Genomic DNA, 72089 nt, shown 5'->3' with positions numbered 1-72089 from the left:
ACTGCCACCATTCTGCTCCCCTTCCTTTCGAAGCCATTGCACGTGCGCATCGTTTGGGTGCCTTGAGCTAGGCTAAATGTCGCGCCATCATAATTATAGCTTTAGCCTATAAAACAAAGCACGCAATACATGTGACACATACAAACTTATCGCTCAAATCCCAGGCAGATGTACAGTATCCAACAACAGCACGCATAGTTAGTCGCTATCAGAATTTTTTAATCATCATTTACCTATTATACCATCCACCCTACCGTCCTTTGTAAAAGATACACTTCATTTCCTTCGAATAATAGATTCCATTGACGATTCACAAAAACTCTCGGATCAGGCCATTCTGGTAACATTAGATGTCTGCCCCTTGTATACGAATATACCCATCACTGAATGGATTGAAGCGGCCTCAAAGTCACTCACACAAAGCAATCCAACGCATAACGCTCAAGTTTAACCTCTCATTACTGAAGTTAGTCCTGACGCCTAATATTTTGAATTTGATTGGTCCTACTACCTACAAATTTATTTTTCGCACTACTATGGAAACCCCTTTTGAGCCAACATTTTTATGGCACAGTTAGAATCAGAGCTGTTGAAATCATCTTAGCCTTCCACCTAACTCCGCTACATAGACGACAAATTTATTATATGGGAGCATTGCATAAACGCACTAAACGCATTCATTGAGCGTTGCAACAAGTTTCACCCAAGTATTAAATTTACCACGCACCATTCTCTCAGTGAAATTAACTTCCTAGACAGGACGTTATCTATTGAAGCAGGAAAATAAAAGATGACGCTTTACAGACAACCACAAGACAGCCATCAATACCTACAATACAGTAGTCATCACCCGCGAGACTGCAAGCAAGGGATATTTGTCGGACAAGCGAGGCGTATAAGAAGAATCTGTAGCGACGACGGTTACTACGTTTCACCACTTAAGCAACCTAAAGCAAACATTAGTTGAAAAACATTACCCGCACGACGCTCTAAACGAGGTTAATAGGAAATTAACACAGGCTAAAGGAGCCCCTTTAGCGCAGTGCAACTAGCCGCTAGCATTTACAACCAAACATTCAGATGCACTACCAAATATAAATACTATCATCCGCAAGTATTATCCATATTAGCAAGCAACGAGCGCCTTATAAAAGCGTTTCCTGAAGTACCAGAGGTTTTTTATTGCCGTAAAGGAAAAATTAAAGGCATCTTATTGCATGCAAAAGTAAACCCTCATTCTACTGCTCACATAACACCTTGTTCTCCAGCAAGATGTAAGACTGGTAAGGACCTTTAAGATGACGTTATAGTTAAAAGCACCGGAAGTACATCGTGGTCCAAAAGTCGATATGGCCGTGCGGAAGTCCATCGTATAAAATTTAGTTTAACCAGACTAGTTGAAAACGTTATCTATATGATCGAATGTTCATATTGTCACAAACGGTACATTTGCAAAACAAGACAGACTGTTAACGTGAGATTAAACGGGCATCGCGGAGACGGAGCGAAGAAATTACCGAAAGCAGTGGCACAGCATTCTAATGTTGCAGGTCACAACTTCGACGATCTCAAACTTCATATCCTTCAGTCAAACGTCCGGTCCCCCGGAGAAAATATTATACAGAGTCACACTTTATTCACAAGTTTAATGCACTCCAGCCAACACGTACAAACGTCTCAAAGGGGGATCTTGTATCCATCCGACATGGTACATACACTGCGAAAACCAATTATAGCTAAACCGTTCTTCTAGGAAGTTTTAACCTACCATTGTGCCTTCTGACTACCATATTTAAGCGAAACGTGCTGTGACCGTGGCATCAGAGATGCGGTGGTGTGCTTCAAGCCATATCCAACTATATGACATGATCATCTGTACACGTTCAGACTAATCTAGAAATGGTATGCGCTGTGATAACGCTTAATTACCAAAGTCGTAAATCGAGTATGCTACCTCGCACCCTCATCCGCACCTACAGTCAGTAGCGACCTTAACTATGCTTTTAACGTGGTTACGGCACGTTTTCCTACGTCTGCGGTGGTTTACTTGGCGATTTCAAAATTCGCGACATAACTTTGAACTTCCAATTCCCTTGAATATTCCCACTCTCATACCAAGCTAGTGAATTCCTAAATGTTTGCGTGGTATTTTCTTTACAAAAAATGTTTACAGATGCAACCACAACAGCAGCTCACGCTGCAATCACATTGCACTTAATCATAACAAAGAGCCCCAATATAATATCGCTCATAACGTACCTTCCGGGACTTAGCGACCATTTCCTTTTTCCATTTGGTATTAATAGGGTACATTCAAATGTATAGCGCCTTCTGTCGACAATCTCATAAGCTCAATCCGCCATGTTTTTCTTGGGTGCGAAAACGAAACCAGTCGCATACTGCTGCCTTTCAGGTGCTAGTTACTGATTTTTTATCGCCGTTCTGCGATGGCATCGCAGTGCTTCATGTGCTGTCCAGGAAACGAGGGAGTCCTCAATGCCGAGAACATGCAAAAACTATATTTAATCGAATTTATCAGTCACCTGAACGAATAAAAAAATGTGCCGGTGCGAACTTGTATCGTCAACATGATCGGCACTGTGCTCTTGTTCGGAAGTGACCAGCTCGTGCAAAAGCGCTCTTGAACTTCAGTTGTTATTTCTTCGTGGAATTTAGTTGCTCGCCTGCAACATAAGCTTGACTTGCAAGAACAATATATTACGATATATGCATTTTAAAAGAGACGGCCGAAGTTGCATGTGCGTGAGAAACAAAGGTTGATCAACATTAGCTTGTTGGTGTTTCATATTGACGAAAGCAATAATTTATTTACGTATATAAACGGGTGTAGGCATACCACAGACGCTGATGCGCGCTTCCGCGATAAATTAGTGCCACCACACAAGCCTCTAACTCTTACTTATCTTCAGCACAACACTGTTTTAAAAATATTCCTTACGTGAAACTCAGCTAATATCATTCAGTCATGCACTACATCAAGTTCTAGACAGATCAACTATCATCGATTGCATATTCTTAGATTTTTCAAAAGAATTCGACAAGGTGGGTCATAAACCGCTACTGCTTAGCCTAAACACTCTTAATATTGACAACAATTTACTGAAATTGATTGTGTTTTCTTATAATTCGCGCACAACTTGTTTCTTCTAATTGCTTTAACTCTGGGCTTACAGAAGGCTTAGTCCTTGGGCATTTATTATTCCTAATATATACTAACGATCTTCCTTCCGTTGTAAATTCTAAGATTCACTTATTTACGGACGGAGGCATTATTTTCAGAAAGATAATCAATACTCACAATACTTCCTCACTCCAGTCTGATCTTAGTGCAATCGCAAATTCGCCTAATGAATGGGTAAAGCAAATACATAATAAGAATTGTAAAGACGAGCGTGTTTCCAAGAAATCTGCCTACGCACCACAATACCGCATTGATAGAATTTATTTAGAATCAGTAACTTCACATAAATACATCGGCGTTTTCATTACTGTAACCCTAAACTGGCCTACTCATATCGATCATTTAATTAACAACGATAGTCGTATGTTAGGTTATCTACGTCGAAATTTTTATCACGTTCCTTCTTCCCCGAAATTCCTGCTGTATCTAAATTAGATTATGCTACACCGGTGTGGGACGCTACACATGAAAACTTAATTACTGCTCTTGAGATGGTCCAGAACAACTCCGCACATTTCATTCAGCCTAATTAGAGCTGCACCCCCAGTATAACTTCCACAAAATCAGACCTTTCCCTCTCATCAGTGTCATTGCACAGAAAAGTGTCGCACATTGCCTCGTTCCCTAAAATGTATCATCTTCCTCAACTACGCGATCGTGTTATGCCTCTACCGTTTGATGTATCCCATCGCACTGACCGTCGTCACAAAGTCGGATTCGCTTCATGTAATACAAAGTGCCGTTATCAATCATTTCTGCCACGAACCTCACGCGATTGGAATAACCTTTCCGCAGACGTTGTGAACACTAATCATTATGCAGAATTCTGTAATGCAACAACTAACATTGTGTACTCAAGCTCTGTCTAAATTACTGCACGATTTGATTGTACTTAGACCTCGTGTTCTTTTTTCTATCACTTTTGTGTGCTCTCACAACTCCCCCTCTGTAATGCCTGTTGCCCTGAGGGGTAAAATAAAATAAAATCAAATTAAAATATTCTCTTCCTTCGTAACTTCTTTGACAACAAATCGAACTTCTTGACTATACCTGGATAAACCAGCAACTGCAAAGCAAGTTCGCATGAGGTCAAATAGGGATAACGTGCGATCTGTACCTGATAACCGGAAATAGCTTTCATTTTGTAGCAATACTGCCGCTGCTAAATGTAAGAAAAAGGCACAAATGGTACATAATAACTCAGTATGAAAGTATATTGATTGGAATCGGTGCAGTTGTGGTTGCCAAGAAGATCATAGTTCGAGTGGTAGCTAAACGCATTTTCGAGCCGTTCACCTACTGGGGAGTTCATAAAAGTGAACGCAGCTGATTATACTGCATGATGATGATGATGAGTGCATTGCCTCGTTGTTTAAGCGTGCAAGTAAGTATTTGTTGGATGCACTGCTGGTGCAATACACATGTTCACAACAAATGAAACGTAAAGCGACCCTAGCGCAATACGCAAGGGTCTAAGAGTGGCACTAGCACTACGTTGGTGAACTCGCCATTAGCTGTGAGTTACCTGCAGATAAAGATTAGCTGGTCACCTCTCAGCCCATGTGTTCATCCTCATACTCCCAACCCCCTTAAACATTTCTGTACCTACGTGGCTTTGCACTGCCACCACGTTAGGAAGCATTGCACGCTTTCCGCGCCTCACCTGGCATTGCAATGCCTCCGGCATCGGCACACCTTTGAACATGTTTTGATTGTGTGTGATGATGTCATCCCATAGTGTCATGCTATATGAAATCATGAGGACGGCACATGATGACATCATCATGCAGGAAACTCTGATCACGTGACTTCTTCAATCCTTAGTGTTGATGCCGATGGTTACTTTTCTCGTTTGATGAGGCATGTAAGGCTTTTTGCGCTAAAATATCTCTTCACATGAACCCCAGCCATCAATTTTATTCCAGTTTGCTGACACGTTCATACCAGTTGCTGTTAATAATAATTTTCAATAATATTTTTCATTTTTGTAATTTTATCTTTATGACATACCTTATTGCCCACTCTATCACATATAACCCATAGCTTAACATATTGCATTTCTTTCATTTTTTTCAGTTTTATAAAGCCTTCGTATGACTCGCACCGGCGCTTGCCAGGGTGGTTTGGAAACATAGTGAAGATACTCGGTACCATTGTGCCGCAAAAGACCGTGAGTGAAAACTGAATTCATTTTACAGCTATTGCTCTTTCACTAAGACTAGAGAATGTGATACAATGGCCGAAAATGTGCAGCTTGATGACGGATCAACCGGGTAAACAAGGAAAGAGCAAGAACAAAGCTGTGCTAGTGCTTCAGCGAAACCATGTTACAGCTTCTTTGGAAAGCGGCAGCCAGGAACGCGAGGTCGTGCCTATGCTTGCATGACACGATACACAGTACATCACAATACATGTTTGTGCATGTTATTGTACTACGCTGTGCCATGTGGTCCAATGCTCTAGCAGCCATGTTGGTTATGCTTATATTTCCAGGTTAGTGACAGCTTCAACCACAATTTGGTATGTCTCTTTAGAGCTAGACTAGCGTTTTATCGTTCTTTTCATTTAGGCGTGTCGCCCACCGTTATGATAAAAAATATTACTACGCCTATTTTAGCACCTGCGAGACAGGCATACTAGGCGTACCTGAGGGCTGCATCACAATTATTACAGTGATGTTAACAAACCATAGTGAGATCTGGCTGAGTGGCTCGCCATATTTTTCGTAGCTTTTTCTTTCAGTTTTGTAGTGCTACCTATAGACTTTATTCAATATTCTGATTTGCACGTGAAGTCGACACGCTGTAACTTTGATCATATTCTCAAATAACCGTGGCACTGTCGGTTGCCAATTTTGTTGAGGAAATGCATATATTTCACCATAATCTCGTTTCGCTCATTCCAAATGGGAGTCATGTCGCTTCCCATGCTGTGTGTACCTCGATTTTTACCCAAATAGTCAACGAATGACTAAGATCATTAGCAAGCCTTTTGTTTCATATTGTCTGGAACAACACTTTCTATCACCAAGTCTCGTGGTTTCTCTGATTATTTGCATATTTATTTTGTATCGCGACGATTACTAAATTATAAGTACAATATGATTTACGAATAACGCATTAACTCGCGTAAGTATTTTCTGAAATATTTAAAGTGAGTCTTATAATGTTCACTTTTATTGTACTCCTTATGATTATTGCTCGTTATTTGGGGTTTCACAGGACGGGGAAAACTGTCCGAATTAACTAAATGTTGAGTTATCGAAAGATCAAGAAAACAATAAATAAATTCCTATTACATCAATGCACTTTCATTTTCTTGAAGAATATGTAAATATAGTAATTATGCTCCATACGAGCACTGCTGATACCACAATTTCCGTCACTTGAATTTCCTTCACAATGTGGACGCGTCTCAAGACCCTCGTGTCTTAATGCGAAATGTGATCTGCACTGACACCTTACTATGTACCAACAACGCGATTGTGGATTGCGACCACGCCTTTCTGAAAGCCCGCAGCCGTTTGGTTATCCACGAATGGCATTTTCGTTCTTTTCCGTCGCACATTTTCGGTACTTGGCGCTCAGCACGTTCCAAGGGTCGTCCGAATTAACCGGATTCACGCCTAATATGACCGAATTAACGAGAGTTTGATGCGATTAAACAAGGCATATGCCGGCCGCGGCCGGAGAACAAAGCCGAATTATTCGATTTTCCGAATGAACGAGTGCCCAATTAACGAGGTTTTACTGCAGTAACAACTTTCTGTGCAAGGATTCTGCGTTATTGAAGGGCATATGGCGTCAACACATAGATGTCTTGTGGAGGTATAAGATGACTCTTTTATTAAATTCATAATGCTGTAAATAATGTTCTGGCGTTCTAAATCGATTTCGTCACTATTCAATGCTTCGAACGTGGTTCTGTCTTAAGTATTCTTCAGAATGATTCACAACTGCAGAAAGTATTGAAGTCATGAAATCTTTTTCATCACAGTATATGATTTTAATCATCAATCACCTACTTAAACAAGTGAAAGTTTCCAAGCAATAATAGGACGCACAATGTGAAAGTGATTTTGCTTCACTTCATCCGTGCCAGCGCACTTTCTAGCCGGCGCTTTAAACACAATATATTATTACGAAGCCTACACGACACCCGCCACGTTGGTCTAGCGGTTATGGTACTCGGCTGCTGAGCCGAAGGTCGCGGGATGAAATCCCGGCCACGGCGGCTGCATGCTCGATGGAGGCGAAAATGTTTGAGGCCCGTGTACTTAGATTTAGGTGCACGTTAAAGAACCCCAGGTGGTCGAAATTTCCGGAGCCCTCCACTACGGCGCCTCTCATTATCATATCATGGTTTTGGACGGTAAACCTCAAATATTATTAAAGCCTACTCGACATGCTAAAGCCTTCAATATAATGCTAAAAATTTTAGACAGTTCTATACTTATGCCGACCGAACATGACACATTAATATCCACTGACCAAGGTGATTCAAGCTTTTCAGTGTTTTGACAAGCATACTGACGCTCACGTTGACATATATGAAACGGTCATCGCTCCAGTGTGGTCATCGTGCTGTCCCATTGACGGTCACATGCGCACAGTGCACAGAGAAAAAATCGGCAGATCCCACGTACCGTGGGAATCGGTGTTATGCGAAACATGCGCAGGAAGATGACTGTGTGGCAATTTTTCACATCGAGCAAAGGGCTACGAAATGACGCTAGAGAAATGTGCATACGGTACACGCGCACACATATTTTTAATAGTCACACATGTAATATATAACCAGTTTACAGTTCAATAATGATGTCAACGGCAAGATAGGTGTTACCAACACGAAACGTAGTAAACTGATATGTTGTGCTTATGCGTGAATTCGAATAGGGCAATGATGAATACACAGATGCACAGGACAGGCGCTACTCGAAACTAAGCTTAATTCAGAAAAGCTTCCTTAGATATATACACATCCGAGTGGCACGCGCAGGTCCACTGCACGTACGTTAAAGTCACAGTTGCAATTGTTAGAGTTGCGGTAAAGCTGGTATGCTTATACTTATCAGTTATGACGGAAAACGCTCGCACGTTTCACGAACCTGTGCGCATGGAAGGGGTTCTTGGCAGTTCTCGAATAAGGTAATCATGACCGTTGTCAGTGAGCACCAGCAGCTGGACAGGAGTTGTTATCGGATCCGTTCATGATCGCGGCTACGAACGGTGTAAGTGTAGTCCTGGTGTAGAGCTGGTGGAAACCGCGGATTTCTTTCACGAAGAAATGATCTATGATGCCTGCTGTCCTGGACGTGGCACCGACGTCTTGTGATGCCCTGTCCACATCCAAGCCGTCTTTCATGCCGTCTAAGAACCAGGTATTGTTGGGTTTTGATAAATCAATGCTGAAGTCATCAGTAATCTTGAGGAACATGCACCTCTCGGCAGAGTTATTTTAGGAAGTATTGAGCCCGGCTTTTTCGTAATCCACGTGGTCGACGTTGTGAACCGCGTGGACAAGTGGATGGTAGCCCAGCTTCTTCCAGAGATACTCTGTCTTCAGCTCCCTAACTTTCCTCGCGTCGGCCGCTGTGGTGTAGTGGTTATGGTGCTCGGCTGCTGACCCGAAGGTCGAGGATTCGATCCTGGCCGCGTTGGTCGCATTTCGATGGAATCGAAATGCTAGAGGTCCGTGAACTGTGCGATATCAGTGCAGGTTGAGGAGTATCAGATGGTTAAAATTTCCGGAGAACATTGCTATGGCGTCTCTCATAACCATATCGTGGTTTTGGGACGTGAAACCCCAACATTTACTATTATTATCACTTTCCTTCCATGTTAATGTGTATGTTCGAGGATACTGCGTTGATTGAGACTCTGTTATCACCTGTGGCACATACCCGCATAACACGAACTCTGGTATGCGGGTATGTGACACACGTGACTGAGATAAAGGGTTTGATGACGTACGTTAGAGGTATTTTGCGTTATTCATGTCATCACCAGTGAATCGTGATCGTCGTACACTGATCCTATGCTATGCAAATTTTGGTATATTACAAGGTCTGGAGACGACCGGGAGAGCGCCCAGACGTAGGCGGCTAGATAGATAGATAGATAGATAGATAGATAGATAGATAGATAGATAGATAGATAGATAGATAGATAGATAGATAGATAGATAGATAGATAGATAGATAGATAGATAGATAGATAGATAGATAGATAGATAGATAGATAGATAGAGACGGCCAAAGTGCCAGAGGTTCGCTAAGAAATGCTTCGGATTTAATAACGTGCTCTGCAGCTAGGTTTAGTGTGTTATACTACAATGATGACTACGCGGGCAATCTTGAACTACCATTAGGCCACATCAAGAAGAACATTCAGAAGTGCGCTGATTTATGTTTTTCTCATGTGTGGACGAACACTGAGCAAAGTGTATGCGTCTTCTTTTTATGCGAGAAACGACACCTTCTTCTTAAAATAGCACGCTCCGGGATGTTTTAGTGTGCCTCATATGTCAATAAAAAATTAACACATGTCGACCGCTGATCAGAAGATAACTTTTCGTTGCCGCTCTGCAGTTGGCCTCACATCATCTGTTTGACAGGTACCAAGGCTACACTCACGTGTTCACTGATGGCTCCGTCAACAAAGAGACTGCAACATCAGCATTCATCATTCCGGAGTTACGTGAAGAATATGCATGTCGGCTGGGTCATCTTTCCTCTTCAACAACATCGGAGCTTGTAGCTAATTTGCTAGCCACCGGCTTTATTAAACTGTCAAAGACGCCGAGAAGGTGGGTCATAATCACGGATTCCCTGGCGGCTCTTGCGTGTGTGGAAAATGCCACTTCAGGAAAAATAGATATACGTATAGTATACGCGATCTTGAAAGAGCTTTCAGAAGCTACGAAGTCAGGTCATCACGTGGCATTCAGTGGGTTCCCAGTCACTGTGGAATCAAGGGAAATGAAATGGCAGATGAGTTGGCGAAAGCCGCTCATCATTACACACCAACCCACCTCATTCCTGTATCCCAACGTGACTTAAACTGAATTTTACGAAGAACAAAACGTGAATTATGCTTATCCACCTGGTTCCCAGAGAGCAAAAAGGAATCGATCTTGCACACTCTTGACCCTAACCTTGAGTGCCAATTAGACCCCCAGCTCCCAAGACGTATCGACACAGTCATTCATCGCCTAAGACACGGAACCGCTTACACAAAGCACTTCTTATTTCGGATTCATGGTGCATCATCGTCAACATGTTCGTGCGGCCACGACGACGAGGATGTGAATCATCTGTTGCTCGACTGTCCCAAGCATGACGCACATAGACAGCGACTCGAACAGGAACTTCACACGCTGGACTCGGAGCGAACGTTTTCGTTAGCGAAAATACTAGGCCCATGGCCGACTAGGATAAACCGCAAAACAATGAAAGTGCTACTCCTTTTTTTTTGAAGACACTAATATATCCAATGGCTACTGAGTTTTTCAGCTTGTAGGACTGTATATATATATATATATATATATATATATATATATATATATATATATATATATATATATATATATATATATATATATATATATATATATATGAAATTTTCATTTGTTATTTTTTATCTTAAGAACTATGTGGAAAGGGTAGCCACCACCAAGCAATGGTGACAACAACACTTTCATTTTTCATTTATTTTCTATTTCAACTATTGGCCGCGAGATCGACCTCTAGGTGGCAGCACCGTCGCCGCGTTAGTGTGGAGAGGCGGTCGGCGGCGCGTATACAAATGCACGCAACGGCGCTTCGTTGTGAGCGGTTTGGGCCTATTGTCGGCGAATAAAATGCATTGATTGCAGCTGACTGGTAATATATACACTCTTCATTGTTGAATCGATGCACGAAGATCATCCGATGTTACTATTACTAGTGAGAGAAGCGTAATCTGTCGATGAAAGGGATGCTCGCCCTGGATGACAGTCTGCGGTTACGCACTGTATGACGTTTTTTGTTGTTTTGTCTGTACGTGTTTAGCTTGTGTTCTATGTACTACGCACTGCTATAGCACGACTGAAATAAAGTGTTTACTTCATTTGTATACCAGCCCATATTCCTGTGCAATGAGTTCAATAGCAATGTTCACGCAAATACAAATACGCAGGTAAGAGTTTAGTACAGATCTTTCATCGATTGATTACGTGCGCGACAGTGATGCAACAAATGTCCGGTTATTTTATGAAATAAGTGTCTTTTTTTTTTCAAAGTAATAATGTCCGCTGCCTTCCATCAATCTATAACAACTCCACACAAACGCTCAAGATAATGTAAAAAAAGGATGAGGTTTTGCGTTAAATTATACGACATAAATGTAAGGCATGCCGTCGGGACTAATTTTAACGTCTGGGTTCTTCGAAGCGTACCTAAATCTAAGCACACGGGTGGTCCTACATAAATATCGCCTTAAGTTAATATTGCGCGCGGCAACTCCGTTTTATCACTGACGTGTCATTCCACTGTCTGCTTTTTTTATTTTTTAGGAAACAGTTTGAGTACCGAAATGTCAGACCTCACTTGATAGAACTATTTCGCTGTAGCGGGACCACGACCGTAGAATAAAAGGACATCTTAAGCACAACTACAGCTCATCATGAACTACAGTGCCGCAGTTATACACCTAACAACAACGCGAAAGTGCAGGAGCCTCGTTTTTGTTTACCACTGAGTCGCTAAAACACTGCATTCACACACTATTTATTGCTACACATGTTTGGGGCTATACCAAGCGCACTTTACGATGTGCTTGAACCAGAAAGCGGCACCAACACTGAAATGATTCTGGCGAACGAAGGGTACGACACCAATACACAGCCCTCTCGAAAGTCGCACTCACTGATCTTATTACAATGCGCATGCAGCCGAGCAAGCCCATTTGCTTCTGTACACCATGTTAGGTATACGTACGAGCAGTTAAATTTGCGCCAACATAGCTGAACAAAGCGCCCTTTGAGACCGTGCAGGACGTACGCGCACATGCAAACACGACGTGGCTAGCAGACGACGCAGGGAGCAATCCACACTAGGCGCACTTCAGCTAGTAGCCGCCAGGCGGCGACTCCGCTCGATCTCGCGGCCAATAGGAATAGACGATAAGGCAAGTGTATACACGCACGCGGTATTCATGAAGGTAATAGTTCCGACTGCATGTATCGTTCTATTAACGTTCGTTACTATGTTTTTAATTTCAGCCTATATCCAAAGCACCCCATGTTCGACTCAGGGCTTCAAGTGCGTTCCGCCGACTAAGTGCCGGAACGCGGGAGCAAGGAGTGTCAGCGGATGCCCTAAAGATCAAGTCTGCTGTGATATTGGTAACTAAATTTATATCGCACGTTACACCGCGTTACGGCGGGTGACGGGTCAATAGCTGGTTTTGATCACTTCAAGGAAAGCATTTTCACAATGGACGGCGACGTTCGATAGCGCTAAACGATAGGAAATGCGGTATGAGCACGCTGCACACTGGTTATTGTTTAATGAAATATTTTTCATAATAGGGAAATGGGCCGACATAACTACGTCTAATAGTGATTTTTCACGTTTGCGAAACATGCATTTTAGCTAACGGGGGCTACCGGATTCTTGTATATGTGCATGATTGCATAGGTGAACCCAGATGAGTCCTGCAGAGTTAGTACAATGTTGACAGTAGGTGTATAATGAAAATGTGAGGTAATAATTGAATATTTTGTGAGGCCTTCCCTAAATGTCGGTCGTAATAAATAGCTGAAAGTGTCGAATAAATGAAAGAACGAAACTAGCAATACGCTATTGTGGGCAACATGAAGGCGAGCTGATGACAATGGCAACACAAGTCGGAGATTCATTAAACAGTATATGATCATGCAGATAAAAATTTGCAAACATTTAGTCCAAAATGACTATTTTCATCTACTCTAAGTGCATTAATGAAGACTTTGTGACCAAGAAAATAAATGACAAATAAAAAATTCGGCAGATCCCACGTACCATGGGAGTCGATGTTATGCGAAGCATGCGGCGGGTACGTGACTGTGGCGTAACTTTTTTTACTGAGCAACACGTTACGAAATGACGCTATGGATTTGTATAAATTTTATACGTCCACATATATATGTTGAATAGCCGCATATGTGTTATATAACCAGTTGTTTACGGTAGGGTAACGCTGCCAATGGCAACGTGGGTATTACCAACACCAGAAGCGGTAAGCTGATATGTAGTGCTTATACGTGTCCCGAGAACGCATGCACGTTTCACGAACCCAGTGCATGTGTGCAAGAAGTTCTTGACAGTTATTGAAGAAGGGCATCATCACCGTCATCATTGAGCACCAGCAGCTGGTCATGACTTCTTATAGGACCCTGTCATGATCGTGGTGACGAGGGGTCCATGTGTAGTGAAGTATGTCGTATAGTAGAGCTGTTGGAATTCGTGGATGCCTCGGTGATTTCGTCGACAAATTGTCTGTCGACAGAGCCGGCGACATGTCGGAACCTGAAGCCACCCTTCGCGTTGGTGAGGTATAGGCCGTCGAGGCTGGTAGGCCTGGATAGTGCTACATAGACCAACATCAGTGGATGGTGTTTGTCGTATTCGTAGACTACCTGGACGTATGTGGCCTACGTAGCCTAGTCTACAAAGCGGCTGTCAATCAATCTGGCATCATCCTCGGTCAGCATGAGGCCATCGCCAAGCCTCGTAAGAAATGAAGAGGACACTGCGTCGTTCTGGTGGACGAAGTGCACTTGACGGTGCGGTGATGTGGATATCATATGTAACTTTTGTTAATGTATTCCTCCGGGGTCGAGCAATGCTTCAATATAGCTTGCTGAATCATAGGAATACAAACGAATATTTATTCGACTGCTATAAAAGCTGAGCCAACACTGAAACTACAGACGCTAATCTCATGACGCCTGTATCGTAGGAGTACACATCGTAGCAGTATCATGTAGTGTTTATTGCTTTCTTGTAAAATTAGATAGCCAGTACCACAACCACAATTGACGTTGCACCGATATTATGCCTGTGTAGGCTGTTCTTCCAAACCAGTTTATAGACCTGGCGGGGCTCAGTGGTAGAATACCTGATTGCCACGCAGAATGCTTGGGTTCGATTCCTGCTGGGATCCTAATTTTCATTCTTTCCATTCGTTGAGTCAACGCTGCCGATGTTGGTTTTCCTTAACGCTCTAGCATTTAAGTTACCAATGTCTGTTCTCGCCGTTCCTGGGTAGATATAAACTGTCAATCACATGTGGCGCATACCCGTACACCGCGGCCCGTGGTAAACGGGTATGTGCCACACGTGTCCGGTGGAAAGGGTTTCACGACGTACGCGACAAGATTTTAAAGTTATTCATGTCACGACCCGGCAATCATATTCGTCAAATCCTCTTACCCTCCCATGCAAATTTTGGTCTACACCAAGTTAAGGAGGCCATCATGAGAGCACCTAGACGTAGGCGGCTAGATAGATAGATAGATAGATAGATAGATACGTAGATAGAAACGCTCAAAGTGCCAGAGGTTCGCTAAGAAATGCTTCGCATTTAAAAGACCTAAAAAAGACACTTTGAAAAGTTAGAATCTGACGCATGTGCTGGATAGAAACGTGCGAGTGAAAAAGCGCATTCAACCAAATGTTGAGCATTTGGTTGAAAGGTGAGCATGCTGCTCGCCAAGGCGAGCAGCATGCTTGCCCCCGTATATGGTCTTTGACGATTGCCGCAAGCGCCTGTATGGCTTCTGAGGAAAGCGGTGGACTTGACGTCCAGTGGTCGCACCACCTCAATCCGCTGAGGCGCAGTTAGTGGCTTTAGATGTGCCCATAAAACATAAAGCTCGGCGTTCCTGTATGCTCTGTTTTCATCCCGAAGCGTTTCCGCTCCCATTTTCGCGTGCGAATCGCGGTCCTATTTCTCTGTCTCTCGCTCACTCGCTTTGTTTTGCTTCGTTTGTTATGGGTCCGCCCCTTGTCCCGATTCGAACGAATTCCCACAGTTTGTGTATCTACGTATGCATTACGGGATTGTGTATTTAAAGTAGACCGCAATGTACAAATTTTATCTTTGATAAATGCCGGTCCCCTCTCGAAACGTTAAAATAAATGTTATGTTTTCCACTGTGACGTTTTAATCATATCTTTTAGCAAACAACCAGGAATCTTAATCTGGAACTTACGTATATAGGTTTTTTCACGTAACTTGAACTAAATATTTAAAAAAAGAAGTGCCTAACCAGACCTGCATAAAAGCAGAGGCATATTGTTGTCCGTCATTTGGCGCTCGTTAGGGTGCTGTTTATAATGGACTGAGACAAAAAAAAATTGATTGCTCTTGCCTTAGATTCATTTTAGACGAATGCACAATGGACCGCGTGACTATTAATAATTTGACTAACTTGCTTCCAACTTTGCATAAGGTCGTCAAAATATTATAAAAGAAACTGGACAAAAATACAGTGTCGCTCTGGTTGTGCACCTAGACCGAATGAAATCATTTCATGCACAAAATGTATCTAAATTATAGAAGCCGTTATTACCTTTTCCTTCAAATCAGAGTCTAAACTCTCATTAGCTTCAACACTTGTGCTGTCAACGTGAATCTTTTCGAGTAAAGATAGAGTTCTTCAACCACGTCTGTCGTAAACTGACATGCCCGGTGAGCTGTTTAGGATAAGGTTGGGATTCCCAGCCGCTTGTGATAACATTTTCTCGTTCATACTTGAAATAAACTGACAGAAGTATTAAACATGTCGTGGAAGTTCTCGTTGAAATTATTGCAAATACGCGCAGTTTCTGAACTTCACACTTGATTACACTTTGCCACAAAAGAACGAGCATGGGACATATGCTTCATATTTCTATAAAACCGGCGCCCTGAAGGTTTTTTTTCTTCTGCGAACCATACTGAACTGAAACAATTATACGTATGCATGATTAGAATGGACATTTCACAAAGCTTTCACATGCTGCTGGAGATGCAGCGTTTGATTCTTGCGACTGATTTTTTACTGATTCATTCAATACCGCTGCCTCCCGAGATTGTAATTCTGAACTCGCAGAACCGCTGCCGAGCTTCCTTATGTTATTGATGTTCCGTACTCAATGATTTAACATAGATGCAGTGGTATTAAAGTATACAGGGAATAAGTACTATTCTGCAAAGTTTAAATTATCTAATCAGGCTTATTGCAAAAGAAAACACAAGGCAAGGTGCGTGATTGGGCGAGTTGGTACTCTATTTGAACAGTTAAATAGCGCAAACTTCAGGGACGAAAGACAGGAGAATGCGACAAACACAAGCACTAACTTTCATTGCTCTGTCAATAAAAGAACTATGTTTTTTGGGTGTATCGCAAGATAGTGACATGTGATTTCTTAATTTATATTTCTTCTATGGAACTGGTGTTGGGCACATGTGTTGTCTTTAATAAAATTCAATTGGACGTTAGCGCTTGTGTGTGTCGCATTCTCCGTCTTTCGTCCCTGAAGTTTGCGCTATTTAACTGTTCAAAAGACAAGGACATAGACAGACGTGAAGCATACAAGCGCTGTGACACTCATAGTACACCTGTCCTGTTCTCAATAGAAGATGTGACGTTTGACAAGAGATTAGGTATTAACACTCAGTAGCACTCAGTGCATGATACATATGGATGTGTATAACTTGCTGCATAGTCTCTTCGAAAGCTGTTAAGCAATTTTAAATCAAGATTTTAAAATTACTCTTACTAGAATGTCATGACTACAGCTACTCATCGTTTAATAAATATACACTAGGTAAAATAAATAAATGACACGTGTAAAGAGGCCTCATACATAACTCATAAATGTATTAAGTACGATTTCGCATATCAGAAGGAGAGTCTGCGCAATGATCTGACTCGTATTGTTATGCGTTATTCTGTCCGTGATTCATTAACAGAGCTTTTGCATAGACCGCTTCGTGCCTTGTGTAGATAATCTTTAAACATATTTTCGGAATGTTCTACCGCGCAGGACCAAGACCTTGCAACATTCTAGGAGGAACATGCCTTCTTACATGCCCAGCGGGCACTGTACATAAACCCAGCTATAGCTGCGAGAGCAAGATGAAGTGCTGTTCGACTAGGCGATAGCAAGCTGGACTCTCTATTCAAGAACATTTGTGCCATCAACATTCGGAAGCAACACAAATAAACATTACTATCCTTTCTTGGTGCTTTCATTCTGGCTAATCTGCAAATGACGCAGCAAAAATATACAGTAAAACCTCGTTAATTTAGATTGAAAACTATACGAATTAATTAAATGCCGAATTATCATAAGTATCAAGAAAACAATAAACAAGTGCCTGTTAAATCAATGTATTTTATTTTCTTTTGATGAATGTGTAAATCCAGTTTTTATTTGGCATAAGAGCAGTTTAAAAGACGCATATTTAGTCATCCGCGACGTTGTTCACAATGTGACCGCGGGTCAAGACCCCCCTGTCTCAATCCCAAACGTGATCTGAACCCATCCCTTATTATGCACAGCCACCAACAGCACCACCACGCGCACGTGACGAATTTTTTTTCCCCGGAAAAAAGGCCGGTAACTGATCTCTCGTCCATCACAATGTAGTAGCAAGTCAGTTTTGTGCCAGCATGCTACGCCCGCGGCCTACGAACGGAGTCGCCACGAAACTGCTGAGCACTGCATCTGCTGCCCAAAAAACCTGGCTCACTAATGCATAATCAGCAATGGTGGCTACGTAATTCTGAAAACATGCGGCGAGAAAGAAACTACTGGTTGTCCCAGCCTTGGCCCCAGTCGCTATCGACGCGATCATATATGGCGCCCACGCAGTTCGCGTGCGCCGAGTAAAATCGAAAACGCTACTGCTTTACCGTACCCACTGAAGCCTTGATCGCCAAAAACGTGGTTTTGCTAATATTGTGGATGTCGACCACCCCTTTATCAAAGCCCGCGGCCGTTTCGGCTGCTCGCAACCGCTGTTTTTGCTCCTCTGCGTCGCACTTTTGCGGCGCTTCGTGCTTGGCGCGCTCCGGGCATCGTCCTAATTAACCAGGTTGCGGCCAAATATGACGGAATGATCGAGCTTTTGATGCCACTAAACAATACATAGGCTTGCCAGTGACAGAGAACAGGCCCGAATTATCCGATTTTCCGAATTAGCGGGGGTCGCATTAACGAGGCTTTACGGCAGTCCCATATTCGCTCTCCAAAGACTTAGAGACCGTAAACGCTTTTAGACTAATGTTTATTACAGGAGAACTTATCGCTTGACGAGTAGGTAATAATCCATACTGGATGCGCGAAACAGAAGAAAGAAATAACCAGTATTTATTCTTTTATTTGTCTTCTTGAGTGTCCGCTCTGAACTATCTATTAAGTGAGCCATGAATTAACCACCATCAAATGTCTACAGTGTCACTTGACGCTCTTTCCCTGTACAAGCAAACAATAAAACTTTATTATTTAGAGCTCTCAGTCACGGATGTTTTGGGTACCCCTTGTGGACCGGTGCAAGTGATCAGGGATCCCTTGCATGAGAAAAGAAGGGGGGTGGAAGCGCGTCATAAAATAACACAACCTGCAGCGAGAAAAAAATGCCTTTTACGTCTCCCTGTCAATGAATGCTGAAACTTAAGTGCCACGCCAATTCCATCTCAACCGCTTGTATTCAATTGAATTGAATTGTGTTTATTCACAACAAGGTTGCGAGGATGACCAGGCAAAAAAGCTGCATTGAGCAGCTCGAGGGGAACCTGGCCACCTCATACACTGGGCGGCTTCACAGCGGTCGAACACACGATATGCATAATGAATGGACTAACTAAAACAGAAAAACAGTAAACAAAAAATAAGATGTAAATAAGATGTGTGGCACAATAAACCTGTTTCTAGCTATGTTTGCTGTTCAAATATGCAGGACTAGAAAAAGCATGCTTGCGTGATGTCGTAGACAACTGCAGCAAAAACGTTACAGCCATCTCACGGAGAAGGGGAAACATAAATCAGCTCCGCTGTAATGTAAGAATGTTATGCGGCGAAGCATACAAAATACAGAAGTGGCCGCTGTCACGGGAAATTGCGTGCCTCCAAAAAAGTGGCGTTCTCCTTTCCCTGTGATAGCAATTATATGGACATTCTCAGCAGTTTTTTGCTGTCGCCATTGTCCGGCGCCGTCATTTCCGCGTATATATATATATATATATATATATATATATATATATATATATATATATATATATATAAGCCACAAGGAAAAATAATTCAGAAAATGTTTTTCCGAACCGCGGAATCGAACGGGCGACCTCTGGCTCCGGAGAACGCGGCGTTAAACGGCTAGGCCACGAAACGTACATCTTTCAGCACGCTAACGGCGAGCTGTTATATGCACCATTTACTTCAGCGTGCTTTCTTGGTCACCGGCGAGATGGCGCGAAGACCACGAGGGGCGCGCTTTAAAGGTCGTCGCCTCGCTCTTCCGATGCGCACGCGTTTCCGGCCTCGCCAGGTGCAAGGTGCACTTTGCCCTAGAGGGCGTGGTCGCCTGCGCGAGCGCTTATCTCGTGAAGGGGTGCTTTATATATCTTGTTACAGAGCCTACGAAGAACACTTCCCTCTCTGTAGCGGCCCCGTTTGCGAAGGGAGTGCGCTGTTCAAATAGAAAGAAACAACTGTGATCGTTGTTAGTTCGCGCTCGGCCTGTGTATACCTGTGCGTTCGTTTCGTACGTTCTTCTTTATGTTTGAACAGCGCGCTTTAAGTGTCGTGTTGTGACATTTGATAGTTCGCACTCGTCCTGTGTGTTCTTTTCGTGCGTCCTTTGCGCTTGAGCGATGCGCTCGAAATTTGGAACTGATTTCCGTTATTCGCGTTATATTCCAATTTTTCCCTATCGCATTCATTGCTTCGAGGTTGCTGCGAAACTGTAACATTCTTTTGTAGCGTTAGCTACACTTGCCTAGCCGGAGCCGATTTCGCGTGGTTCTTCATGAGCCGGGCTGCGCATGCGCGAGGATCAGTGCGGAGCCGGCATCTCACGCACGCTCCGCCACCGCCGCGCGCGGCTCGCCGCTGCTGATGGCGGAGAGCGGGAGGAGTGCTGGTGGCGGAGGGCGGGAGGCGCCGGCGCGCGCGACTTGCCGTTGCTGCTCTGCGCATTCGAGAGGGGTGACGTCGTAGCCATGGCGCACGCAGCTATTCGCCTTCTCTCTGCAGTCGCCATCTGACAATGCGCTGGTGCCGCTTGATAGCGCCTCTGACTGGCGTTTGCAGTTGGGTAACGCCATGGAGAAGGAGAGCACAAATACTGCTCAACGGCGCAGAAGAGCCGAGAAGCTTGTGTCATCGGATCCCGAAGCCTGGCAATTAGCGGTTCAGCGTACAAAGAATGAAGAAGCAACCTGACGTCGAGCAAAAATAAATATGCATGTGCCACACAATACGTATACCGTGTGTGTGTGTCATTGGAGTAGCAGTAAGCATGGAAATCAAGCTAATCCTAGACAATCTGGAAAGCTCAGAATAATCAGCTGAACCTTTGCTAACGCTACGTCTATTGTGGCATAGCCGAGCTAAGCCACTGCAAAATTTTTTTGAAGATGGTTTTTACGGACCCTCAACAATGGCCTCGTGGACCTCCTGGGGTCTGCGGATCCCGGTTTCAGAACCACTGACTTTCAGCAATGGGCGCTGCTTTTATTAGACAAACGAAAATATACCCCGATTATTTTACAGAGAATAACAATACCTGCTGCGGTTTCCCGTGCAAAACGTCATTAAGATTTTCAGGCACATCAAAGTGCGTGATAACCTTGAGCCTCGCTCTCGCGCCTCCGTCACGTGAACTGAGGGGCGAGAGTGAGGCTCACCGGAAAGGGGAAAGTGCTGCGCCGCGCCGAGAGTGGCAAGAGAGGGGTTCGCTCGGAGGGTTAGAGGGTGGGGGCGTCTTTATACACTCACTCGAATGGGGCAAGGGTGTGGAGCGTTATGATTGGCTCGCTCTCATCGGCTCTTAGCGTCGGCTGTAATCACAGCCGACGCTAAGACGACCTTACGAGGAGAGACGCTTGTCACGAACCAGCTAGGGGTTATGCAGTATGCTTAGTGAAAACTTTGCCGAACCTTTGGAGGTCAACTTAATACCTGACGAAAAAGGCGACACCCAGTCAGACAATTTTCACGACATATATCTGACCGGATTTTTAACAGGGTCGAGCTGTTTAAGCCGGCCGTTTGTCCTTGCAGCGCGAACAGAAAAATATTATCATCATGAACCGGCACATGCTCTGCTCGTCCTGTTCTTCATCTTCTGCTTCGTCCCCAGAACACGTCCGCAGATTTGTTCGGTGAGGGATGCAATTACTTTGATGGGCGAGAGAACAAGTAGAGAGACGCAGAAAGAAAGGGATAGAAATGAAGCGAAAGAAAGAGAACGGTAACAGACAGAAAAGTATAGAAATACAAAGAAAGAAACAGACAGAGAGAGAAAGATATAGAAACTTATATGGTGCTCGACTGCCTACCTTCGGGTAGGCAGTCAAGCACCATAACCACTAGACCACAATGGCGGGTTAGGTAGATGAAAGAGGGTTGGCAGTTTCTTTTGTGAATACGAAAAAAAGGGCATCAGCGTACTCGGTATCCATAGCTCTTTCGCCTGCTATATTCGTCACACTAAGAGTGCGAGATTCCCGAAGATTGAAAATGCGCCAGAGCTACTGATGACTACAAGTAAATAACTCTGAAGGCCAGCGTCAAAAATACATTTTAGCGCTGTGATAGGCGGTCTTCACCAAGTAGTAGTTCGGCCATGTCGGTGCTTCCACGAGGCCCGACCAACCGGAACCGTCTTTTATTTACGCGATAGCGTTACAGAGCTCGTTTTGCAGAAATTCCGGTGTCGGCGTCGGCGTCGGTGAAGGGGTCGTCGTTTGTGAGCCAGAAATTGTCCGTGACCGAAAAATATCGGCATATCCCACGCGTTGTGGGAATCGATTTCGCGCGAAGCAGTCAGCGAGTACTTCTACGCTGTATTTTAAGGATTTGAGCCAAAAGTTACGAGGTGGATCGGCGTGTTTTATGAGTGTTGTAGCTGTCTGCACATCGTGGGCTTACCAGACACGTCGACAACAATGGTGTTTAAACGTTAGCTTATTGTCTGGCGTAACGTCAGGACTCATGTTAGAGCCCATACTAGACTGCTATAAATGCGGAGCCAACACTGGAACCGCAGACGTTAATCTAATATGACGCCTGTATTGTAGGAGTACACATGTAGTCTTTATTTCTTTCTTGTAAAATTAAATAGCCAGCTCCACACACACAACAGACGTTGCACCGACATTGCGCCAGTATAGACTATTTTTCCAAACCAGTTCATAGACCTTGCGTGGCCCTTTGGTAGAATACCCGATTGCCACGAAGAATGCTTGGGTTCGATTCCTGCTGGGATCGTAATTTTTATTTTTTGCACTTGTCGGGCCAACGCTGCAGATGTCGGTTTTCCTCAGAGCTCTCGCATTTGAATTACCAATGTCTGTTCTCACCGTTCCTGGGTAGATATAAACTGTCAATCACATGTGGCGCACACCCGTACACAGATGCCCGAGGTAAACGGGTATGTGCCACACGTGTCTGGAGGAAAGGGTTTGACAATGTACGAGAGAGGATTTTCATGTTATTCATGGCACGACCCGACAGTCATATTCGTGAAATCCTCTTACTCTATCATGCCAATATTGGTCTACAGCAAGCGAAGGAGGCGAGCATGAGAGACCCCAGACGTAAGCGGCTACATAGATAGACAGATACGTAGATAGAGACGCTTAAAGTGCCAAACGTTCGCTAAGAAATGCTTCGCATTTAAAAATTGAGAAAGATGCAAATAATATAAACAATAAAAATCTTCGGTCGCATTCAGGATTGAATCGCGCCGTTTGCCTGGCAAGCAGGTGTCCTACCACAAAGCCACGATGTTACTTGCAGCTGCTTCGGAAAAAAACACTACATAAATGCCATGTAGCGGGAGGAGTCTCCTTAACGCATTTAATTTTGCATGGCAGAAGCGCAGAATCGCGCAAGGCGACGCTTAACTGTATCAATTGTTTGAGTGCGATTTTCGTATGTGAAAATCTTCAGAGTACACAGGCGTGTGAAGACCAACTTCACATCTTCTGCACTCCCATCGGCTCTCGGACTTCTTGCCATGTGCCTTGCAAACTAAGCACAGCCTTTAGGGAATCTTGTTTATTTTGTTCGATATGTGTCACGACGAAAATGAGCCCATTCAGCGATTTGTAGGCGCATTGGCGGGGCCATCAAACTACGTCTTCTTACGCGACGCCATGCTTCAAAAAAGCCGAGATAGTGCACCAATCTCAGCGATAAAACACACACACAAAGTTACATACAGCTCCGAAACTGGACAACTATATCCATCTAGCGGAAAACATATCAAGCAAACAGCAAACATTAGATAATGTCCTGCCATCTGTGAGACATTGTGAAAAACACATTTTGCCTACAGCAGAGCCTCTATGGTTCCGCCGTTCTAGCACAGTGAAGTGGCCACACTGCACAGTCTTGCTCATCGATGAGTGCCGGCGGGACATTCATGTCAAGTAGCGTTCAGCAACTAACGAACTACGTCGCACGAGCGCATGTGTGTCTGTGCGTATGTGTGTGTGTAACAACACACATTAATAAGTATGCACTCAGTGGTTTGGTAAGTATGCACTCCGCCGGATTTCGCTACCGCGTTCAACTCTTGAAGGCGAAGCTTAAGGGCGCCCCAAATTTTTTTATAAATATACGAATCATTTCTTATCAAACAAAAGGTAATTTGAGCGTATCTATCTATCTATCTATCTATCTATCTATCTATCTATCTATCTATCTATCTATCTATCTATCTATCTATCTATCTATCTATCTATCTATCTATCTATCTATCTATCTATCTAGCCGCCTACGTCTGGGAGCTCTCGTGGTAATCTCCATAACTTGTAATGTACTAAAATCCGCATAGCAGGGGATCAGTGCATGACGGACACGATTCACGGGTCTTGATTTGAATAACGCAAAACGGCTGTCGCGTACGGCATGAAATCGTTTCCCTCAGTCACGTGTCGCACATACCCGCATGCCAGAATTCATGGTATGCGGGTGTGTCTAGCCGCCTACGTCTGAGGACTCTCGTGGTCGTCTCCTTGACTTGTCATATACCAAAATTGACATAGGAGGACAAGATTGAATTGCGAACATGATTAACAGATAAATAGACGCATAACCTGACAAGCCTAAGTCGTATGTCTTGAAACCCTTTGTTTTAGTCACATGCGGCGCGTCCCCGCATGCCGTTGCCTATGGAATGCGGGTATGTGGCCCACCGTATTGTCTTCATAAAACCAGGAACCGCGAGAAGAGACTTCAGAAGTCTTAACGAGATAACGTTAAGGAACCACTGTGACAGAAGATCTGGTGCTGGCCTCGGCGGCGTTGTCGGTGAGCGGAAAGTCCGAATGGGCCCAATGAATAAAAGCCACGGTAGGAGCCGGAATATCACCCAGGCATTCTGCATGCTAGTCAAGTACCCATAGCTAGACATGACACAGAGATATGCCCCAGCGCTTGTGTTGTGTGTTGCGTCTGCTTAGTCCCAGTTTCGCGCTGTTTCCACGCAGGATCATGTACCAACTGACCCTTCAATGCGCCCTTATGTTTCTGTTTCCAACAGCTGCATAGGAATCACCGATGCAGGCGTAATGTCGGGAAAAGGTCAGTTGTTTGGCTATCTGCGTTTATAACAATGCAATAAGCCGCACATAAGTACAACTATGACTCCGCAAGCCACAGTCCCTTCTTCGTCCCTGATGTCTTTGGGCAGTTGATGTTCACAATGGATCGCCAACACGCCCAACGTTCCGTTCTTTTAAGTCAAGAGCTGCTAGTGCCCGGAGGAATATGCCAACGACCTCTAGTTGCGTTGTGCGCGTGACTGTGCGGTCGCATCTCTTTCATTCCGATAAAATTATCGTCTCTGCTCTAGCGTAGGTACCGACGTTACATCGAACCAAACTCTACCCTTTAGTCACCAGTGCAGTTGAAGTGTCTGGTAAGCCCACCGTAGGCACATAACTACCCAATTTATAAAAGACGTTGATCGACCTCACGGTTGGCTCAAAGAAAAAAAAGATGCGACATAGGCTGTTGCTCGCTGATTGCTCCGCATGAAATCGATTTCCAAAATTCGTGACATCTGCGGAATTTTTTTTTGTTGTTGCATCTTTATAACTTAGGGAATCCCCTAATTACACTACTTATTTCGGTGTGTGCTTATTTTGGTTTGTGGCAGTTAAATTCTTTTTAGAAATGTATCCGGTTTACTTGAAGCATGCGCATAGCAGTTATTGCGAGTGCAATTATATGGTCACACCAGGCGTGTTTTGGACGTCATATTGAGGTTCCGTAAAAAGTCCAACTAGGGGCGGTGACATAGCCTGGCGCATTCTGTGTTTTTTATGTTTGGGTGAAAGCGTGCGAGGCCAGCTGGCGATGAACTGCCGAATTTTTTAGGGGCGAAGCTCCTTAAAGCGGCACCCGTTCGTCCCCGTCGTAGTGCGTAACCAGTCTTAACGCTAGTACAAGATCTTGACATCCAAAGTAGTGCCGGTGGGAGATTTCTCCTGTGCGTTGTTGAACAATAAAAAATTCGCAGCGTGCGCGTTAACTAAAAGCCGAATTCTTCTGTCTCTCATTCCCCATTAGCAGCCATTGGCATGTTCCAGTAGGAAACGTTAGTAGAAGTAGAAGTGTAAGTGTTAGCTAAAAGCCGACTTCTTCTGTCTCTCATTCCCATTAGCAGCCATTGTTTACCTCCAAGGTAGTGCCTGGTGAGATTTCTCCTGTGCGTGATTAAACAATAAAAATTTTGTTCAAAACGCCGTTGATTGATGAAATGAACCAACCAAAGATGCCAGATGTTTTCTAAAAGCAAAACGAAAAGACGCCAGATGTTTCTAAAGCAAAATGAAAAGACGCCAGCTGCTGAACGAAAGACGCCAGATGTTTCTCCTCTCCCCCCCCCCTCTATCTTGCCTCGCGGCGCAGCGTCGCGGCAGCGTCTTGATTGAAAAAACCGACCACTCGCGCTGCACAACCGTTCACTGACCACCCCGTATATATAGGCACTGGATATTGACCTCCAAGGTAGTGCGTGTGTGCGATTTCTCCTGTGCGTGATTAAACAATGAATATTCACAGCGTACATGTAAAATTAAAGTGAGCTGCAAGTCGTCATAACTCTCATCGAAGCTTTAGTATAAACGCGCCCGATCTCACGTCGGTGATGATGTACTGGGCAGAATTCACGGAAGATTCACGGTTTACCGATGAACCTCTGCAGCTTCGCCCACTCATCATCATTCACTCCGTGGATATGCTGTGATTTCTGATGCGAAGCATCCTATGGCGGAGTTCAATCCGGTGGTGGTGGAGGTGTGCGGCGTGATCACCGTTACTGCGCATGCGCAAACGCTCTCCACACAGCTCCTCTCCTCTCTCCCTCTCCGCTCTTTTTCTCCATACACTCCACTTCTCCCCCTCTCCACTCCCATGCTCCCTCTCACTCGCCTCATTCTCTCCTGCGACGAGTAGGCAGCAGCGACGCCTCCGGCGTCTTAACGTGGCACGAGCGGCCGATGGCCGCATCTGCTTCTGTGGCTCTAGACGCGGGGCGCTCGTCCTGTCCTTCCCTCGCTGAAGAATCCCATGACGACACCAATGTCATGGACTGCAGAGAAGCAGACAAACATGATCTTGCGACTTTGGGGTAGTCGAATACCTCCGACGCCGGCAGTTCCACAGAGAGGGAGCTGGATGGAGACTGCAAGACAGCACTGATTCTACGCCAGAGGAAGGAACAGGCTCGAGAACACAAGGAAAAAAAATTACACCAACTACTGCTCAAGCTAACCATTTTGTATATTTCACAAATGAATTTAAAAAATGCGCTATAGTGTACGCCTGCCACTGTAATTAAAGATAATTAAGCAGCCTGCACGCTTAATATATAGATTGAACAAATCTTTAGAAATCGGACGCCGACACTGCATGTCCATGAAAATACTTTTGAACCTCTTTCCGTGATACCAAGCGTGCCATAGCGATTTATCTTGGGCTCCCTCCTGTTTACAATACATAGTAATGATCAACCATTTCATGTGACCGGTAAAAAAATCACAGCATATCCACGGAGTGAATGATGATGCGTGGGCGAAGCTGCGGAGGTTCATCGGGAAACCGTGAATCTTCCGTGAATTCTGCCCAGTACATCATCACCGACGTGAGATCGGGCGTGTTTATACTAAAGGTTCGATGAGTTATGACGACTTGCAGCTCACTTTAATTTTACATGTACGCTGTGAACTTTCATTGTTTAGAAAACCATTGCTCTAGAAAACATCTGGCGTCTTTCGTTAAGCAGCTGGCGTCTTTTCGTTTTGCTTTAGAAACATCTGGCCTTCTTTCGTTTTGCTTTTACAAAACATCTGGCGTCTTTCGTTGGTTTATTTCATCAATCAACGGCGTTTTGAACAAAATTTTTATTGTTTAATCACGCACAGGAGAAATCTCACCAGGCACTACCTTGGAGGTAAACAATGGCTGCTAATGGGAATGAGAGACAGAAGAAGTCGGCTTTTAGCTAACACTTACACTTCTACTTCTACTAACGTTTCCTACTGGAACATGCCAATGGCTGCTAATGGGGAATGAGAGACAGAAGAATTCGGCTTTTAGTTAACGCGCACGCTGCGAATTTTTTATTGTTTAACAACGCACAGGAAAAATCTCCCACCGGCACCACCTTGGAGGTCAAACCGTAAGACTGGTTACGCACTACGACTACTACGACGACTACGAGGGACGAACGGGTGCCGCCTTAAGGAGCTTCGCCCCTAAAACAGCATATATTTCCTACTTAAGTGCCTCATCAGTCTGGGCCGCGGAGTGCGGCACAGGTACTCGCGTTACCTCCACAAAAGCGACGTAAATAAAAATCACTGTTAGAACAGGAACCAAACCCATGTATTCTGCGTAGAATCCAGGTGAAGCTACACCAGTAAATACCCTACATGATCGTCATATTGAGCAAGTATTCGAAATAACAGGTGTTATACTGCGCAGCAGTCGCGTGAATTCACACCACGGGACAAATAATGTGAACTGTGTTGCAAGTCCGCGGTTCAAAGCTGCCAACCAATTACAAAGGGCGGAGCTATCTTATACGGGCTATCTTATTCACAAGTATCATCATCATCATCAAAAGCATCAGCCAGAGTATTAACAAAAGCGTTTGCGTCACTGAGCATAAAATCACATGACAACGCGCACGCCTCGTCGAAAACGAGGAAGGAAGAACAAGGTTCTAGGAAGACTTTACAGAAGTGCGAGGAAATTATTCAAGGGAGGGTTGAATGAAGGGACAAAGAAAGGAAAAATACTTTTGTCTTCATGTCTCTTAACACATTTCTGTCCGCGCCTATACCCAGCGATAGCCCGCTATCGATAGTTTTTAAATGCAAAGCATTTCTTAGCGAACTTCTGCGACTTTGAGCGTATCTATCTATCTATCTATCTATCTATCTATCTATCTATCTATCTATCTATCTATCTATCTATCTATCTATCTATCTATCTATCTATCTATCTATCTATCTAGCCGCCTACGACTTTGTGCTCTCCTGGCCGTTTCATTAATCGGATGTATACCAAAATTGGTATGTCATAACATGGCCTTATTACGAACATAAATGACAGGTCATATCATGAAAAACATGACACGCATGTGATGAACAGCATGGTTTACATTCCACGGCCTTTGGGCTCCCTAACCGTTCCGTTAATCAGATGTATACCAAAATTGGTGTGTCATAACATGGCCTTATTACGAACATAAATGACAGGTCATATCATGAAAATCATGACACGCATGTCATGAACAGCATGATTTACATTCCATGGCCTTTGGGCTCTTGCGGCCGTTCCATTAATTTCATATATAGCAAAATTGCTACGGCGGGACAAGAGTTCATGACACACATAATGACAGGTCCTAACATGCAAATCATGACGCGCATGTCATGTGCAGCATGATTTACATGACATGGTCTCGAGGCGCTCGCGGCCGTTTAAATGAAAGGATACATACGAAAACTGGCATGAGGAGACATTTGTGTATGACGAACATAACTGACACGTGGTAACATAAAAATCATGATATGCATGTCATGTATGACATTATTTACATGCCACGCTCATGGCGCACTCGCGGCCGTTTCACTAGATTGATATACACCAAAATTGGTATTGTCCGATGTGACTTTATGAAGAACATGAATAACAGGTGGTAGCACGAAAGCCATGACATCCATGACAAGTATGTCATGATTTACATGCTACGCTCATGGTGCATTCGCGTCCGTTTCGCTTGCGTGACATACACCAAAATTGGTGTTACGCGACACGACTGTATGACTAACGTAAGTGTGGCGTGCTAACATAAAAATCATGACATGCAAGTCATGTACGACCTTATTTACATGCCACGCTCATGATGCGCTAGCGGCAGTTTCAGTAGATTGATATACACCAAAATTGGTATTGCGCGATGTAACTGTATGAAGAACATGAATGACAGTTGGTAAGATGAAAACCATGACATGCATGTCATGTATGTCATGATTTAATTGCCACGCTCATGATGCCTTCGCGGCCGCTTCGCTAGCTCGATGTACACCAAAATTGCTATTGCGCGAAGCGACTGTACGACGACGGTAAATGAGACGTTGTAACATGAAAATCATGACATGCATGACATGCACGACATGATTTATATGTCATGCTCATGACGCACTCGTGCCGTTTCGCTTGCTTGACACACCGAAATTGGTATTGCGCGACGCGACTGCATGACGAACGTAAATGAGAGGTGGTAACATAGAAATCATGACATGCAGGTTATGTATGTCATGATTTACATGCCGCGCTCATTGTGCATTCCCGGCCGTTTCGCTAGCTTGGTATACACCAAAATTGATATTGCGCGACGCCACTGTATGACTAACGTAAATGAAAGGTGGTAACATGATAATCATGACATGCATGTAATGTACGTCATGATTTACATGCCATGCTCATGGCGCACCCGTGGCCGTTTCGCTAGATTGATATGCACCAAAATTGGTATTGCGCGATGTGACTGTATGAAGAACATGAATAACAGGTGGTAACATGAAAACTATGACATGCATGCCATGTATGTCATGACTTACATACCACGCTCATGGTGCATTCGCGGCCGTTTGGACAGCTTGATATACACCAAAACTGGTATTGCGCGATGTGACTGTATGATGAACATTAGTGACAAGTGGTAACATGAAAAATGACAATATTCATGTCATGTATGGCATGATTTACATGCTCTACTCATGGTGCACTCGCGGCCATTTCGCTCCTTTGATATACACCAAAATTGGTATTGCGCGATGTGACTGTATGACGAACATAAATGAGAGGTCTTAACATGCGAATCATGTTATGCATGTCATGTACGGTGTGATTTACATGCCACTGTCATGGTGCGCTTCCGGCCGTTTTGTTAACGTGATATATACCAAAATTGTTATGGCATGGCACGAGTGCGTGATGAACATAAACGACACGTCATGCATTTATATACCAGAATATGCATTTCATTGGCAAGGTGTACACTAGAGTGTGCATGCATGCGAGCATGGCAAACATGCGATATATGGTGGACTAGATGCCATGGCATGAATGATTTCATTTGGCTCAAAGACAAACAAGGCGATGTAAGCAGCTCTTTGCTGGCTGCTTCGCATTACATCGATTCCCACAGTGCGTGGGATCTGCCGAATTTTAAATGCGAAGCATTTCTTAGCGAACCTCTCGCACTTTGAGCGTTTCTATCTACGTATCTATCTATCTATCTATCTAGCCGCCTACGTCTGGCTGCTCTCATGATCGCCTCTTTACCTTGGTGTAGACGAAAATTTGCATGGGAGGGTAAGAAGATTTGACGAATATGATTACCGGGTCATGACATGAATAACGTTAAAATCCTGTCGCGTACGTCGTCAAACCCTTTCCACTAGACAGGTGTGGCACATACCCGTTTACCACGGGCCGCGATGTACGGGTATGCGCCACAGGTAATTGACAGTTTATATCTACCCAGGAACGCCGAGAACGGATATTGGTAACTTAAATGCTAGAGCGTTAAGAAAAACCAACATCGGCAGCGTTGACTCAACGAATGGAAAGAATAAAAATTACGATCCCAGCAGGAATCGAACCCAAGCATTCTGCGTGGAAATCAGGTATTCTTCCACTGAGCCACGCCAAGTCTATAAATTGGTTTTGAAAACAGCCTACGCAGGAGTAATATCGGTGCAACGTCAATTGTGGTTGTGGTGCTGGCTATCTAATTTTAGAGGAAAGCAATAAACACTACATGATACTCCTACGATGTGTACTCCTACGATGCAGGCGTCATATCAGATTAATGTCCGTAGTTCCAGTGTTGGCTCCGCTTTTATAGCAGTCTAATAAACATTACGTTTGTATTCCTATGATTCAGCAAGCTATATTGAAGCATTGCTCGACCCCGGAGGAATACATTAACGAAAGTTACATATAATATCCACATCATCGCACCGTAAAGTGCACTTCGTCCACCAGAACGACGCAGTGTCCTCTTCATTTCTTACGAGGCTGGGCGATGGCCTCATGCTGACCGAGGATGATGCCAGATTTATTGACAGCCGTTTTGTAGACTCGGCTGCGTATGCCACATACGCCCAGGTAGTCTACGAATACGGCAAACACAATCCACTGATGTTGGTCTATGTAGCACTATCCAGGCCTACCAGCCTCGACGGCCCATACGTCACCGACGCAAAGGGTGGCTTCAGATTTCGACATGTCGCCGGCTCTGTCGACAGACAATTTGTCGACGAAATGACCGAGGCATCCACGAATTCCAACAGATGTACTATACCATATATTACACATGGCCCCCCATGGCTACACATGGCTACACATGGTCTTCCTACACATGGCCCCCTCGTCAACACGATAACGACCGGATCCTATAACAAGTCGTGACAAGCTGCTGGTGCTCACTGATCACGGTGATGATTCCCTTGTTCAAGAACTGTCAAAAACGTCTTGAACACATGTACACGGGTTCGTGAAACGTGCGTGCGTTTTCGGGACACGTATATAAGCACTACATATCAGCTTACCGCTTCTGGTGTTGGTTGTACCCACGTTGCCATTGGCAGCGTTACCCAACCGTAAACAACTGGTTATATTCTGGTTATATTCAACATATATAGTGTGCGTATAAAATTTATGCAAATCTTTAGCGTCATTTTGTAACGTGTCGCTCAGTAAAAAAAGTTACGCCACAGTCACCCGCCCACCGCATGCTTCGCCTAACATCGACTCCCACGGTACGTGGGATCTGCCGAATTTTTTCGACTTCAAATTTTGTGCGTGCTAGGAGCGTTTATGGACAGCTAACGTCACCCATCGTATAAAACAGGCGCTGTTTTACCAGTTTCCCTAATTTGTTTATTTTTCCCTCCTCGGAGGGAGCTTTGAAGTGCCGCTTAAGTCAAGAGGATTGAGCGCTCGCAGCTTCAAACATGGCCTCGACGTCACGCGACCCTGCCTCTCGAAACGGCAAATTTCGGCGGATTCCAGCTAGCCTGTGTCACAATTTTTTTATGTTGTCAATAGCGCAGACTCGGAAGATGATTTTGACTGATCGGCCTTCAGCACAGACAGCGAAAGTGCGTCAAACAGCCGCGGAACGTCCATATGTATCAGCCAGTAACTTTCCTTTTGATATCCGAACCGAGTCGTCGCTGCCGCATTCCGTTCGAAAGTTATCCGTCGTGTTCTAAAGGCCACAGTTATCTACGGGGTGTCAACATCGTTTGGGCGGGACCGCTTGCCGGCGGCTGCTGAACGAATGGAGTTTATCGCGAGAAAACGATCCCGAGTGGACCTGGGCATTATGCTCTGTGGTGCCATGCGGCGTTTCATCGGAGCCGTCCAGTTCTTCATGTTTTTCTTTACCTCAGAAGTAATTGCCAAGACGTGCAGCAAAACTGAAGAATATGCATGAATGCATACTCCTGGGTAAAAAAAAATTGGGGGACGCTTAAGCTTCGCCTTTAAGAGTTGAACGCGATAGCAATATCCTGCCCCTAGTGCGCACTTCGAACACTACGAGTGTTTAACAGAATGCGCGCAATAAGGTGTGTGCCTTATCTAATGGGTAGCATGCTTTAAACCAGGAGCAATTATGCGCGAGAACCTTTTTCGAAGCTGCGATGCACCCACTACGTAGTCTTAAGGGAATACGCGCAGTAATATGTGTGCCTTTTGTAATGGGTGGCTGTCTTTAAACCACGAAGTCGTTATGATATTGACGTGGTGTGACGCCCGATGGCAATGTACGCTTGTACAACGCAATATTACTGCCATATTACATCTCGTACTGTGACACCTGCATACAGGACGCTTATTTTTGGGAAGCATCAAAGTTACTTTCAGTGCAGCTCCAAGCAGAGGCGTGGCTGTGTGGTAGAACACCTGCTTGCCACGCAGACGGTGTGGGTTCGATTCTCACTCGGACCCAACATTTTTATTATTTATTTTATTTGCAGCTTTTCTGATTTTTCGGTCACGGACAAGATGATGATTTTTCGCTCACAATGCGATACGAGCTCTTTAACGCTATCGCGTTAAAATTAACACAGAAAACGCATGTTTTCTGCGAAGCACGCTGCGCAAACCTGTGCTTCACCGCATCACGCAAATGCGTCACGCGGTGGCACGATAACCACTAGGGCTAACGTTTTTTTTTTGTAACTAAATAACGACTGCAGATAAAAAGCTTATAATTGGATGGATATTAGATAAGAGATTGTTGGTTAAAATGTACGTTTTGACATTTTTTTTGTTCAATTGGTGAAAAGCAGCAATGATGTTTTTACAGAGTGTTCTCGTTTTTGTCAAAAACTTTCCTATAAAGTTTCTTTTTTTTCGAAAAATCCTTTAGAAATCTTTGCTTAAATTTATTACCATTAGAACGCGCAATCCTTGTTCGAGAAATTCGTACTATATATTTAACATAAATGATACTCTGTGGCAATAGAAAAATTATTTACTGGAGTACCCAAAATTGGCCTGTTTTCCCGCGGACATGAAAGTGTTAAGAACGGTCGTAGCATTCCGGTAATTTTTTGGTTAAGTAACTAAGAAATATGAGCAAAGGGCTGTGTAAATGTGCTTACACCGCATTCAAACTTGGTGTGAACGTTTTCTATAGGTCCTTAAACCTACTAAATGCAAATTACAGCAATTTCATTACGCTTGTGTAATCTTCGTATTCCGGTACCAGAGAGAGGGAGAGGGGTGGGTTCAGTGAATGGCAGGGAGGTTCACCAGAAGAAAGGCTTTCGGTTTGCTACCCTGCAGTGTGGAAGGGGTAAGGGGATAGAAAGGTAAGGAAGGGAAAAAAGTAAAAAAAAATAAAGAGGAAGAAAACGCACACACACTCAAGCACGGGAATGTCATTGTCGTTTAGCGAGGTCGGTTGAGCGCAGAAAATTTCCGCGGCGACTTCGTAGCTTTCTGTGGCATCGACGGCAACCACCATGCCGATATGTCTGCAAGGAATACTCATGAAAGTGGCGTGCAGGAAGGCATTCTGTTGTCACGAACCGACGCAGCATCAAAAATTTGCTCGCTCGCACGTGATCTAACGCATTCAATGTGGAATACGTCCGGTTTTCTGCATACCCGCGTTCACCGTTTGGATCTGTCACTTCAAATTCCATCCGGACTATCCCGATCCGAAACAACAGTCCTCTGCCGCCTTTGGCTTGGAGTGTCTTTCACGAACAGCTTTGCTTACCGAATCGGAATGGCAGGCAGTGCTGCCTGTGCTCACTGTGGCAGCGAGGAAACCATTGCTCACGTACAGTGTCATCGTCTTCACTACAGCTGCCAGAGTCAACAGCTTTCAGCTACGCTAGCACGCCTCGATGGCAAGCCGCTTTGTGAAAAATGAATTTTGGAGTGCCGGAACGTTCGACCTTCCTAACAGATTCCAATACCAACTTACGGGCCAGCCCATTGAAACTGGCTATTGAAAAGTACTGACTTTTTAAAGTCCCGAATGACCTCGACTGGTGTGTGCAAGAGACTTACGTGACTTAATCAGCGAAGAAATCTCTTAGGTGCCTACAACATCACTTGCGAAACGCTTCACCGGATGTAAAGCTATTGGTTTACAAGACAAGAATTTGAGCCAAACTAGAATTTTGGCAGTGGCCAAGCTTTCCTCTCAAGCACCTTGGAGACCTCTCAGAACTGGGGCATTCGGTTCGATTACCATACTCTCTCACACGATAGCTGCGTAAATGCTTGAAATTGAAAGGAGAATCTCGCATACCTTTTCCATTGCCGTTTGATTGCTATCTTATCATTATTTATTAATTTCTGCAACAGCGTGCTTAGTAGTAAGTTGTAATCTTACGCATATACCATCAAAAAAGAATTTCTTGAACTTTGCTCGTCGTCAGACTTGCACTGTCACCTTTGCATACCGGTTGTTTATACGAAGAGCTTAAGGCTGAAATTACATTGTGCAAGATAATGATTCTATGTCCAGCTCACCTGCTTTGACGGAAGAGATTGCCTGTTACCGTGCCTTGTAACAAAGTATTGGGTATTTTGTATTGTTGCACCCCGCACCCTTGTGTAACATATGTGAAGCCCTTCGAATTTCTTTTTAAGGAAACAGAATGACAGTGCAACCCACGTTGAATGAAGCAAGTTCCATATTTTGACCACAATTTTAAACGTCGTATAGACCAGAACACAGCGAATTCCATGCGCATAGCCGTATAGATAGATAGATAGATAGATAGATAGATAGATAGATAGATAGATAGATAGATAGATAGATAGATAGATAGATAGATAGATAGATAGATAGATAGATAGATAGATAGATAGATAGATAGATAGATAGATAGATAGATAGATAGATAGATAGATAGATAGATAGATAGATAGATAGATAGATAGATAGATAATGTGGCCATGTACCCTTTGCAACGGGTGGACTCAATGAAGTGTCCTAGCCATATAAAAAAAACATGAGTTAAAAAAGACACAGACACGTCAGAATTCACAGGTCACACACTTCCAGCGCCGTGAGTGTGCGCCTTGTGTCCCTTCACCACACTTCGATGCGAGCTTTTGTGGTGCGCACTTTTGGCACAGCGGTTTTCCTCCGCATCGAGAAATCCGAGGGCTTGCGGCAGGGTGGGGCCCTCGGCCGTAGGGGGAGTCAACTTCGAACAGCGTAGGAGCAAGTTCTCGATAGCCTCCCGCTCGCCAGCGCAGGAACTGCACACCGCCGTGCGCGTCTCGGGGCCGCAATCAAAACGGCTTCGATAGTCGAGAGTGCGCAGCGCGCCCGCCCGAGCCTCCAAGAGGAGGGCTCCACCACAGCTGTTGTCGTACAGTGCTGGCTCCGTCGCAATATCTTTCTTGCTTTCCCGGTAGAGGTTGAGGGTAGTCTTGGGGAGCATGGCTGAATGCCACATTTCTCCCTCTGCCTCGCGAACCCGGTCACGAATGGCTTTAGCAGTCTGTCGCTCAGGTCCAGTTTCGATATAGTTGAGGAGGCCGTATTTCCGCCTCAAGAACATCTATCTGGACCTCCATTGAGTGCGGATGCCCTTCATGTAAATATATCGAAAGAGCCTGCGTGCCCACCTGTTGTCATTCATGGTCGGTAGTCGACATTCGAACGAGATTTTGCTGCGGGCCTCTCGAGCCTCGAACGAGGACCATCGCACATCCCCCTGGATAGCCTCCACGGCGACACGGCCATGGCATACCAATGCTATGTGGCCCACCTCTCGTTGCCCACGTTCCAGCCAATCCCGTGTGGGGGCTGAAAGACATATGGCCGAATTAGCGTAGGTAAGTCCAGGCACATGCACGGCTTTCCACAGGTCGCGCACCATGTGGTATTGGCTGCAGCCTCACAGGCATTGTCGACGCAGTCTGCGGTTGGCTCGATGTGCCACTTGTCTCAAGTGGGTTTCAAGCCCCGCTATGAGCTTGTCTGAGGTGGACAGTAGCACGCCTAGATAGCGGTATTCCTCCATTCAGGGAAGCTCCTCGCCATTTGGTAGTACCACAGCAGCCTCGGCACAATCACCAGAGAACTGGAGCACCGCTGACTTCTTCGGATTGAAGGCCAGGCCTAGAGTGTCCAGGTGGTTGGCGGATGTCTCGAGCAGATGCTGCAGTTGCCCCTTATTTTCGGCCAGTAGCCGAAAAGACGGGGGGAGCGGGGGGTTGTCTGTCATGTGCTTTCCCCGCTATGTCCGCGCTGAAGTCACAGAGCGTACAAAGGCCACTTCGCTCGCTGCAGCGGCCGCGTTTGCGAAAGGAACGCGCTGTTCAAACAGAAATAAATAACAACTGTGACAGTTCGCGCTCGTCCTGTGTGTACCTGTTCGTTCGTTTCGTGCGTCCTGCTTTATGTTTGAGCAGTGCGCTTCAAGTGTCGAGCTGTGACGCATCATAGTTCACGCTTGGACTGTGTGTGTGTTCTTTTCGTGCGTCCTTCGCGCCTGATCGACGCGCTGGAAATTTCGAGCAGGTTTCCGTTCTTTGCGTTACATTCCAGTTTGTTTCTATCGCATTCATTGCTTCGCCGTTGCGGCGAAACTGCGGCTTTTTTTATTGCAACATCAAGAACACCTTGTTCATGCAAGTCTACAATGTATACAGTAAGTGCTGAGCAGGCTGCGGAACCAACCTCGTCAGCTAGTACGCGTGAATCGTAATTGCAGTGCAGCTCGCAAAATAGTGAAACGATGTTTTGTTTCCCCATATTACAAGCTGCGCACAAAGCTTTGTGAAAGCTCATTATTTCAAGATGCAACGCGTAATAATTAGAGTACGCTTTACGGGTAGTTTCACGGAACGTAATTTTTGTTTTACGAGAGCTCCTGCAATAATGCGTCTTGCTCACAAAAGCGTGCTATCAGGGAGTATCGCCTGCAGTATCGTTCATCGATCCCGTTTGGAAGCTATCAGCGCGATTTTAATCTTGTAACGATGATGCTTTACAAGCGAAACTGTGCTATTAGTTAAGCCGATATTGAAGTGGGCGGATTCCAGTTGTCTTCTATTAAATATGTGCTGTGTAAATATGATAAAAATTTAGCTACTCGAGCTAGCGCTACGCCTTCGACGTAAATGACACTGGCGCGAGTACTGTTTACTTACCTGCCAATATATGTATTATGTCCAGCTGGATGCGTCGTGTCCAAATAAATCTGGGGACACCAAACACTGAAATTAAAACACGAGATTCTGGCCAGCTGTTGAGGAACACCGTACCATTTATTACCTTTTGAAGACGAGATCTTGAACGTGTGGATGCCATCAAAAGCACTAAAGCTTAATACTACGTTGAAAGTGGCAAATCATGCTGATTTCTTGTGCTTGAAAGCACTACCTTGCACTACATTTTCGTCAAAGGAAACGCTCAAAAGTATGAAGTGCACCCCCACACAAAGCTCGCGCGTGCTTTCAACCCAGCTGCATGTCACGCAAATTAAGTTCGTAAAATAAAATGTGGGCATCGCACTGCATAATACACAGAGTTAGTGTACTTAATCGCGCATTTTCACTCGGCTCCTAGTTTTTCTGCTCGAATAACAGTTATCCACTCTGGACGAAGCTGAAAACACCGCACCGGCACTATTCCCGTGGCGCGTCGTGATCGTCGCAGACAACGCTAAGTAATATCCTCCTGTTGCACTGCTTGTTTTGGCATCCAAAGACGACGCAGTAGTGCCCAGACGAGCTCTTATACGCTGAAGCGGCGTGAACGGGTACTTTTTCTCGCTTTAAAGCCTCAGAACTGCAGCTTGCCCTGTTTACTTGGTGCAACCCGCTCGCGCCTTGGCAGTCCGGCAAGCCCGGCGTCTGGGTGCGAGAGTATCCGCTCGGCGCGCCAGCAGCCTGCGTGCGAGACAGCCGTGCTCTGGTGTATACTATTTATTACATACTCGTTTTCTTCTAGGTTGGCCGCTTTTATCAAGTAGATATAGAGAAGAGTCAAATTGCTCTTGAGGAGTATCGAATTTTTTTGACAGAACAGTTAGGTGTTAATTGCATAATGAAAGATAGCTAACAATTGGATCACTTTTTTGATGCCATTTATCTCCAGAAGAGAAATCATAGGACAATGTGTAAATACTCGAAGAAGTACATCGTTGATCGTCAGGTATATATCCCTTTGCAGAAAAAAAAAACCGCTAGGCCTGCGCGGAACACACAGCACAGCCACAACGAAAGCTTCAGGACAGTACCCACGTAGCCATTATTCATCATTTTGCGGAGAATTGAGGTACCTGCTACACATAGGTAAGACATTATATGCATTTAATTGGCGCTGCGGCTGATAACAGCAAAGAAATATAGCTGAGACTTTTGTAGTAGGCGGGAAGCTTTAAAACGGAAACTCGTTTCACATTTCTCATTGTGTTACGCCTGGTGTTATTTTACTCTTCTACCACATAGTATATATTACTCTGCCAGCATGACTCCATGCCTGACATGACGCCTGTATTTGGTCGTTTTGCAAAGGAGTTTATAGCTCCGGCGTCCCCGTGTGGTACGGTACTCGGCAGGCACGCAGAGGGCCTGGTTTCAAATCCGGCTCCATTCTGTAGTTTGTATTTCTCATTGTGCGCGATAGCTCTGACGGACACCGGCGCCGGAGGCGGACAACTACGCCAACAAAATCGGCTGTTGGTGGGGTCCAATAATAGCTTTCGCTGTAAAATGGTGGCTGCAGTTGCGTCGGATAGCACATTGCCTCAATAGCCTCCTTGTGTTGGAAAATATCGCTCTCAGGTGAAAAAATACTAGATAAAGGTACAATTTCTGTTTAATTTACCGAAAAAAATTACTTGGCATTTCATTTTTATATAGTTTTCTTATGTTGAGCATAAACTGTTTTAATGATATACTGGTATAAGTATGCATTATACTAATTTCGTGTGTAGGTTACTTATTCTAAGGGAGAAGATGGCTTTTAAGGGCTCGTTTTTCTTTGTTAGACACAATAATAATGAGAACTAACAGACAATAATGCCAAGGAAAGTATAGGGGGTGTTATTTGTAGCAGTTAGGATATAAATGTGAAGAAAGTAAAGTGGACGAAAAGATAACTTGCCGCTGGCAGGGACCGAACCTTCAACATTCGATTAACGCGTCCGATGCTCTACCACTGAGCTTTTCTGTTTAATTTACAAAACTTTACGATCGCCGCCATGGCTGCGATCGGCACTGATCAACACTCCTAGGTTTAAAATGCACATATATACACTATAAAGTGGACATAAAGCGATAGCTCAGTTGGTAGAGCATCGGACGCGTTATTCGAGGGTAGCAGGTTCGGTCCCTGCCGGCGGCAAGTTATCTTTTTGTGCACTATACTTTCATCGCATTTAGATTCTAATTACTACGAATAGCACCTCCTATACTTTCTTTGGCATTATTGTCTGTTAGGTCTCATTAATATTGTTACTTATTCTAAAAAATCGAGAATTCGAGAAGTTTTCGAGACTACAATTTGCTTGCAGTATTGCATGCTATTTATATATTCCTCTTTATAAATTATTCTTTCGAATGCTATCGCAATAAATAAAAATATATTATTAGAGGTAGGGGAGGTAGGCTCAGTGACAAATTCAGCGACATTGGCTGTTTACGCTTTTAATTTGTTCCATACCTGGAGGTATTCCTTAGTATAGATAATCATGAAATGGTAATATCATTGAAGTGTACATTATGATTTAATGTGCCACAATATAGAAATGCTCAGGTTGCATTCCAAAAGGAAAAGCACGGCGATGCCAACACATTTACTTCGTTTAACACGCTACAGGTGTAGACGTCCATTACACCCCATCGTTCACATAAGAAATACATAATGGGGTCCTAACCAACGTAAAATGCTTGCTATATTTGTTGGACAACACCATAATTGTTAAAACGAAGCCTCAAGAAAATGCATCGCGATGCCAAAGAAAAAGCCAGCTCGAAAACGGGACAGAAAATTATACCAGTGTAAGAACAATGGACAATGTAGCGCCCGGTACAAATGACGTGTACATTATCACTTTTACATGCCTATTCTTATTCAAGAAGACCGATTCCCAAACCTTAAAAACAAAGCTAAGCTATTTACAGAATCTGGCAGCCACCGGTGCCTATTATATTAAAATCAATAGAGCCTTTATTTAACTCGGCAAATAGCAGAACCTGTAAACCGTATGCAAATGTGCCTGGAATCGTTTCACGTTTATGTTGTGTATTTTAGCGCTTGAAATTATCAGTGAGTAAGGCTACGTTTCATACCCGTTGCAGTCATTGAGCAAGTATCTAGGTACAGTGCTGAAGTGCCTGCTGTAATGTGTGTGTGTGTGTTTATATTGTCCTGCTAGACACGTTGCAAGAACTAAGAGCGTACGCACATCCCAAAATGATGGACAAAACACAATGAGAACAGGCAAAATCGCCTCTTCGCCGCTTTTGGTAGCGACGCAAAGGATAACAACATAATCTGCGGTTCCCTGTGTAACGTCAAAGGGAGTAATTGCAATAGCCAGTTACGTTTAAAATACAATGAAGAACAATAAGCAAGAAGAGCGTAGAATGGTTAGTCTGCTGCTGCAGTTTACTCTACAATGAAGTCGAGATATCTCTTCTACGCTCTTTTTTAAAGAATTCATGGCCTCTGTTTTTTTCTTCGTTTGTATTATAAGACTCAACACTGTGCATTGAACAAATCTTTCATTCGCTTTGTCTGCTCCCCAGCATGGAAATTATGACAACTTTTCTTACTGATAATAGGTCTGAAAATGCATAGTGATATGTTACAGCAAAGATCCTAAAACCAACCAAAGGATTCTGGCAATAGATTTTCGGCCACAATTTTAATCTGCCAGCAAAACAGAAAATCGGATTTTCTTTCCGGTCATGGTATTGATATTTTTACTTCTCGCTGGGTCTTTTGCTTCAAATGTTGCAGGTGAGTAGAATATCTTCCTTAATTGCAAAATCAGACAAGTAACGTCGGTGCGTTTTTGTAAATTCTCGGAGTTCTCATAAACTTACGCATGCAGCATTAACTACGGTAAAACTTGACCATGGTAAACATGTTTAGTCGTAGGCAACGCCGACTGCAGTCCACTGGTGTTGCACGGGCTTTCCTATTCATGGTTCACGGGTTACCCCATCCGTGCAGCAAGCCACGGGTACTTTTTCTTGAGTTCACGCGTTGCTGTTCGCTAGAGGCTTTTTGCATGGGCCTCTTTCGCGATTTGAATTTATGTGTGATATAAAACGAAGCACCTGACATCTTCAAAGTCTCAGTAAGAGTGCGCCGCGTCTTTTCACAAACAGATTATCTTACATGGCGTGTGCATATTCTTACTTGTCCATAACGCTTCTTCATGTTGTCACGCTTCAAGCGCTCTCACTTTGTGAAGGAACTGCCACGCTGGAACGCTACGTCCTAGCCGTCGTCGCGCGAGTACGGTTATTCGCCTGTGCAAAGAGTGACTGACGTTGAGTCTTGCCGTGAACTTGGTGCAAAGGCGAGTGCTTCGGCTACTCGAGTGAAACCTGTCAAATTGTCATCTCGAATGCATATCAGGCACTTCTTTTTCACGTAAGGCCAACTCATACAGTTTTGGGAACTTATCTGCAAAGCACCAGCGCTTCACTCAGAAGATGTACTGTTTGTTATTTTGAGCCTTATAGTGATAGGTTATAGCCAATCAAGGTTGCCAATTTCGATTGGTCATCTCAGGCAAATTGTTGGGTGAACACGTCATGGCACCTTTAAGCTCATCGCTTTTTCGCTAACGGCATAAAATGTGACCTTGTAAATTCCACACTTCATATTTAATTACCTATTTATGCTTACACGTAAGACTGTGAATTTAGGACCGACGGGAAATCGCGCATGAAAGCGCTATTGCATGTGCAAACCACACGCAGTCTTGGGCTGCGCAATACTACCGACCAACTAAAAAATATTGCCTCGCAGTTTTTTTGCGTATAACATATACTGACAGCTGTAAGAGAGTGCTAGCAACTCCCTTCGCGGGATTGAACGGTCGTCCGATATTTAACTCTCTTTTCAGCAGTGCTGAGAACACTCTGCGGTGCAGAGTTTTTGTCAGACCGGGGGAAGCATAGGAAAACCTCAGATGATGACGAGTTCACACGAACGCGATATCTATGAAGATACACCAATTTCGAAAGCTTTAGCTTCCGCTAAGTGCGTTAGATACGCCGCAAGTACCTTCTTCGAATAGCAAATACAGTGACCACATTCTGAGATGATCGCGAACGGCGATAGGGTCGCCTTGCGTGACATATATTCTGACAAGTCCACTGAATCCACTGCTTTGCCACAACGTCATCATTGCACTGGCCCTTGGCAATATAGAACATCTCACAACGCAAGAATGAGCGCACTTAATCAGCGCAGAGGGACCCGAGTGTCGCGATTTTCCAGTGTACTGGCTTCTATGAAGTGGCTTGGTTCTGGCGACTTCAAAGATAAGAGGCGTTGAAAGCCCTTTCAACGTTACTTGTGCAATTCTCTAAAGCGCAACAACAAAGCACTGAATTTTCGGAGCTACCATCTATGCCACTTAAATGCAAGAAAATTGCCACCACCAGGTGATGATGAGGTGTGTTAGGTTTAGTTCAGTCAAGAGCACCGCCGTGCAGCGTGACGTCGACGGAAATACCATATGACACCATCACTTCTCCGGTTTTGCTCAATAGCCAATCATCGCGCACCAAAGGCTACAATTTGGCGAGTGTCGCCTCTCGCAGCCACCTCAGAATACGGCCGCAGATCTCAAAGGCCACGCTGTTGTTCGCTAGAATCTGAAACGTAATGGATTCCTCAAAAGATACAGGTCAAAGTATATTCGAATATTTTTTTTTTCTGGAATAGCACCACATATAGAGGTCGACATCTACTCGTGCTCGACATATTTTTGGGTAAGTGTGGTACTTGATTCAATACTTGGAATTCCAGGCCATTCAGCCAGATATTCATTTGCATGTGTTTAACCTCTTCGTCAAAAATGTCGTCCTCCGCTATGCTGCATCAGATGGCGTCATCATGAACCGTGGCAGAGCATACACAGCGCACGTCCTTCGTGGCATCATGCAAACGAGTGGTAGCATACACCTTACGTGTGTGCTACCACTGCGTACGCTCCATATAAAAATGCTAGTACGCAGCAGCATACGATACCAGGCTTTCTTTCTATATACACGTCTCTAGGGATCACAAAAATTAGGACGAAGCGCTCGCATGCGTCATTCTTTCCTATGCCACTTCTCTCCACGAAACCTCTGGGTTTACACTTGTTCATCTCGTTTACGGTCTCGTTCAGCGAACCCACAACGCACGAAGCAAGAACCACACAACTCGGTTTATGGCCTCGATATCACCACAATGATAAACGTGATCCTCCAAGCGAATGAATATGAAATGACCACCCAGATAAAGACGTCGTATCTCAGCGTGCCGAAGAAACGCGAATGCTTGTGCGGATAGAATTTTCTCTCGACAGTGTGAGGATGCTTACAAATACAGCCTTTGAGCGCAGCCATAACATTCAAGCCGGTTGATCACGCATGGGTTTGGACCCCTATATGTCAACGTGGTTTCTTAGGATAATTATCATGCGGCTCTTTTGAACTCTACGTAGTTCAGCATCGCCTAGGTGAAGCCCACTACAAAGTTGTTTCAGCGGAAACCTCATACAACTCTCGTAGACCACGATTCCCTGACATTGTTAACGCCACCAGATGAAGCCGTATCACTCGCCCCTACTGCAAGTTATGAACATTGCGGCGCTGCCCCTGATCTTACGTCCATTGCATTTCTCTCTCTTTTCTTTTTTTACATGCGAAGCAGCATTTGCGCTGGGCTTTGTCTGTAGTTCCATTGACGACCGTCCCCTTTCTAAAACCTTCCATAGCCATCTGTAACATATTGAGCGCGCGCTCGCGTCAAGGAGAAGTCTTCTGCGTCTTGTTCTTCGACCGCCTTGATGATGATACGTGCAGAGCACTTCAGGGGCCCGGGCTGCCGTATGCTGTCCTATCTTCGCGTAACGCAGACAAAACCACGTGTGCTGGCACGCTCTAGCGCGTTCGGGCCTGTGTAAGGGACTGGGTAAGACGCTGTGGCATCTCCCATTTACACTCTCAGTAATCACGTGATGGCATCGCGGAACGAGATTCTGCAGACGCGCGAGGAACCCGCGTGGAGTGCTCCAACAAGAGTTCGCGACGAGTAACAGCAGCAGCAACTACAGTGAATTCACGGTGTGCTCCACATGCAAGGACGCGTTAACATCGGGCAAGGTGCCCGTAATGAACGGAACCTTAAGTCGACCTATGCGCTCCTTCGGATCCCCACATGGTTCCCTTTAGTGGGAGATGGTGCAATTTTTTTTATTTCCCCTGTGCTATTTAGAAAGGCTAAACTATGTAGCTTTAGTTTCAGCATTCTTTCCTACCACGGAATCGAGACGATGCCTCTTTTTAGTGTGAGAGCGCTTCTAGCGACCCTACCGAGATTTCGCGTATGTTATGAAAGAATAAAAGGCTCCACACGGGCTCACCAGGCGAATTCGATGTGACCGATGCCCTGGCCAGGCGTTCCTTGGCGCTGTGATGCTTGTAGACGTTTACTTCCGCCAGTCGCTCCTGTCGCGTTTCTACTTTCTTCGAGATTCGAACTACGTTTGGCGTTGTAAGCGGCCCTCGAATGTGTGTTTCGAACAATACTATATTGATTGGCGCAACGAAGCCGTTTATCATTATTTGCGGCAGGGAGGACACAATGCCGGCATCTACAGTTACGTTGCAGGAGTTGGATGAAGAAGTTAGGAACTGCTGTTTTCAAAATTAATCAGAATTATTGCCTTGAACATGTAGTGCTGTGTGATCTTGGAATTGTTTGCTCCAATTATGGCAGAAGTTTTCATGTCATTTCCCAATAAATAAATATGAGAAACTGCGCGCATTCAATTCCGGCCCCAGTGCTCGCATTTCGATGTGGATGAAATACTAAGACCCATGCACTATACGATATCAATCCATGCTAAAGGAGTCAAGGTGGCTGAAATTATCCGGCGTCCTGCATTATGGTGAGCCTCATAATAATATCGTGGTTTTCCTAAGTTAAACTTTCGAAATTGTTGCGTTTTTTTCATACTAAAACTTGTTGCGCGCGCTGTTTCTCTCTACACTCTTTAAAAAATGGAGTGACCCTCTCTCCTTTAAGGGAGAAACGGCGATGTCCCCAATGTTCGTCTTCAAATGGAGAAACCGTTCCTCCCTTTTCAATGGAGAAACCGTCAAAATCAAGATGGCTGACGCCAAGCCAGTGAAGCGAGCAATAGATTTAGGCCTAGCGAGTGCATCGATTCTGGACTGATAAAGAGTATGCGGCACTGGCAATCACAAAAAACGGTCCCGTTGAGCTAAATATCGAACGCTATGACAATAAAATCAAGCAGACAAACCTGTAGTGATGAAAACCTCGAGAAACAGAACGACGGAACTCGTACGTTTCGCTCGGCCAGCGAGACGGCGTTCACTTTAAAAGAGACGGATACTGCAAAGGGGCTCTCACCCGGAGACTGTACGTTAGGCTTGCTGTCTTTATTTGTCGAAGCGTCACACGGTGTAGCGACGTTATCCACGCGTTTGTGCCTCGAAAATGTACATTCTGTAGCATCAAAACAGTCCCGCCGCAGCAGAGCATAGTTTCGATAGATATATGTTCAACTTCATAGGTGGAGCTGTGAGAGTGCCACGGCCTTGAAGTAGGTGGTAGCTGGCGCCATCTAGAGGGATTAACCAATACTAATCAAAAAAGTTGTTTCTGACTGAGACGGCATACGTTGATACTGCACACGGCATTTCGGGGAGGTAGGCCCATTCATAGATTACTCAAGGACACCGGAAAGTTGACACAGCTTTTATTAATACGCACACGTTCACTAGACAGACACATAGTACGCACATTGAATTCAATACATACACAATTCAATCGCATGTATAAAACCTACAACACGAACAATTCACTACAGACGCATACGTACAAACGGTTACACATACCCAAATTCTGGAGTGGAAGCTCTCGCAACGCCTTGCCAGCAATAGTGAAGCCAGCTTTTGCCCACCAAAAAGCTCGGAAACATGCTCTTTTCTGGTGGTGCTTACTTAAAGATCAAGTGGCTTTGATCGGTTAGTGTAAACACTACGTTAATTATAAAATAAAAGATCGTTGTTGCCGACAAAAGTAACCCTTCTAGAGCAGTATTGATGGTTGATCTCTAATAAAATTTGCCATGACATTGAGGCTTATTTGCGAAAACTAGTAACACAAAGACACACATGGAGCAGTATCTGACCCCTAAAAGTTGCCATATTAAACTCGTCTGGCGTGCGACGAAAACGCTCGCTTTCCTTCGCCAAACGCCGATGGGTTATCGTGCCCCTACTAAGATGGCGGGCGCAGCCGCCATCTTGTGGTGGGCACGGCTTCACTCTTGCGCAATAGTCTAGTCGCCACTCCAGCATTCTTTTGTTTAACCTCCTTGCACATACCACTCTATGAAGCGCTGGCCCTTATATAGTCACTGAATTATAGTGGACCATGGTAGCACAGAGATGCGCCATTTTTCTTCAACTCTTTACGATTTCATGGCTGCGTCACAATATACGCCGACATTATTAAATAGTAGCTATGGCTTAGCCAAGCGCACCAATTAATCTAAAGTCGCATAATAATGAACAATATAATTACAGAGTTGATTAAGTTAGTGCGAAAACGACCATATTGAGAGCCGTTCATACCATTCCGACGACATTTTGAAGTAGCGCCATCTTCCGACAGCGGCCACAGATGAAATTTCTCTCTCTGATTTCTTTATTTTCAATAGTTACTGTGGGAGGGCGCAACATCGGCAACATGCAGTTCAGATTCTGTCGCCTTCGTCGCGTCGACTTCCTTGAGTGGTTTGGCGTTGACATCTCTTCACATTCTATTTATACGTTGACCACAAGTATGACGATGGGTCATGGATTCGTTCAACTGCTAGCCCTTCAATGACAATGCTTCTGATGCGGTGCGGCCGTCTCATTTGTGTATACGTACGTTACAACGCGGGTCGTGCGAAGAAACAAGACAAGATGGCCTCGCACCGGACGGTGGTCTTTCCACAGCGATGTCAGTGGCTCTTGGCGTCGCGGCACCTCGATTACTTGAGTAGAGAAAGTGGCGCTACACCGCGAGAATTATGGAAAAGAACGCTACTCACACTACGTGTTCTGTAATATTTCAGTACGCTGTACCTTTATGCTGCTCTGCTACTGTTACGTCACGGTATTCGCCTGGCGTGTGAAATTGTGGTCATTGTGCGACAGCTGTGTAGTTGTCGTTGTGGCGGTGGTTTGTCTTGCGTTAGATTTGGAATACTCTTTTCACAAAGGTGAGTGAGAGTGTTAGGGATTACCCACTGTGCACAGCTGTCATTAGAAGCGCATTTTGTGCTGAGTTTCGCACGCCAAAGCAAAATCCTGAGAACGAGAGATGCATATTGCACGCGTGCATAAGTCCGTCCTAATTTTCAGTGATGGCATGTGTATTCCAAAACGCATGTGATTTAGAATTTTGGCTTAATTGACAGAAGTCATTGACCTATTTTTCAGATATGTGCAATTATGATGCAGGTTAACGTTAAAATGCGGCCACGGCGGCCACATTTCAATAGGGGCGAAAGGCAAAGAACACCCATGTGCTTATGTTCGGGTGCACGTTAAAGAACCCTAGTTGATCGAAATTAATCCGTAGTCCCACACTACGGCGTGCCTCATAATCATATGGTGGTTTCGACACGTGAAACTCCAGGAATTATATGTTATCGTACTTTCACGCATGCACTGTCCAGTGGTATCACGTTTGCTAAAATGTTGTAAAAATTAACATTCATGCGTCTTTATGTTGCTTGTTGTATTGATAAGTGTTATAAGTGCTGTGTGAAACTAAAAACGCGTGCTCTAGCCAAGAATGTTAACGCCGAAAAAAATTGAATTATTGGTGTACAGTTTAAGGTGTTCATTAAAACAAGACTGTTTTGTGAAGCGGGACTTACTGTATTTATGACAAGCAGATCGTGCGCAAACGTATACAAACAACACGAGACACACGGAAGTATGCGGCGCATCGCGCACACGCCGAGCCTATAAAGAAAAAAAAAAGAAAAAAAAACGCGACACACGTTACTCAACACATAGAACAAAAAGAATGAACGTCACTCGTGTGTTGCTCGCATCAATCCTAGGTACAAGTAATTGCACGCTACTGGCCGAGATCGGTAGCACTGGATAGTCTGGTCTGAGGCTGCCGAGTGAGCGCGAAAGGGCATCTGCTCTCCGCAGCACGGAATCAACGGAATCACGATTTAACTCGGCGTGCGCATGCGCGCGCGCGCAAGTCACGTGGTTGAGGAGAAAAGTTTCTCCCTTGGCGCTTGCCGCAAGAGGAGAAAGTCGCGGCTCCGAAGGAGGAACAGAGCTCTTTGCTCCATTCTCGCTCCCCTTTCTTTTTTTAGAGTGTAATTTAGTATTCAGTTCCGTCAATATACCATTACCACGTAGCAAGAGCCACGGAAATATTGCCCACTAAGATTATTGTGGGCTATTGTTGCTGCTAGCTGACGATCTCGAGGGTACTCTAAAACATTTAATTATTGAGAATGTCTGTGTAGAAGTAATGTGATTGGCTTTTTCAGAGGCATTCAAAAAAGGGACATGTCATACTACTGGATACGGATGCATGCCATTTAATCAATGCATGGCAAAGTATTGGGCGGCTCGCAGTGCCTGTGGATTAGGTTCCGTTTGCTGCAACCTGGGTCAGTTTTTCTTATTTTTTACTATAATTCACTAACATTTACCTTGTGAAGCGGTATACATGAATATAGAGCCTTACATATATTTGTGTTTACCTTAGCACTGTGAACATGCCACCGTATGATGAACAATAACCTTATTGAAAAATGACATTGCACTAAAATAGCTCTTTGTGTAATAACAACAGACGAAAAATAAAAACCAAAGGAAAGAACATGTTAATTTATTGTACAATCTATGAGCAACGGTAGACACGTGGCAGGTTGCATTTATTGTACTGGTGGAGCACATTCAATGACTGAAAAAAAATGTGAATAAAATGACTGGTCCCTCCGACATAGGAAGTGGTATAACGGGAAACTGAGAAGTGTCTTCAGAGGAGGACAGTTGATTGTTTGTAGGTTACTGATGCATGACAGCCGGAGCAATGTCTGTTGGCGTTTGGCAGCTACAGCAAAGTTGTACGTACATGCACTCACACTGACGCCTGGTGGCACATCTCTATCCCGAAGATCATGACTAACGTTTGTGGTAGCTGAAGTAGTTAGCATTCACACGGACACAATACATGCGGAATCCCGCGCAAAGATGGCATCAATGAACACATAACACTGGTACTCGGTATGCACTCATTCACAGCTTAGTGAATTGACGAGAGAGGGGCGAATGTGTGCGCTCCCCAGTAATAGGGTAATGCACGGCTGCGCTCATGCACGTACCACACATCGCTTCAGAAACGCGAGAGACAGAATTCGTAGAATGAGCCATGAACGCAGGAAGGCCTTTCGCTTCCCTCTGGTGTCTCTCTTGGTGCACCCAAAGCGTCCGTTGCGCCCAAACTACCAAAACGCTCCCTGTCGGCGCTAGTTAGTGTCTTGATGCAGTACTTAGCTTCACCGGTCCCAGGTGGCGACACCGCCTCCCGCTAACCAGGATCATTGTGAAAGGAAGAAGGTCTGATACAGGCGCGTTTGTGAAGCCTCATGCGTGTTCGCCGCTATTGCAGTCAGTAGAGCACCTGTACCTATTGTCTGCGACCGAGAGATCGTGGCTTCGACTGCCAAATCAAAGAATCATTTTCTTATAGCTTTTGTCATCTGTTCATGTGCATTTTACCGATGTCATATCCGTGACAGAAATAATCTCATTGAAGTCTTGGTGGACACTGGTATAAGACAACATTTTCGTGTTCAAGTATTGAGCTTCCTGGGTATCGCATTAGAATTAGTTCCTAGGGCAAGCTCCCGGTGGGATGTGCGCACAAATTCAAAGTCGCGCTGATAAAACCTTCAATAATCAGTTGTCTTGCGTTCTCTGGTAATTTGTTTTTTTTCTACTTCTGTTTTGCATGCATTGAAAACAGCCCCACATTAACTAACAAGCATTAACCTAAAATGCCAACTACTTCGAATTTCGCCTAGTTTTTTGTTAATTTTTGAGACCTCGATGAACTTAGCGACCTTAAGTGCTTTGGTAAACACAGAATATGGATGAATGAGCGATCTATGTTGACGAGGAAACAATGATCTCAGTATATTGAAATATAGGACCCCAGGTAGTCTCTTTATATTCTGTGATCTCAATGGCAATGCGAAATTGAAGTAATGTAGAAGTGTCGAAACTAAAAAAATGGCACCAGATTCAACGCGGCCTTTTGAAACGCACGCACAGTGAAGCTTCGTTTTCAAGACTATCGAAGTCGTTCGTGGCCGGCTTGTTGGTTCGCTTATTCCAGCCGTGGTTGTCCTGCACTTTGCTCTGCACCTGTTGTTCTGAGAGGTTCTGTTTAGGTCCCAGGTTGACAGACTCTAATGTACATTTGAACGAAAGCCGCTTTGAAGAAACTCGAAGAGGTAAGCTGACTCTCGCCGCAATCGCATTCGTGTACCTCTTGTGCTCTTGTACACGAAGATGAGAGCGGCCGCGAGCTGCCAAAGACCAGGGAAGCAGCAGAATGCATTTACCTCCTTTCTGAGAAAATCGTACGAAGTTCCTTGCAACATTAGGCTAAATGCTGAAAGATGCCAATTTTCTTTTTCATGTAACTCCTTTAGTGGCGTCTTTTACGTCTGAGCGTGACTCCAAACGATGACGGACCCTCACCCTCATCACCAGAGGCCAACGTTCTGCCAGCGCGTACCGGCTTCTCCTCAAAAGCCGCGAGGAAACTACTACAATACAAAGACGTTAAACAACACTACGCGCTACTAAGAAGTGTCATATTTGTTCACAAAACACGTATTGATAAAACGTTTAACCCCGACTAACCTCGCCATGACGAAAAAGAAACTAGAAACCTTAAACAGCACCTCACGAAGAAACGCTATCTCTGCTCCTTGTAAACTAATCGAAGCACGGCTAATGCGCCCAGGAGCCCCGCCCATTCCCTCCCGGATGATATGAAACGGTTTTGTAATATCCGTCTGAGATTTTCTATTGCTTCTGTAAAACACCACCGTTCTTTTGGAATAGGGGCTGGCATCCTCCCTCATTGCATTTCTTGGAGTGCATAGACTGGGGGCGAAAGGCATATCAATGAAAAAGCTGTTGTGTTCCTGTTAGCCATAATTCCATATTTCGTTAGCCGTAGTTTCCTCACGAATTTCAATTACGAATCAAAACCCTCTCGCCCAAGTTTTCATTGTGCTGCTCCTCCTACATATATATTTTGCTTGTTGGCGATAAATGAGTGAATGGGTGTACTGGAATGAGTGTACTGGAACAACTGTATGCCTTTTCTTTAGGGAATAAGTGCTGCGATCTGTTTTATATGCACCAGTATATAAATAATGTGCGGTTGATTCCTCTGTCATGGAGATCGGTATAACACGAAAGTGAAATACGGTTTTTTGCACAAGAAGAATAACTTGTACAGGTGCGTGCACTTCTACCTGAACACCGCCCTGTGCGGCCAGAGCTCCGCGGAGCGCCTGTCACGGGCGCTTGGGGCGTCGTCTGCTAGTTTTGCAGTTCCGGTGTGGCTTGGAGATTTTACTAATGCGCGGGCAAAGGATTATTATTTGCGAGATCGCATCCAGAAAAGAAAGAAAACACTAGGAGCAAAAGCTGGAAGGAACAAGGCGCAGTCGCTGCGCTTCTCGAGAACCGTGCCAGATTCTCGATTTGCATACGCATAGCAAGAGCGAAGTAAGCTTCCCCGCAAAACAGCAATTAGCGGAGCCGCCGCGCTTCAGCAGGTGACGCCGCGAAGGCCCCACCAACAGCTGCTACTGCGCTTGCGCGCTAGTATCCCAAGCGTCCGCGAGAGGCGCTTCGCGAAGAGCTGGCCGCACGGTGCGGCGTTAGAGGTGAAAGTGGACGCCTTTATATATTTTTATCAGTATTTGGTCGATATGTCACGGTTTGACGTAGATGTACCCATGTTGACGCCTGGTGGAGCCTCTCCATCACAACCACTAACTTCAATGACCATGACCAATCCCCGCAGCATGGTCGTTTATCACCTCATCAACATCATTGAAGAAATTCGGGTGGAGGAATACCTTTCATTTGTCGCGCGAGATAGTGTGGGTGAGCGGCGTCCTACTGGCCGGTTGCTGCTTCGACGAAGGTACGATCATTTCGGTCCAGCTCCAGTTGGGTTGCAACGTGCCCAGCTTCAGCAACGCGAGAGGGCGACATCGTAGCTCGAGCCCTGAACGTGCGAAGGCCTCCAATCCCGCTTGCGTGTCTTTCGCCAAAGCGTTCGCATGCGTGTCATTCGCACATCGACATCGTTGTATATAAGTAGACACAGGAGGAGGTCCCGTAGTTACAAACTGAAATGGGACCTGCTGTGCACGATAACATGGTAAATAATACAATAAAAATGGCAATACGTAGATTTATTGCCGACAAAAGCTAATTTTATGCAAGAAAGAACTAACCCAAAACCAGAGTTACCAATGCATTGAACAAAATACAGGCCTAGTCAATGTGAGCTGGTCAATCAGAGTTAGGAGGACAGGGTGGGTGATATTTTCAAAATGAATAAACAGTAATGCAGTATACAAGATATTAAAAAAGTGCAATAAGCAAATAACAGAAAGTCTCGGAAAAGGATACAAAAGTTCGGGAAGATAAGAAAAGAGACAAAATGCATTACAAAAAAAAACACCTAGAGCAGTGAAGAACCAGAGTTAGGCGAATCTAACAGAAAGTGCTTGAGTTCGCATCGAAACCTATGAGCATTTATAATTTTAAAGGAGATGGTAGTGAATTCCAAAAAGCAAGCGCTGCAAAATGTAAAGTCTGCTTGCCGTAGTTGGTGCGAACGATGGGTAAAATAAAATTATTGTTACTTGCAAATCTAGTATTATTAGTATTAACGAGGAATGTCTTTGGCATTATGGAAACAGGAATATTATTTTGTAGTGCCTTATAAACAAGAATGGCGAGGTTATATTTATGAAGATCGGGCACACCTAAAATGTTATGAGAATGCAGTAATTGGCTGGCGTTAACACAACGTGATCAAAACGTTATTAGATGAATAGCTCGGTTTTGAATGGCTTGTAGTGATGTCAGGCGACTGTTGTACGTGTTGCCCCATGATTGAATGCTGTAGTTAATATGTGAATGAACGAAAGCATAATAAAGCGATATGAGAATAGAAAAAGAGAAATGAAATCGAGTTTTCATAAGAACGCGTATACCATAAGCCATTTGTTTTTTTTTCACATTAGACACATGAAGATGAAATTTAAGGTGGCGATCAAGTTCCACCCCTAAAAATGTACCATGATCAGCTGGGGAGATGATTTGATTGATGATAAAAATGAATTGAGAAGGATCAAAAGAACGTTGATGCGAAGTATAGATGACGAAATTGGTCTTATTATGGTTATTTGCAGCTTGTTATGTTCACACCACGTGCAGATTTTCAAAAGATCTTCATTTAGCTTACATGTTAGCGTGGATATGGAGTGGTTAGAATTAAATATCGTCATGTCGTCAGCATATAGAATACACTTGGATGAGGAGAGGCTAGTCGGCAAATCTTTAGTATAAATTAAGAAGAGAAGAGGACCTAATATAGACCCCTGCGGTACACCTATGTTAGTAGTTGCTTCTTTAGAATAAGATCCAGATATATCAACGACTTGTGTTCTATTCTCTAAATAACTGCGGATAAGGAGCAAAGGCGGACCTGTTATATCAATAGCTTCGAGTTTTGCGAAAAGAATGGGGTGATTAATAGTGTCGAAGGCCTTAGACAGGTCTATGAATAAGGATGCTGCAAATTCACCTGGATAAATCGCCTTTTTAAGGTAATCGGTAAGTGTTATAAGAGCTAGATTTGTTGAAAATCCGGAGCGAAAACCGAACTGATAGGGGGAAAGAATATTGAATTTATTTAAATATTTTGTAATCCGCTTCTCGATTATTTTTTCGATAATTTTATTTAAAAATGGGAGAACCCAAATGAGTCTATAATTCTGTAACAGTGCACGATCACCTTTTTTGAAAACAGGTACGACGCGACCGCGTTTGAGTTCACGAGGGAAAACACCCGATTTAAGAACGAGGTTGATGATAGATGAAAGAACGTGAGCAATATGTTCTGCAATTATTTTAATGTGGTCAGCTTTCATATTATCAAGGCCAGCACTCGTGGCTTTAGGGGCCTTAATTATCGAAATTACTTCATCAGGAGTAGTCGGAAAAAGGAAAAATGAGTGAGGTAGGCGGTGTAAAGACATTTTACAACATGAAGCGGACCCAGAGGCATTAATAAAGAAGGCATCAGAAAAGGCATTAGCAATATGTAGCGCATTGCTGTATATCATGTTGTTATGAACAATTCTCGATATAGCATACTGGTTGCTGCGGTTAAGATACGAATTTACAATTACCCATTTCTTCTTAGCATTATTACCACATTGAGCAAGCTTTATTTCGTTATAATTTCTCTTCGCACTCCTCAGCAGAGCCGAAAGCGAATTTGAAAATTTCTTATAACGGGCTAGTAACTTAGTATTGAAATGTTTTTTTTTTGTATAAAAGTGTTCTAGAGACCGCATAGCTGTCAAAAGGCCATCTATAAGCCATGGGTTTTGAGGTGATGCTATCTTTTTTCTGCATTTTTGTTTGTGAGTATGGGAGTTGAAATACGATGAAATCGTAGCTAAAATCTGTGAAAGGATTTTTGAGGATCATTGCATGACAAAACTTCCGACCAGTCAGTTTTAGATAGGGTATCAATGAGCATTTGTTTGTCAAGTGTGAATTTGTAATAAGTAGCGTTCCTTAAAGACGATTGATTTTAAAAGCGTAGTACGATAGGGTAATGATCAGTAATATCAGTATTGACAATTACTGCATCCGGTTGGTCAAATAAGTTTGATAATGCATGATCAATCAAGGTGCCATCATTATTGGTAGGACAGCGCGTAGGGAGAGTAATCAAACATTCGTACCCATAGCTATGAAACGTACTAGAATAATGACCAGAATTAGGTGAAGTAGTACCCAAGAGGTTAATGTTGATATCTCCCAATATTATTACGTGAATGTAATTAAGTGGATGTAAACGCTGCCTAATTCGTCGACGAGTCGCCACATACGGCGGCTCGTCGAGGAATTAGGCAGCGTTTACATTCACTTGATTACATTCACGAAAAGCAAACCACGTAACTACGTCGTCATTGAATCGATTCACCGCCTACACCGAATTCCACCAAGAGCCTCGCTACTGAACTACCGAAACGCTCATTATCGGCGTTAGTTAGTGTCATGACATGGCCTCCGAGATTCGGGGTGCCGCATGTGGACGATGGTACCGTCCCTGCCGACTAAGAGCGCAGTGAGCGGGGAGATTGCGTGAGAGAAATAAGACTCGTTTATGAACCTTCGCGCACGTATGCCGGTAGCACAGTGGGTAGACTGTCCGGCACTTACCGTCGCAGAACAATAGGCAATTGTTTTGGCTCCCAGGTCAACCACGTAAACGTAAACTTTTTCTGAGTTTTTGTTTGCTATCTGTTCGCATGCAATTTTCCGGCGTCACTGTCATTGCGGAAGTGACGTCAGCGAAATTTCGTTGGGCGCCGGCATAAAGCGATTTCGTGTAAAAACAACAATGCAGTATACAATGAAGCAACCACCAACGTACAAACAAGTACAGTTAACAATATCAGCGCCATCGTGTCAGTGCAGTTACGCTATTTCTTTGAAAGCCAACATCCCTGCTGTGAACCCCGCAAACTCAAGATAAGCAGCGTTGCACTGCCAAGCTTGAGACACATCTCTTGCATGAGCAACGTGGAGAATTATCCCTTTTTCTTTTACCGCGTACGCATTGTGCAGACAGGAAGAGCCCTGAACAAACGCCTCACCAATCACCTAAACAGAATCACAGAAGCGACCCTCTCGTCTATGGCCGGTCATTGTATTAGGCACAGCTGTGAAGCGTAGTTCCAGAAAATATATACAGGGCGACGCAGCTATCACGCAGCATGATTTTAAAAAAAGAGAAACCTCGTTACGCGATGTCCACCTAGTGCATATTGTTTCCAGTATACTGTTGTAGCCACTAATCATTTTTGTTAATGAAGCTTAGTTAATTATTCCTAATTATGTCTACAGTAAAACCTCGGTGATACGACCACGGCTCGTACGAATTTCGGGGTGATACGAACTTTTCTGTGCATGGTCCCGGCCAAGGCCCATTAGCCTGTAATGTATTGCAGTACGGTTGTTGCGAACCGATTTTCCCCCCACGACGTTTGATACGAACGTACGCTAGCGCACAGGTGCGAACAGGTGCTCCGCGCTGTCGTGGAAGGCGCGGCTGTGACGCGCGGGCGCGGGCATGCGCGCTGCGCGACCATCAACGGTGCGTCGTTGCCTCTGAGATAGTGCGCGCGAATCTTGAAGGCCTTCACGCGCCTTTGCGTTTAGATTACAGATGACGTAGACGTCGCGTTTATTATTTTTTCCCCGACACGTTGACGCGTGCTGCTCTGCTTGCGGCAGCAGCGTCTTTGTACTGTGTTAACAAGTCCCGGTCACGTCGATGCAAGCCATGTCCACTGAAACTTGGGGTGTGGGTCCGTCATGAAAGTGCCATGAGAGGTGGACGAAGACCCCAAGAGACAAAGCGGACGGTCTTGGCGATGAAGCTAGGCCTCGCAACATACGCGCACACCTGCCAACACTCCAATTTGCACGGGAGACTGCCGAATTTTGAGCAAACCTACCTATTGTGCGGGCACGGTTATAAAGCTCCCGAAAAGCACCCCCAACACCACCGCGAGAAGAAAATAACAGCATCAAAGGACAGTGATTCTAAAACTTGCTTTCCTTCATCTATCGCGTGCAAAGTGCTTCTTAAGTCACTTTCGCAGCGGTACTCTGTTGTCATGCAGAAAAGCGTAGTAAGATTAGGAAGGAGCTACTAGGGGTCACGGATCACAACAAATCTGGTTCATTAAGTACACACGCGCGCATGAACCGTATATTTACCAGTACAAGTATGATCGTTGACGTCAAAAAACTTTACTGGCAATCATTCAGAGCTGTTCATGGCGTCGCTGCGGCCCTGAGAAACACTGAATCAAAGCGCATGCCAACTTTCTTTTGTCGCATACTAATTTTCCATGTTTTATGGTGATACGAATTTCGGATGATACGAATATTTTTGGTCACTCCGCGAGATTCGTATCACCGAGGTTTTTATAACTCGACAAATAGTTACCTAATGATTAAAATGTCAATGATACATTCGTAGGCATGTTCAAATGACATCTTACTGCGCTATTTTCAACAACCTCATTATTGCGTGCTCACTTTTTTGGCTAATAGAGAAAGCCCGCGAAATCTCAAAATTGACATGTGACTAGAGTGGAGCGTGCGTCAGACGCAGCACCCTTAAACAGGCTCACTGTGAGGTAGCAAGTTATGACTACGCTCCCCCTTTTTGTGGTTGGGACCACAGTCACATGTTAATTTTTATATTTCGTGGGCTTTCTTTCTCAGACGGAAAAAATGAGCACGTAATTACTATGCAGACGGCAGCGCAGTTAGATGTCATTTGAGCATCCCTACACATTCCTCATTGACATTTTATTGATTAGTTGAGTACTTGTCGAGTTATAAACATAATTAGGGCTAAAGAACTAGACCTTTATAAAGGAACACTTCGTAGTGGCTACTACATCATTATGGGAACTATATGCACTAGGCGTGCCTCGCGTATCGACGTTCCTCTTCTTTTTCAGTCGTGCTGCGTGATAGCTGGAACGCCCTGTATGATTGAAAATATGTGCGTAGGCGAGCCTTCACCGGCCCTAATGACAATGAAGCTGCCTTCTTGGCTGCGTAGCGGATACGTTAAGAGGTATCTTAGTGCGTTATGGTCGTTTGTAGGATAAGGATATGAAAGCTTTTGGGCATAGTGAGCGCGTGGGAGTAGCAGCTTGGCCAAGTCTGTGTAAAATGCTGATGCGGATTGTATGAAAAATGTTTGCTGATAGCCAGAGCATAACACTTTCGCTTCGTGTTTGATCTTCGTCTCTTTGCTTTCTGCGCTGCACTAGTTAGGAAGGGCAAAGCAGGTCTTTAACGTTACTTCGAACAGCGGTGCCGCCAACAGCAGCAGTTGGGGGGGGGGGGGGGGTAGTGCTGCATGTCATGCGTTGGCTTTAATGACGGTGACAGCAGAGTAATCACCACAGCCAGCCCGCACCACGACTGACGGCGGTCAGTGGCTTCCTAGAAAAAGGCACATCGCTTGCCCTACCTTGGAGCAAGTCATCTTGATCCGCTAGGATATGCCTGGCGCACCCTCTCCTTCAACGATGGTTCTGCCCGAAATGCATGCGAAAAATACGTTATTAGCACACTGTAAGAGGCCATACGATCCTACATTCCCAAGCAAAGGACCTCACTAACGAGAAGCCGGGCCGTGAGCATTCAGGCACGCCCAACCACTGCACGTCGCCATGCATGTGTTCCTAATTCTTTTCGCCTTTTACAAATTTCAGTGCAAACAGAAGCACGTCATTAACCAAGTTCTCCCACACATATACATTCAGGCCTAGGTACACTCTAAATAGCAATCGTATTATAATTACTGGGGTTTTACGTGCCAAAACCAAGATGTAATTCTGAGGGACGTCGTGACGAGGAACTGCGAATTTATTACGACTATTATTGAAGCAGCGCAAAAGCACGAAGCCGTAAAGAACAGAGTGGACACGACGTCGTCTTTACGTCTTCATGTTTTTGCGCTGCTTCAATGATGCAAGTATTCCAAATAGCCCAACTTTCCATTCGGTTGTAATTACGACCACCTGGACTTCTCTAACCTGCTCATTGCTCTAAGTGCACGGGTGGTCTTTGCATTTCGACCCCATCTGAATTCGGCCGCCATGGCCGGGAACCCAACCCGCGCCCTCGAGCTTTGCAGCGCGACACCTTACATGTTAAGCTACCACTGTGGGTCACATTCTACATACTACATAATGAGTTAACGAAATAAGATAATCCGAAAGAACTTAATATAAGGAAGAGCGGTATACTTGCCTGACAGACTATTAGTTACTTGCGAATGCCCCCATGCTACAAAGTTTTTGACACCGTAACAAATAACAGTTCGCTGTAACCATCGCAGCACAGGCGAATACTGTGTCACCTGAAGTTGTCAGTAAATATATATTCATACCTGAATCGTTAAGTTTGGTAACGTTATATATTATTTTGCATTTTAAAGAATTGGTAACGTCATGAATGTAGATTCTTTTTTTCGTATAGGGAATTTCTCGGAACGTGCTAAGCAAATTTTCTAAGTAGGAAATTCTTCAGAATCAGTGGAGAATATGCTGACGAAAGCGAGTGAGAGAAAAATAAGACAGTGTACGCACTATCGCAGTCTACTTCACTGACAAATGGTAATGCTAACAACTGTTCATAATAATCTCACCACCTCGACCTTTTTTCTAATGCACTGTTCTTTTGTTTCCATCTGATGCAGGAAAGAAGAATGCGTGCTTGTTGGCTGGAGGAATGTGCAAGCGACATTGCAGAACTCCTATGAAGCACATCAAATGCTCTAAGCTGAGGATATGCTGCTCCATGGAACCGTAATGAAATGTTGTCTCTCCACTCTGAATATATTTTCGAAGCTACGGCACAAAATTCTATTAGCCATTTTGCCGGATATCTTATACTGCAAATGGAAAAAAAATCTAATGCCAGAACTGGCAAAACAAATTTTTGGAAATGCGCAAAATGGTCCTAACTAGAATATTGACGATGCTGCCAATACAGAACTTAGATAAAAAGGAAAACAGAACCGCGAATATAACGAAACCAGAACACAACTTAGTTACATCTAAAGACTAGTAAGAAAAACAAATATTTAAACATAGCGCGTGAGATTCGTAAGTGTCCTACCCATGAACAAGCCCACAAACTGGCAGATGCCCGCAAAGCAACCATGTCATACCTGTACACTGTTAGAGAACATCGATGAACAGCAAAATATATGTCATAAAGGACAGTATTGATTGCGTGCAATATATTTCTTGCGATTATCACGCAAAGGTAAAAGAAACATTTTGAAATGTATGTGACAACAAACAAGCTAGGCATCTGTGCAGACGAATCGGCATTGCTTGCTCTAAACGCTCATTACGATAGTTCTTAACATCCTGATGCGCAATGTGGATTTAAAATGCACTTAGTGGGTAAAACAGCCAAGTTCATTTGTTTCCTCGTTTGCGAGTGATTATTTATCTTCCTAAAGCAGACGCACACTTGTAAAAACATAGCTAGGGTACGTGTACAACAGCAACGCTATTTCGTATTTAAATTCGGCGATTTTTACACAATGAATAAATAAACCTTGTTCTAAGCACAAAGAATACATTGTGTGTACCGCCCCTAGAAATCTGTCCGCCGCACTGTCCCTTATTTCAATATAGAAGCGTCAGCAATGTAATAAGAAGTATATCTAACGTTTCACTGAATTCACGCGTAATATAATCTGTTGTGTTTTTCTGCGTTCAATATATATATATATATATATATATATATATATATATATATATATATATATATATATATATATATATATATACATAGGGCGGCCTAGAACTTATTTTATTGATAGTCAAGTCAGCATGTATTGTTGGCTAAGAAGGTTTATTGGTTCATTTTTTTTATTTAGATTTTTGTGTATGTATGTATTTATTTATTTCAGGATATCTTACAGACCCCACGGGTACCATTGAATAAGGGTGTCACTGAAGATCTAAGAATAACAAGAAGACGACTCACGAGAGATACAACGCAATTAAAAAACGTTCATACCAAGAACTGTGAAAAATAAATATGGTAATGAAATTCTATTACTCAGACCTGTATCAGTTACGGAAGAAGTAAACGCTTGTGATTACATACATTTCACTATAAAAGTAATCGATTATGACTATAATGAGAGCCTCAGAAAATGTAATCGAAAAATTGAACGAGTGACGCAATACTTCTACGTCACTTTTAGGCAAGTTCGTTATTAAGGTAGCACGTATATACAGATAGAGCCTTGCGTAAATAGCGAGTCTCCCAGTAAACAGAGCGAGAAAAATCGGTACCCGCATGTACTTACCTCAAATGGACGTTTAAACATCAAGAGGCGCTTTGCAATTTGGCACGCGAATTTGAGGTGTGACCCGGCAGGTACCTATAATTATGTCTCAATTTGCCGGCTGCCTCGTTATTTAGGCCACGCTATAGTTTAAATCGGTTTTCCGCATTTATACACTTCACGTCTTCTTTCTCCCCTACATCTGTTTCAATTTCAGCAGCAGATGTCTCTCCAAGCTTACGTGGTTCATTTTCCCAGATTTCCTCTTGAAGACGTCCGCGGGAACGCTAAAGACGTTTTCCCCGGACGCACTGGAGGATATAGTGGTGTTGTGTTACACGAACACTTTGCGCATCAGTTTATAATCGGGCAGTGCTTGAATGCATACGTCCGTGTTGTCAAGGAAACTATTATCCGGAAATCAACACAAAAACAAAACTCGCTCGTTACAACACTCTCGCGCACATTTTCCGTACCGCGATTCCTGTCAAAAAGACAGTAACTGCACTGGCTCACAAAATTGAGGACACTGATAGCGAAGACGTCATGGTGCGGAAAATCCCGATTTGGAAGAGTGAACAGAGCCAACCCTAGAGCCCGCCACAGAAGCACCTATATTAGTACGACCACTTCGCCTGCAGCATTCCCAAGAGCGCTGAAGACAACCGGCTTGTCTTAGTGGAGACATTAATGTCCCACACGGAGCCTGAGGCTGCCACAAGACCAAGAAACGGTACACGTTCATCTCGACTCCGCAAAGCAACACGGCTTGACGCTGGGGAATGACTCGCTCCAACCCACACAAGTGGACAACAGCGTTTCGAGGAACACTAATCCTGACCTCACGTTCATTAGATGCGTGCGAAAGGCAACGTGGACAGGACTCATAGGCACTCTCGGGAGCGATCACCACGGCATTCAAATCGAGGTAGCACAGGCTCACCGTTCGCCCAAGACAGAAAAAACACTCACTTCCACGAACTGAATCATGACGAGTGGGAGGAACTGTGGGTATCTTACGGGTGAGTAACAGTACGTCGCCCTAGCGTTGACCCATATATTGTAAATTGAGTGACATAAAGCGACATTATGAGTTCACGACAAATCTAGGTCCTATGGCCCATAATGTCTACGTTGAAGTCGTTGACTAGTATAAAGTGCTGGTGCTTGTAGATGTTTTATAATATTCTTTCCCAATTATGATTGATGTTCGTCTTTCGTCTATTTTAAGCCTTTAAACACGAAAGTGTTTTATGCCGGGGTCCACCAAGACTTCAGTGACGTATTTCCGTCACCGAAATGACGTTGAAAAAATATACACGATCAGATGCAAAGAAAAAAATTGGCCGCGTATCTGCGTGCTTCGCTGCAAATGTCGTGTAAAGACGATAGAAGAGGCGCTGTGTGAGATATGGACGCCATCTGGCAATACGTCGGGAAACATGAGTGCTGTGTTGCGTGCTGGTAGTCCCGGCGCAGCAGCAGGCGAAGACCGGCGGTGACCAACGCGACCGGCGGGGACGCCAGCCAGCCCGAAAACGCGGTTTGGCGCGAAGTGCTGAAGCAGAGAAACGTCCGCACTCAACGAGTACTCTCCACACACTCTTTTATTTACACGTCGCCTGGGTAAAACAGGAACGCCAGAGCGGCGCCCACAACCGGCAGCCTGAAGGCAGCCCACAACGCTGCTTTTTCATTTTTTAAATATTTTGTTTGTACCTTCTTGGCCTTCTCAAAACTAAAGTTTTTCAACACCAACCCATGGCATTCGTACAGCGCAATAGAGAACCGAAACCGAAACACAACAATGAGCTCGTGCGAAGGGCACGAAGGAAGGCAAATTTCAGCGCAGTCGCATTTTCAGCTTTGTTGAAACAGCGCTCACTAGACGACGACGAAGTAAAAGAAGGCACAGGACAGGCAGCGCCTGTCCTGTGCCTTCTTTTACTTCGTCGTCGTCTAGTGAGCGCTGTTTCAACAAAGATGAACGCATACCAACTCGCTCAAGCTTCCATTCTTATGCATTTTCAGCGCAGCTTAAGAAACTAGGGTCCTTAAAATTACGTATGTATGCAGTTTCTATTAAAGGAACACGCCACCTAATACTTACCTTGTGATGTTGCACCTCAGATGTGCATGATATTTACTTTTTGATCGACAACGTTCACAAGTATGAACAGCCATACCAGTTCAAGACGGCTGGCCCCTGTGCAAGTGGTTAAACTTTGGCCGAGTGGCTGAATCGATGGACGTGCCGACAAACAGAAAGACAGACAGACAGAAAGACAGACCAAAATTTCTGCGTTTAAGTTCCCCAAGAAAGACTATCGTCTTTAAAAAGGGTTCCGTCAACGGGTATCGAACTCACGACCGCTCGTTCCGCAACAGATGCCGGGCATGCTATCCAATGCGCCACGGTCGAAGACTCGAGAGGCTTTACAAACGCGCCTTTTATATCTACCACTCTCCCGGTCGACGGGGTGGTGTTGCCCTCTGGGAGCGGTAAGGTAAAAAATTCGTCATTACTGTGGCCTCCGCAATTAGTACCTGCAACGCGTTACACGTCTGTACCATGCGGCGCGTTTTCAATAGAAGTTCAATTTTGTCCATGCCTTAACACACCGCGAGGTGGCGATCTTAGCCCAAGCATCGTAAAAGCGTCGGCCTCGCGCAGAATCACGCTAATCCAAACCAAAAATAGCTCTGCGACGCGCGCTTGCCTCACCTGGCTGTTACACCGCTTTCCCCGCTCACGCGCTCGCCCCGAGAAAAAGGCTACCGGGGCGTCACGACGCGCTTTGCATTTCCCTCTAGTCCGGCCGTGGTGTTCAATCACATTTTAACATGCCGCGGGATGGCGACCAAATTCTGCGTGTAATATGCGACACTCTTCTGGCTATCACACCTCGTTCTCTGATTACGCTTTCTCCGTTAACTACTACAGCTACCACAAGGGTTTGTTTATTCATTTACATGGACGTTAATCGTCGGGATGGAGATGTACCACAAATCATCAAAGCGGGCACATCCACGGTAAACGGTGCTATAGCTGCCAGACATCAATATACAATGTGCAAATTCTCTTATATCAATGTACAGTAAAGATTCAGCTACTTCTGTAAGGGCACGCTTTGCTTTCGTGTTATCTAATTTCTATGACGGAGAAATCAACCATTCACATGGATATACATTTATTTCGACTACAGCAACGGTTTCCTATATACCGTGACACCGTACAGTGAGAACTGACGACAAAGCTAGGTCGTGAGGTCCATATTTTGTACGTTGAAGTCGCCGACTAGTATAAAGGGTTTGTGCTTGCAGGCGTTTTATAGTGTTTCGTCACAATTATGATTGATATTAGTCTATTGGTAAAACCACGCATCTCCACGAAGTCCACGAGTGGTCGAGTAGGTGTGCAAGCAAGCACACCGATATGTATGGACAGACCTCGGCCTTAAAGGTGCTGCGCCCATAAAACGTTAAATGTCTGTGCTTAATATCTGCACTAAGTATAAATTAGAATAATCAGCACGGTGGCCTCTCAGATTAGCTCTGGCCAAGCGCCTTACAACACCGCGGCCGGACCTAATCGCCGAGGCCACGTGTATAATGATCATGGTCCGCCTGCACATTCTAGCGCGTTGCACGGTCGACGCGCGCCCTCTTCGTCCTCTTATTAATCGTCTGCTCGCTCCCCGAGCACGTGCGCCCGGCTGTTTAGCAAATTGGCTGGTCGGTATACCTAGTTAATTAAGCCAGGTTATGCTAAGACCGAGCAAATTAAACATCTTATTAAGACCACGCAAATGAAGCCGTGTAAAACCAAGACTAAGGTAATTAAGAATGTGCTAATTAGGACAATGTTACTTTGTGACGTGCTAATTTTAACCAAGGTAATTAGGGCCCTGATCACTAAGACCGCGGTAATTGGTAACATGATTATTAGGCTTATGCTAATAAGCAGATACTAATTAAACAATGTTAATTAAGTCAGAGTAATTAATGGCGTGTTAACTAAAGCAGCAGCCATTAAGACATAACTACTCAATGTAATGTTAAAACACCTAGCTAATTAACATCATCAAAATTGAGGCCGAACTGACGTGGTCTTTACTCCGAAGCATACCGAGCAGACTGAGTAGACAAGCCACGTAAACAGCTGGAAGAAGGTAGGTGATCACGAGCTCCTCTAATGGCTCCAGCTTTGCACAAGTAGTGCAAGCTGACCAAATTATTTTATATGCAAAGAAGCTGCTGTTTAGCGTCCACCGCCTGAAACGCTTGACAGGCACACCGGCACTATGACAGTCGCGATTTTAACTGAAGCCTTTGCAGTTTGTACCCGATTTTGCGCGTCAATCACTTGGATTGACATATGCCCGCTGCGAAGATCGGATCCGCCCATTGCGTTTGCTCTTGCCGAGGATGATTGCTCAAGCCGCCGCGCTAGCGAGTATCACGATTAATCTAAGAGCTTAATGACACAGACTATGCACACACGCACGAAGAACTAAAGGTTATATCATCACGTGGATATGATGTATCGCATTCAATGTCACCACGGTCACTACGTACCACTCACAGACGTGAAGCAAGCGCCCCTGGCCCCTGCGGGCATTTGCGGCGAGAAATTGTTACTATTTACTTGTTTGTGTATATATATATATATATATATATATATATATATATATATATATATATATATATATATATATATATATGCACACACATACATGTTAGCATATATAATAGTGTAAATGGTAATATTTACTTGACGCCATGCTCGTTGTCGTAGCCGTTTTTATCAACGCTATCGCGCGATTCACACTGTTCCTACGATGACCGCCGTAGTGCGAGCTCGGAGCAAACTCGTGTTCCCGAGATAGTCGAGCCATGCTGCATGGCACCCCTGCACCGGAAAATTGTTTCAACACATGGTGAAGGAGCGGCTCGCCACACATCCATAGGAAAATAGTCACAGCCTCAACACCACGATTCACACAAGAAGATGCTCCACACAAGAAGTCCTCTTCCAGACAAAGGAAGGTATCCTTCTCTATTTGAGTAAACACAGCAAGTCATCCATTCTAGCCCTGGACGTAAGGGCACCTTTGAAACTTGAGCCCTCAAGCCATTCTCCATAACCTAAAGGATATCGGCTGCTGCGCCAGAACATACGCCTACGTGTTCGTTTTCTTCACTAACTGTACAGTCACAGTGGGTATTGCCAACGTCCGGAGCAAGTCTTTTCATCTACATTATAGAGCTGCGCCGCAAGGTTCGATGGTCTAACCACTGGTTTTCAACGTGGCTCTCCTCAACCTTCACTGTCTCCTGGACACAGTCCCATCATGCCATATACGCATGTTATATCACTCTGTGGACAAGAAGTGAAATCAAGGGCCAACAGGAGGACAGCCTTCAAGAGGTGGTGAAAACAATTTACGATATCTGAAGACCTGCGGACTTTAATGTGTTCTGGAAAAATCCGAACTTAATATTCGGAGCCCGTACACGGGGCAGGCCGTCAAGCTACGACGCACCAGACCCACAAACCTTTCTACAAGGCCTCTTCATACCTCAATTCGACTCGGTCTGAGTTCTCGGACTGCAGATACAAAGCACGGGTCAGGCTCTTGTACACTACCCCGACAGCAGAACACCGTGGCACAGCTCACTTACCTTATCCGATGAGTGGCCAACCTCTGCAGTTGCTCCAAAAAAGACACCTTGAGAATGGTACAAAGCCTTCTTCACGGCCACATGATGTTTAGGAGGCAACGTATGGTCTGACGTAACGTTAGCAATCACTACAGAGCACACACGTGAGTATTATCGAAACGAAATACACTTTACGGTGTGACAATGTCAATATCATACGTATTATTTGTTAGCGTATTGCTCAGGGTCGAGCAGCCCTTGAATATAGCTTGCTGAATCGTAGGAATGCAAGTGTAATGTTTATTACACTCCTCTGAAAGAGGAGCCAAAATTGAAACTACAATTGAAGTTAACCTGACATGACGCCTGTACCGTAGGTGTACATATGTAATGTTTTTGCTTTGTTATAAAATTAGGTAGCCAGCACTACAACCACACAATTGATGATGCACCTACATTACGCCTGCATAGGGTGTTTTTCCAAAGCAGTTTCAATACATAGCAAGGCTCCGTGGTAGAGTACCTGACTTTTACGCAGAACGCTTGGGTTCGATTCCTGTTGCGATCCTGATTTTTTTTAGATGCGAAGTATCTTATGGCGGAGCTCAATCCGGTGGTGGTGGTGGTGTGCGGCGTGACCACCCTTACTGCGCATGTGCATACCCTCACCACTCACCCTCTCCCTCCCCTCTCCACTTCCCCTCTCCCCTCCCCCTTTCCACTCTTCCTGTGAAACGCGGGCTAGACATGCCGAAATTCTCTCCTGCGCAACGCCGCGATGAGCACCAGCGCATGCGCGTCCCCTCCCCCTCTCTCTCCTCTCCTACGCTGCCCCTGTCTCGAACGCCTGCCGACCGCGTTCCCCGCTCGCCCTGTGAGAATTAACAGACAGGCTAGAGGGAAGACAAGACGCGCGTAGTGTTCCTCTTCGCGTTCCACGACGCGAGGTCGGTAGCATACCCAAAGAATGCCAACGGAACGCGATCGTGCAAGTGCCCCGGCTTCGCATCGCCTCATGGTCCCCTTTAGCGGGAAATGGTGTAATTTCTTTGCATTCTTCCGGTCAACGCTGCCGATGTTCGTTTTTCTTTACAATGTAGCATTTAAGTTACCATGACTGTTCTCGCCATTCCTGGGAAGATATAGGCTGTCAATCACCTGTGGCGCATACCCGCTTATCTTGGCCCGTGGTATACGGGTATGTGACACATGTGTCTTTAGGAAAGGGTTTGACGACGTACGCGACAGGATTTTGACGTTATTCATGTCATGAAGAGACAGTCATATTTGTCAAACCCTCCTACCCTCCCATGCTAACTTTGTTCTACACCAACCTAAGGAGGCGATAACGAGAGTACCCAGACGTAGGCGGATAGATAGATAGATAGATAGATAGATAGATAGATAGATAGATAGATAGATAGATAGATAGATAGATAGATAGATAGATAGATAGATAGATAGACAGAAACACTTAAAGTGCCTTAGGTTCGCTAAGAAAAGTTTCGCATTTACTAAATGGAAATATAGAGAGAAAAAGAAAGAAACAACCGGAACAACAAAAGAGAGAGAGATAGGAGGAAAGAAAGAGAAAATGAAACAGAAACAAAGACTGCTGCCCAGCTCCGCACATCCTTCAGTGCGAAGCTGCCTTAATTTTTTCTTTGGTTTTGTTATTTCTTAAAATATAATAAGTACACTGTCAGGCAATATGTTTGCAACAACTTGGCAACATTGTGGAAGAGAAAGTGAGTCAGTGATATGTCAGACAACATATGCATTCTAGCGCTCTTCTTGAGCGATATGTAATATTAGTAGCAGATACTCATAATAATGAATCAACGTCTTCTTTTTCTCCTACGCACCTTTTTTTCTGTTTCTACATGATGCAGGGAAAATTAATGCGTGCTTCTTGGCAGGAGGAACCTGCAAGCAGTATCAGATGCCGGGGACTGAAGAAGTGCTGTGCCGATAAACTCTATTGAATATTTTTTTCTGCGTCTTGGATATATCTTTGTGACATGGGTTAGAACTACGTTAGCCATACTGGTTATTTTTAGTTATGTTAAGCGTGAAATTGAAGAGTGATGCCTTACCATAATTCCTTTCATGCGCAAGTCCATCGTAAATGCACTTTTTTGTTCAATGTACCCAATGCAGAAATGGCGAGAAGATAAAAGAATCGTGGAAGAAAAGAGGACGAAACAGGAACAGAAGTAGCTACATCTATAGATATAATGACTGTTGCAGATAAGTGATGCATACATTACATGACATGAACGTCGTCTCGTATTGTAACCATGAACAGATCGACAAACCATCAGATCCCCTATGACCAACCGTGTCACAGCCGTACGCCATGGTAGAGCTTTCCTGAATGACAAAATACATGCAATAAACGAAAGTAGCGGTTGTGCAGAGCAACATATTTCCCGTATAGATAAAAATACATGTAGAAAGTGTTTTGACAGCAAACATTCGAAGCTTCTAAGGAGATCAACCTCTATGACCAACTTAAAAAGACCATTAAAATAGTTGTCGGGGTTTTACGTCGCAAAACCACGGTATGATTATGAGCGAATCCGCAGTGTAGAGCTCCGAAAATTTTGACCATCTGCTCTTGTATGTGCGTGTAAATTTAAGTAAAGGGGTACTAGCAGTGCGACTCCATCGAAATGCGTCCGCCGCGGCCGCGATTCGATCCCGCGACCTTCGAGCCATCAGTCAAGCAATATAATTATTAGACCACCATGGCGGGGTACTTATAATAGATTTTGTCTTCGTTATGCGTAAGGCGGGTTTTCAATTCGCCTCGGCGGCTAAAGAGCTGAGTTCGTTAGTCGTCTTGGTTTTGGTGTCTGTTTATCCATCTTGCTGAAGCACATTTTCATGAGCAAAACATACCAACAGCACATCAATAACAGCGAACGGTATCTGGTAATTAAGTTTCGTGAGCTTAGAGAACGAATAAATGAAGTTATAAGCACTAGGTCCTCATTGCGTGTTAGGCGCCTTGAAAGCTATCCGCCGCTCTTATAACGTTATCAGTCAGCCCGGCAAAAAAGAATGCCTTTATTCAGTGCCTACGTACATATATATATATCGATATGTGACGTCACAAGAATTCCATAGATATTGTCAATGGAAACTAACAGGCAGCAATGCCAAGGAAAGTATAGGGGCTGTTATTTGTAGTAATTAGAACGTAACTTTGAAGAAAGTAAAGTGGACGAAAAGATAACTTGCCGCCGGCAGGGAACAAACCAGCGACCTTCGAATAACGCGTCCGATGCTCTAACACTGAGCGGCGGCGGCGGTCATCTCCCCGTCCACTTTATAGGCTATATATGTGAATTGAAACTTAGGAGTGTCAGTCAGCGCCAGTCGCAGCCATGGCGGCGAGT

At 44.4% G+C, this 72089-nt stretch overlaps 1 protein-coding gene across 3 annotated transcripts; it reads left to right on the top strand.

Moving 5' to 3' along the window:
- Positions 1-41719: 41719 nt before the first annotated feature.
- Positions 41720-62785, top strand: LOC119383670 (uncharacterized). 3 transcript variants are annotated; one of them, XR_005181698.1, is made up of 4 exons: positions 41720-41799; positions 50312-50434; positions 61408-61516; positions 62638-62785. XR_005181698.1 is itself a non-coding variant. In XM_037651948.2 (4 exons), exons 1-4 carry the CDS (start codon positions 42444-42446, stop codon positions 62666-62668), a joined length of 303 nt encoding a protein of 100 aa, XP_037507876.1. In that variant the 5' UTR covers positions 42251-42443; the 3' UTR covers positions 62669-62785. The 3 variants fall into 3 exon arrangements, 2 of the variants coding, with proteins under 2 accessions (XP_037507876.1, XP_037507875.1); XM_037651948.2 differs by lacking the exon at positions 41720-41799 and adding an exon at positions 42251-42495 and having other exon boundaries at positions 62650-62785; XM_037651947.2 differs by lacking the exon at positions 41720-41799 and adding an exon at positions 42253-42495.
- Positions 62786-72089: the final 9304 nt, after the last annotated feature.

The sequence above is a fragment of the Rhipicephalus sanguineus genome, chromosome 2 (genome assembly GCF_013339695.2).
Source record: "Rhipicephalus sanguineus isolate Rsan-2018 chromosome 2, BIME_Rsan_1.4, whole genome shotgun sequence".
NCBI classification, from domain to species: domain Eukaryota; kingdom Metazoa; phylum Arthropoda; class Arachnida; order Ixodida; family Ixodidae; genus Rhipicephalus; species Rhipicephalus sanguineus.
This window is presented reverse-complemented; position numbering and strand designations above follow the sequence as displayed.

What these genes read in the sequence shown, in the direction of transcription:
- LOC119383670 (XM_037651947.2), top strand. Translation starts at nt 42,444, where the DNA reads ATGGTATTGATATTTTTACTTCTCGCTGGGTCTTTTGCTTCAAATGTT. An exon ending in TTCCGTTTGCTGCAACCTGG is followed by an intron (nt 50,435 to 61,407) that starts GTCAGTTTTTCT and finishes CATCTGATGCAG; the next exon opens with GAAAGAAGAATGCGTGCTTG. An exon ending in ATATGCTGCTCCATGGAACC is followed by an intron (nt 61,517 to 62,637) that starts GTAATGAAATGT and finishes TATTTATTTCAG; the next exon opens with GATATCTTACAGACCCCACG.